The 72,089-nt window shown below is 43.1% G+C and overlaps 1 protein-coding gene across 5 annotated transcripts; it reads right to left on the bottom strand.

Annotated features, from left to right (window-relative positions):
* Window positions 1-27,989: 27,989 nt before the first annotated feature.
* EHF (ETS homologous factor) lies at window positions 27,990-70,765 on the bottom strand. 5 transcript variants are annotated; one of them, XM_082410575.1, is made up of 9 exons: window positions 70,540-70,761; window positions 49,169-49,268; window positions 44,983-45,228; window positions 42,727-42,789; window positions 39,991-40,059; window positions 39,804-39,872; window positions 34,282-34,341; window positions 32,515-32,710; window positions 27,990-32,411 (listed from the first exon to the last, which is right to left on the bottom strand). In XM_082410575.1, exons 2-9 carry the CDS (start codon window positions 49,263-49,265, stop codon window positions 32,312-32,314), a joined length of 900 nt encoding a protein of 299 aa, XP_082266701.1. In that variant the 5' UTR covers window positions 49,266-49,268; window positions 70,540-70,761; the 3' UTR covers window positions 27,990-32,311. The 5 variants fall into 5 exon arrangements, with proteins under 5 accessions (XP_082266701.1, XP_082266700.1, XP_082266699.1 ...); XM_082410574.1 differs by having other exon boundaries at window positions 34,282-34,344; window positions 70,549-70,757; XM_082410573.1 differs by having other exon boundaries at window positions 34,282-34,344; window positions 70,540-70,755.
* Window positions 70,766-72,089: the final 1,324 nt, after the last annotated feature.

The following is a 72,089-nucleotide window of genomic DNA, read 5'->3' as shown; positions in this document are numbered from 1 at the left end:
AATAATGAGATACAGTTTCACATCCTTCACATTCATGAAAATTCAAAATTATGGCAACGCCAAGTGTTGGTGAGAACATGGAACGATGGTAACACTCACGCCTGCTGGTGGGAGGGTAAATTGATACCACTGCTTTAGAAAACATTTTAGCATCCTTTAGGAACACAGAAGACACACATACTCTCCAGTACAACATTCTAGAGAAACTTTAACACGTGAGTGCAAGAAAACATGCACAAGAATGTTTATTGAAGCTTTTTCATGGGAATGAAAACTTGGAAATGGTTTAAATATCTCTCAGTAGAAGGATGGATAAATTGTGATACATTTATATCATGGAATACCATTCAGCACTTAAAATGAAGCTGAGAGAGTAGCAAGTATCAATATTGATAAAACATCGATTACAGAATTATAAAGACAGCATAAAGTCATCTATATAAAGTTTATAAATGTGCAAAACCTTGCTACTTACAGCTTAGGGATGCGTACATAGAGAGCAAAAGTATTAAATTTAGCATGAGAATTAAGGAGAGTGGTTATCTTTCAGAAGAGACAGAAGATAATAGAACTGGGGTTAGGAACCCAGGGGATTCCATCTGTATCTGTTATTGTAATCCTTTGTTTCTCAAAAAGAAAAAAAAAAAACCTATACATTTCTTTATGTTTGAAATATTTCACAATTATTTAAAAATCCAGAAGGAAAAGCAAAATCAAGGATTTGACAGTGATCATCTCTCAGTGTGTGAATTTATTTTGTTGTTGTTTTAGGATTTCCCTTTTTCTTTTCACCTTTTTTGTTGTTGTGCAGAGAAGGAAATTCTTTTTTTTTTTTTACTGAATATGAAATAATTAGGCTTTTCTCCCATCTGAATATTTTGGATGTGTGTATACATGTGTATATGGGTGATACAGCACATATTTCTTTAATAGTAACAATGACAACACAATTGGAGAAATTTTTTTCTCCATCAATTATCTAGAACTTTTGGTGGAAAAGTGATTTTTCTGGACCATGCAGTTAATAACCTCACAAAGGTTGTGGCATGTGTGGAATGGCCCCACGCATGATGGTTTCCAGGGTTTGGATGGAAACCAGTTTCTGGCTATTTCAGCATCTCAGGAGAAGTGAGAAGTGCTGCTCTGGGGACACCCAGGCAGCACCGCATCTACCTGGCCCTGTCCAGTCATGCAAGCGTTTCTCAAACTAATGAGATCAGCAGCTTTTCACAAAACCATGAGTCATCCCTTTCCGTGAGGATTTCCAGGAGCCTGAGGAGTGCCTTAAAGTGCCGTCTTCACCAGATGTGCTACCATCACCAACCCTTCCCCTAATACCTAGCACCACATCTGACCCATTGCCCACGGTCACAAGATCACCAACAGCCAAAAAAACCTCTTGGGCTTCAGGTGAAGACCTGTAAAAGTAATGCAATCCCAATAAATTTTCCATTTAGATTATTTTTCAGGAACTTGACCATCTAACACTTATATTGGCTCATGACTAATCAAGACATCATTAATTTTAAGATGTATTAGAAGACCAATAATGGAAACAGTATGGTATTCATTCAGAAACAGACAAATCAGTCAATGGAAGGGAAGAAATTAGTATCATATAAAGACAGATTGATGGGGAGTTCCCTGGCAGTCCAGTGGTTAAGACGCTATCACTGCCTAGGGCCTGGTTTCAATCCCTGGTCAGGGAACTAAGATCCCACAAGCTGTGAGGCACAGTCAAAACAAAACGGAACAAAACAAAACAAAACAGATGATAGATAGATGATAGATGATAGATAGATAGATAGATAGATAGTCCCAAAGATTTATTGAGACACTTGTTTAATAAATAACGTTGGAAAACTAGAAAACTATTATAGGGAGAAAATTGAAGCTAGATTCCTATCTAACTCCATAAACAAGGGTAGATTTCAGATGGATTAAAGACCTAAATGTGAGCACTAAAACTATACAATTAATAGAAGAAACTGTAGAATATTTTTGTGACCTAGGAGTTGGAAAAGTGAGGGGTTAATAAAACTTCCAGAGAACAAATGCTATGACAGAAAAAGAGATGGATTTGACTATAATAAAATTAAGGATATTTGTTCATTGAAGAACGCCATGAACAAAAGTAATAGATGAATGGCAGAATAGGAGAAGATATTTGCAACCTCTAAAACCAATGTCTACAATTTTCAAGGAAATTCAATAAAAGACAGTAGCCCTAATAGAAAAATAGGTAGAGGGAGTAAAAAGGCAATCTACGGAAGAGGAAACACAAAAGGTTTAGTATATGAAAGACTGTCAAAATGATCAATAACCAGAGGAAAGCAGTTTAAAGCAAGATATCGCTTTATACCTACCATACCAACAAGATTCCCAAAGCTGGGTAATGGAAGTCTTGGTGAGAACAGAGCCACGAGAACCTTCATGCACTATGGGTGGGAGTTTAGAACCAGTCATTTCACTCCTGGGTGTATATCTCAAGTGAATTCTTTACCCAGTCCCATAAGAGATCAAGTACTAGGAAGTTCACTATTATTGTTATTGTGGTTATTGCATTGGTGGCTGAGCATTGAAGACAACTGGCATATTTGCCAGGGGAGGAGGAGAGAGATAAATTGTGGGAGACGCTTATCTTGGAGCATTATGTAGCAATGAGAAGCAATGGGTTAGACGTAAATATAGTAGTATGGAGACACTTTTGAAAAATGCTATACCTAGTGTAAAAAAATAAAAAGTAGAATGAGATATAAAATCAAATATAATTTACATAAAATTGAAATAATGCACATAAAAAATATATATTTGAAGAACACATACTCTTAAAAAGACCTAAACAGGAACCACAATAACAAACACATTAAATAGAATAGAATGGTTGTCCCTAGAAGTGGGTATGAAAATAAAAGACAATGAATTAATAAATCAAATAAAAAAGAAACCCTTCAGGGGCCAGTAATAATTATGTCCCATAAACTGCAGAGTGTGATTAGCTCTGCAACCGAAGATATCCTTGCCCTGTAAGTGCTCATACTCTCATAGAGAAAAAGATACAAAAAAGGTCAAAGAAATGTTATATGTATTAAGGAATTCACGTGGTGTCTGACAAAGAGGAGATATTCATCATACAGATGCTACTATTTAAGCCAGGCAGACTGTAATAAAAGCCATCATATAGGATATATTACAACATAATATAGAGTCACCGACATGTATTTTTTTTACAGACTAAAGGTCCTAGGTTTCTTCTTCTGGGGGTATATTAATGCAACAGTTTATTCAATGAAAATCTAAGCACAAATTATCTTAGGCAATGCATCACAGATGCATGTGTGGGAATTGATGGAAATGCACTGTGTTCATTGCAATTTTCATCAACACTTTGGATAATGAGGGACAGAAATGTGATCCTATCTATCTTATGTAATGTCAATAAACCATTTATTACGTGTATTCGTCTATGTTTTTAGATTTTGTCATGACCTTGTAGAGAAAGAAAAACAGTGAACATTTCCCCTGTACCTTTTTCTAGAATTTCTCTAGAATTTCTCCCCCGTCATCTTTTAATACTTGTTCCTACGTTATTTATATGGTAAAAATTTTGAAATAACAGAAATGCCCCAAAATAGGGGAACAGTCAAGCCAATGGTGTTTCCCATTTGATAAAATATCATAGACTCATGAAAATTATGTTAAGAAGAAGAGACAGAATGAGCACTAAGGAGGAGATGACTCCTCTTGGCTAGAAACACAGATTCCCAAGCAGAGCTCAATTTCTCCTCGTGAGTCTTTCTGGCTGGAATCCCTGGTGATTTGTCTCATCTGCATTGTAAGCAGGGTTTAATTTAACAAATCCCACACCTCTACCAATCCTTTGGGCATTCAGAATGGTTGCTGCTGACAATGGCAGGTCACACATGAAAAAATATATATAATAAAATATTTTTTCAAAATTAATTGAGTGAGGCCATAGAAATTTGTAGAGGTATCATGAGTAATCCTGACATAATACTACTAAATTTCACCTATGTTAATTGATTGTAAGATACTCCATTATTTTATGAATCATTAAGTAAGAAAAACATTGTCAATTTAACTATGACATAATGGTGTCCTTAAAAAAACAATACTACATGTTCAGCAGCCTGGCAACCCTTCCACTTCTAGCTGTGCGTCTGTGAACACATGAACTAACCTCTCCAAGCCTCAGTGTCAGCATTTGTAATAAGAAAACAGTAATAGGACCCACTAGGTAGGGTCTGTGTAGAGATTAAATGAGAAGAAAACGCAGTGTTTAGCATGCTGTCTAGCACATACTGACGGTTGATACTTAAAATATATAAGCAATTTTAGGATGAATGGAAAGTTTGTAATAATATGGAATGTGCTCATAGTATAATGGCAACGAAAAAGCAAGACACAAATTACTATAATTTTTTTAACATCTTTATTGGAATATAATTGCTTTGCATTGTTGTGTTAGTTGCTGCTGTATAACAAAGTGAGTCAGCTATACATATACATATATCCCCATATCCCCTCCTTCTTGAGCCTCCCTTCTACCCTCCCTATTCCACCCCTCTAGGTGGTTTCAAAGCACCAAGCTGATCTCCCTGTGCTATGTGGCTGCTTCCCACTAGCTATCTATTTACAGTAATCAAGATGGTATGGTACTGGCACAAAAACAGAAATATAGATCAATGGAACAGGATAGAAAGCCCAGAGATAAACCCACGCACATATGGTCACCTTATCTTTGATAAAGGAGGCATGAATATACAATGGAGAAAAGACAGCCTCTTCAATAAGTGGTGCTGGGAAAACTGGACAGCTACATGTAAAAGAATGAAATTAGAACGCTCCCTAACACCATACACAAAAATAAACTCAAAATGGATTAAAGACCTAAATGTAAGGCCAGACACGATCAAACTCTTAGAGGGAAACATAGGCAGAACACTCTATGACATAAATCACAGCAAGATCCTTTTTGACTCACCTCCTAGAGAAATGGAAATAAAAATAAACAAATGGGACCTAATGAAACAAAAGCTTTTGCGCAGCAAAGGAAACCATAAACAAGACGAAAAGACAACCCTCAGAATGGGAGAAAATATTTGCAAATGAAGCAACTGACAAAGGATTAATCTCCAAAATATACAAGCAGCTCATGCCGCTCAATATCAAAAAAACAAACAACCCAATCTAAGAATGGGCAGAAGACCTAAATAGACATTTCTCCAAAGAAGATATACAGATTGCCAACAAACACATGAAAGGATGCTCAACATCACTAATCATTAGAGAAATGTAAATCAAAATTACTATAATTTATTCTCAATTATATATCAAAAGTAATGCATAAGAAAAACACTGCAAAGAAATATACCAAAATGTTCACATATGTGTTAACACATATAACATACATTTGGAAGCTAAAACTACACATTATTGTTTTTCTTTTCGTATTTTTCTGACTTCCTAACTTCTCTATAAAATTAATTTAGTGGAAAAAACTATTTGATTGCTTTTATGATTTACTCCTAGATGCTTTTTTCACACTTGGGTACCACCATTGAATGAGTAAACAAATGCACCCTCAAATGTGGCTACAAAGAATCCATCCTACCACTTTTCATTCTAGCCCGAGAGGGACATTGCTAATTAGTCCCAGCCTCCTGTGATTCTGGCCCTGAATCCTACCTGATATTTACAATCCTTAATATAATAATCCAGCTCTTTCCTTCTAATCAATTGAAATAGCACAACGGGTAAAGCCTATCTTTGGTCTCATCTATTATTCCTCCCCAGGATATTTATATGTTAACTATTAACATATTTGATCACTAGACCACAAGTTTAGGCTAAAGACAAAAAAAAAAAAAAATCCAGGTGGAATTTTAGGTGGTCAATTTTGGGAAAAGGGGATTTGAAAAGAGGGGCCTTTCAACCGCAACACCCTCATTTTCTTTTACCAAAAGATTATAGGGTTAATGGCAGAGTTTCATGTCTTTAAACCTATGGCAGAATTCAGATTTTCCTAAATAGTCTTACTATTGAATATTCTACCACTTGTGCTGGTCAGGCAATGATGTTCTCCAACCTTGGTTTTGCCTCTAAGGTCCTGTGAACTCATCTCTTTTTATATTCCATGCACCAGGCTCTTGACAGATGCTAAATCAATTGGTTATCCAGTGATCAATTTCTTCTAGCAAAAAGGGGACCTCTTTCTTTCCTAGCAAAGCCATAAATTCCCCTCGCTCTCAGACTTTGTGTCTCACCTCTTCAATGTCTGCCCAGATGGCACAGCCCAGGAGACTGATACGTAAACTAGACTAGTCCTCCCAGGCGGGTCCTAGAGTCGGTTTCCCAGGAGACAAGAACTGGTGGTCAGGGCCGTGTCATGCCCATGCGTTGGAAAGCCACTGGAAATGACTGGTGGGTGAGTCATATGACTGTGTCACTGTAGGTTTACGGGGACCAAAGCTACATTTGTTCCAAGCTTGTAAATTCAGAGAAGAGAAAAAATCAGGGAAAAACCAGAGGCTCATATTACTCCAAAATACCTGCAAAAGGTGGAGTGATAGGCTGCCTGCAGATGGAGATAGTACAGCTTTTGAAATGCCATTGAAAGGCTGCAGGCACCTGTCCCCAGTGTCTTGGGTAGTTGGCAAAGAGATGTTTCCCTATGAAAAGACAGAAGAAGAGATTCTGTTTTTCCATACGCCGAGAGGGGGGATGGGAGGCGGTTCTAGGACAGCCTTTGGAATCGTCAGTTGGTGTGGTCGAAAGAACATATGACTTGGTTTCAGAAAACCTGCATTCAAGTTCTGCTTCTCTCACCTAATGATCCTATGATCTTGGGTGAGTCTCTTAATTTCCCCGAGTTTTATTTTCAGTTTTATTATCTGAAAGATGATGGCAGTAATTCCAGGGTGTTGAGATAATTGAGACAGCTTATAGGAATCTCCTGGCATATAGTAGGTGCTCAATGAACATTTCATTCCTTAACCATTCTCTTTCCAGTTTGTTCAGATATGGAAATTTAGGCTAGGAGAGATTCTGTGATTTGCCAAAAGTGTCCCTCATCAATGGTGAATGACAGACATTCATTCTCTGTCTGGAAAGTGGGAGAACTGGGACTCGAGTCTAGTTAACTTCCTGATTTAAAATCTAATGCATATTCTGAAAATTATTTTTGCCTTCTTGCCAATCAATGCCAGCTGGTGGGGGCCTAATCGGAACTGAGGATGAGCACAAGTTCTTAGGGGCCAAGAGAGGAGAAAACCCAACAGGAAGAGCTCACTGAGAAAAGCCCTTAGCTCTGTGCCGGTGTGGACCTCCCCATCCAGAGAACCAGGCGGAGACAGCACAGGGGAGGGTCCAGCCCAGCATCGTCACATGTGGGCGCTCCCTGCAATTACCTGGCAGTGCTGAGCCAAGACCATGTCACTGTAACAGAAATAACCATATAATGACAACTCCCACTTACCAACAGCTTCTCATGTAGCCGGTCACAGGCCAAATAGGCCCCCTCACAAGGTTGTTGTGGAGATGCAATGAGGCAACATATCTACAACACTTTGTAGAGCACGTGGCCTATAGTAAGTGCTCAGCTAATGGTAGCTTTGGGTACTTTATACACATGGTCTCCTTTCATCTTTGCAACGACTTTATAAAATGCTCATTACTGTGGCCTCTACTCTACCACTGAGGATACTGAGGCTTAGTGGATAAAGGAACTTGGTCACAGACAAAAAGTTAGCAATCAGTAGATATGTCTGAGTCCAAAGCCTGTGCTTTTAACCATTAGGATATACTAACTGACGGGTCAACTAGTGGAAATTGTGACCCGCTGGATAGTCTCGGTGTAATGTTGCCAGAGTTTCCCCTTTCCCATGAGCCCTAAAACTGAACACAGCAGGAGGAAGCAGATGCAGGACAGTCTGGTTCCATCCCCACTCTGCATTGCAGGGGCCTCTCTGAGACTGGAGATTGGTGGCTCAGAAGGAAGGAACTGGACTGGCTTTTAATAGGAGGGACCTTCGAGGTTACCTTATCTCACGGTCAGTGGACTCGTTTGTTTGTTCTAGTTTGGTTGGTTTGATTTTTCATTGGAACCCTTTGCTTAAACGAAATTTTATATGAAAGCCCAAAGTGTGAAGTCAACAAGAGCGGAACCACTCTGTTGAAAATAATTGGGAGGCCCGGAGCCTCACCTCCTCCAAGGAACCCTGACATATGCACCTCTTAATTCACTAATGGTAGCCGTACATCTGGAGACCAAAGAACTATGCCTTCTGTATGTGGACAGAGACCATATGGGTAGTGGAAATGAAATCAGGTAGTCCTGGGTTCATATTACATCTCTGTTCTTTATGATATGTGTGATTTGGGCAAGGAAAATAATCTTTCTGAGTGAGTTTCATCCTGTGTAAAATGGTGCTCTGATCCCAACCTGAGAAGGCTGTAGAGGGAAAATGCAGTAATTGGTGAAAATGGCCTCAAACAGTAAAAGACACAGAGAAGAAGGGATACAACTGTTAGCTCTTGGATCATTAACCTGGGGTTTTGGTTTGGTTTATTTTGTTTTTGTGGAAGGAAGAAGAAATTTTTAGGGGTTAAAATGAATAAAGAAAATATATCTTAAGACAAGCATATATAATCACAAAGGCTGAAAAATGCACATCCTTGCCTCCTTTCGACATTTACCATGTGCCCAGAGCTGTGTGGTGCTGAGATGGAACAAGCAATATGACTAGCACCTGCCCTGGAGGAGCTTACAGCCCACTGTATGTACAACCACACACGCGCGCGCACGCAGGAAAAATTTCCAAACTCTTCCCAGTGTGGCAAATTATGGCAATGTAGCGGCTTAGAGTCCTGAACCCTTGAAATCTCTGCTCTGGTTCTTGTCACAGCAAGAAAAACACCAAAGCAGTAAACAAGACCATTACCCTCCCAACTTAGACATTGTAGAATTCCAAGACTTTATGTATTGGAACAAGGAAATTTTTCTATTATTCTTCATCCAGCGAGACCAGAAAGGTAAAGATTTTAGATGAAATATAGTGGCCATGCAATTATCCCTTTCATGTATTGAGTGCTCACTGTGTGCCAAACAACGTGCAGACTTTACCTAGACTCTCTCTGGGCTCCAAGTTACTTGAGAGCAGGGAGTTTTGTGTTCCCAGAGACAGAGCAAAAGGACTGGACTTTTCAGGTTTTTTCCAGACTAGAATAATTTTTCTTTTTCCAGAAGAACTCCTTTAAGTATTTATTTTACTGTAGGTCTGCTGGTGACTAAATCTATTCTTTTTTTTTTTCTTCTGTCTGAAAAGTCTTTATTTGGCCTTAACATTTGAAGAATATTTTTGCTGTGCATCGAATTTTAACTTGGAAATGTTCTTCTGGAACTTTAATGAAGTTATTCCATTGTTTCTGGCTTTCACCATTTCTTAAGAAAAGTCATGTTATTTATCTATTTTTTTCTCTGCTTACTTCTAAGGTTTTCTCTTTGTCTCTTGTCTTTGTTTTCTCAGAGGTTAGCAATGAAAGCCTAGATGTGGTTTTCTTCTGATTCTTTCTTCTTGGAGTCTGAACCTAGGGGTTTCATCCATTTTGGAAAATTCTTGCCTGTTACCTCTTCAATGTTGCTTCAGTTCATTTTTTCACCTCTCATTCTAGGACCCTAGTTATATGGTTTTTGACCTATTTACTGCCTCCATATGTCTTCCCTTTTGTCTAGTTTTTCTCTAGGCTTTAGTCATTTAGTTCTAGTAATATTTTATTGAATTGCATATAAAAAATTGTCAAGATTTTGAATAATGTTATTTTCCTCCTGAAAAGGTTCACCCTTTCCTTTGCTGACAGACAGATTAGGGGTTATCAACTTTCACCAGTCAAGTACTAAGCTGGTTTGAAGTAGATCTGTAATTATGGCAAAGATCTATCACTTCTGGTTTATCTCCCCTTTCTGGAATTACCGGTAGGTAATCATTACTGAGGTGTTTCTTGAAGATTTTTCTACCTGCTTGGTCCTGAATTCTAATCCTTTTATCTTTGGTGTTATAACACTAACAAAATTTCATTCTGCTTTTTAGAGCCTACCTCTGTTAATCTCCTCCATAGGCAAATTCAGAATTTGGCAAATATTGAGAGGTGGTGAATCTGATGGAGTGTTGGGATCAGGTCTCTAGCCTTCTCTTTTCATTGTTATTCTATCTTCAAGTATCTTCTTTTTGTCTTTCCAGCCCCGTAAGACTATCAGAATCTCTATGGTTTCTCTGCGTCTTAGTAGCTGTCTCCTACCTGGACCCTTTGTTTCAAACCCCAAATTGAAAAATGCCCTGAGATTTAAAAGTCACTTTAAATGTCAGCTCACCTCCTTGCATGATTCCCTCTTCCCTGGAATTTTGTTCCCTCAAGTCCTCGTTGCCTTTACCAGCTGTCAATGCCCTCAAATCTTTCTAGTCATTTTGCTGGGGGCTACTGTATTATATTTGGAAGTAGAAGTCTATAGTGTGATTTGAAATTTGAGGAGTGTTTTTGTTTCATTGGACCGTAATTTTATTTTATTTTTTAAAGGGTGAGAATGGGAAATGCAGCAAAGATGTTGATCTGTAGATAATGAGAAGATTTTGAAGATTTTAAAACACAGAGACGGCATAACTCTGGCTGTATACTAGGTGGAGTTTCTTGGCAGAGGCATGTGGAAAGGAATGGGGGTGGAAAAAGCAGAAAAGGAGAGACTGGCAATTGTTTCCCTACTTCTTGTCCCTGCTTGAGAAATGACCCAACCTTTTAGGCTCCTGCTCCTTGCTCTAGAAAAATCAGGAAAAGGTGTTCTCCCTACAACAGGGAACTTATGAGCAACGTCTAACAGAAGTGATAAAAGGTGGTTTCAGGATAAAAATAAGGACTTTGAAGCCAGATAGACCTTATTTTAAATCTTGTCTCTGCCACTAGCTAACTATGAATCTGGTAAAATCACAAACTTTCTAAAACTCATTTTTCTTGTCTCTAAAATGGGAATATAATGCCCCATAGAGTTATTTCACAAATTAAATGTGATTTTAGTGTTGTGGTTGAGCCAGGATTCAAAGCCAAGCAATCTGGCCTTGGAGTCAAGTGTTTAAGTACTACAATATACTGCGTCTATGAGAATTAGAGATTGTTGTTGAAGTTCCCCAAGTCAGATATTTCCAAAAGACAATATTTTCCATTGTGCAGATTAGTTTGAAGACAATAGGTTCTCTTCAAGGTCACCCAAGTCCTGCAGTGGTCCTGGCTCATAGTTTCAATCAGATGAGAAATTGGTGACTCCAAATCTAGACTCTTTCAGGAGATTACAGGAAAGGACTTTGCCCTGTAGACAGACAATCAGAATTTCTGATAGAAAGTGGTCACATTCATTAGTATGGGTTAAGGTTTCTCTTACTCAGGATTCTGTCTCTACTTGTCCCAAGACTAACCTGTACCTAATGCCTTAAAACACCACACAAAGGAACGAAATAGGCTCCATCTATTTGTCAGGACAAGTCCTTTCCCCCATCTTCCAACTCTCTCACTGGGTTCTTCTTGGCTTCCTTGCATTTTCCCAGCCCCAGGTAAAATCTTTCTGCACAGAAAAAACTTATATGATAAGCAAGCTGTCACCACAATTCTACTCCTCTTTAATAAGAATAAGGCCCTTTGTAACCTGAGAAAAATCTAAACACCCAAAGACTAGACCATATGCTCTCTGTTTGCTGGCCTCTGAAGCTTTGTTCATGCCATTTCCTCTACAAAAATACTCTTTCCAATACTGTCACCAGCTACCTTCACAATTGTATTGACTAGTGCTCTTCGTTTTGCAATCGACAGAAAACTCAGAAATTTAAACAAAGATTTATCAGCTCCTGTAAATGAAAAATCTAATAGTAAGGAAGGCTTCAAGTACATCCTGATCCAGGGGTCCATGATTCATGAGGGATCTAGTACCAGTTCTCTGAAATTTGATTTGTTCTGCCCCCCTCAGTGTATTGACTTTACCCTCAGGTTAACTTCCCTTATAGAAGAAAAAAAAGTTACAGTAGGTTTATGATTCACGTCTTCATATCACACAGTCTTGAGGAAGAGACTTTTATGTCCCAACATCCCCAGCAAAAAGTCCTGAGACTCACTCTGACTGTACTAGTTTAGGTTATAGCGATAACCCTCAGAAGGGATATAGACTACCCTGATTTGCTCAGCCTGGGTTATGTGCTCCATACCTGGAGTTGAAGGAAGAGCTACTTTCCTCAGAACTACATGGATCCCCAGTGGAAACTGAGAACTACTAGAAAGAGATAAGAGAAGAATGTGCACTTGGGAGGAACCAACAGAAATTCATTACATTATGAAGCCCTGACATCCAAGAGGTGAATCAAAATAAAGAAATACAAAATGGATAACCAAGGTAAAAGATCTGGGGGCAAACATTTAACACACTTAAATTTAGACCTGACTAAACAACTTTAGAATTGGGGTTTTGATTTTGTCAAGAAAGACTAAAAATTTTAACCCTCAGCAATTAAAATATACTAACCGAAATCAGGAAATGGAGGAAGGGAAATATGAGGAACAACACATGTTAATTTTATCATATTTCAGAGCAAGGAGTCAATCAATCCTGTCTAAAATGGAAACATGTACTTTTAGAAAGCACAATTGCTCCAATGTCAAAATTTTCGTGCTTCATTTTTGTGAACTTAAAGGTACCTTTTTTGAACTAATATACCTTGTATTAAAGAAACATTTATTTGAATTCAGAGATTCCCTCCATTTCTTTTTCTTCAAGTTGAGTTGAAGTCAAATTGAATAGTTTTAACTTTGTGAATTGTGCATAAGATCACATTTCTCTAAAATTACTTCTATCTATATACCTATCTATTCTTTTTATTGAAGAGGTAATCCATTAATATGGTTCATATATAAAGTTTTACAGTGAAAAGTCATGCTTTCACCCATATCCTCCATCCTCTCAAGTCCCAGCCCTCAACTCATCTATCTTTTTATTAGTTAAGAAGCCTGGAATTATGTCCACCAAAAGTGTACATGGTTATTTGGAGTGGTGGGATTTGAGATTCTTTTTTACCTTTCTTACTGTTTATCTATACTTCTTTTTTTTCAAATAGTAATCAGATATAATTTTTAAGTTATTATATTAAAAATGAAGGGGCTTCCCTGGTGGCGCAGTGGTTGAGAATCTGCCTGCCAATGCAGGGGACACGGGTTCGAGCCCTGGTCTGGGAAGATCCCACATGCCACGGAGCAACTAGGCCCGTGAGCCACAATTACTGAGCCTGCGCGTCTGGAGCCTGTGCTCCGCAACAAGAGAGGCCATGATAATGAGAGGCCCGCGTACCGCGATGAAGAGTGGCCCCCACTTGCCGCAACTAGAGAAAGCCCTCGCACAGAAACGAAGACCCAACACAGCCATAAATAAATAAATAAATAAATAAATAAATAAAATTTTAAAAAAAGATTCAAAAAAAAAACAGCAGCTTACCACGTGTGTTGTTTAAGCAATGGTAGATTGACTTCTTTAAGCTACCTTTAAAAAAAAAAAATGAAAATAATTCCTCTCCTTCAATGGCCAGTTAAATCCCACTCTTTTGTGAAGACTTTGCTGGTTTTCAGGAGCAGGAATTACCTCTCTCCCTCTTCTCCATCATCCATATCCCTTACTCTGCAGCCCTCGCACACCATACACATACTCTCTGAGACCAACGCTATTTGTGGACATGTAACGCATTCCTGCAGCAGGAGCTCCCTGGAAGTCCAATCTGGGGTTCCACTGTTAGCATTTCACAGACCAGTAAGCCTCAAGAAAAAGTGATAGCTAACATGAGTTTTGAATTTCAAATTACACTCAGTGTCCCAGGAACCTGTTTATTTTTGCATTTTGGGCAAAATTCAACTTCCTGTTTCTAAGAAAGCCTACTCAAAGAAAGAAGGGACTTCACTCAGCTGTTCAAACCTCAGGTGGTACCTCCTTTAGCAGCTTAGGAGTTCTTATGATAGAAAGGTCTTTGCTTGGAGGCTGGGTTCAAGTCCCAATTCTGCCACCTGGGCAAATTGTTTCATCATTCTGAGCCTCCATTTCCTCATCCCAAGGGAGAGATGGTAACAATGATATTTACCTATCTCATAGAATTAAGTGAAATCATATAAGTAAAGTGCATGGTACTCTGCCTGACAGAGTAAGCACGACATAAGTATCACCCATCACTGTTACCCATGAGCCATATCCCCGGGGGGCAACTTTACCAGGTGGAGATACAATTCTTAGATCCTGAAGGACAGCTTACCCTGGAACTGACCACATATGTCCAAGGATCCAGGCTCTGCTGTTTTTGTCTCCACCCCTTTCCCACATCCCCAGTCCTACAAAACCACCAGAGACAACTCCATGTTCACCTCAGTCCACCAGCCCTTCCCAGGGCAGAATCATAAACACTTAAATAAATTTTGGACTCCATTCAAACTTACTTTCATAAATTCCTGGAATTTTCTATTTGGAACAACCTCAGAGATGATCTAGTCCAACCTGTTGATTTACAAATGAAGAAACCAAAGCCAGAGAGTTTAAGAAACTTGCCTAAGGGCCCATGGCTAGTTAGTAACGGAGCCACGACTGGAACCCAGGTCCCATCTTCCTGCATTTCCCTATTATTGATCATATTGCCATGTAATATGTTGGTTAATTGGCCGTCTCCCCCAGAAAGTATGAGCTCCAACTCAGTGTGCCTGCTTGTTCATGAGGAAGCTGAGGTTTAAAGAGGTTAAGTCACTTGCCCAAGGTCACTCAGCTTGTAAGTGAAGGTATGAGATTTGGAACTTAGGTTGCTTCCACTCAAAAGCCTGTGCTTTTTATGCTGCTAGCCTGTTTTCCAGTCCCAGTGACTTAAAGATATCTCTTCCTAAAGAAAGAATGGCCATCAATGGTGGACGCAGGACAGTGGAGTAGAACAGGAAGTCAAGTGGACTCATACACTAACCTACTGTGTGAACTTGGACCAGTCATTTGACCTTGCCTTTTAGTCTGTCTTGTGCAGTAAGACTGTGGCAGCACCTGGTGCAGTGCATGACACCTTGGCCGTGATCCATATGTAGCTGAAAATTGTTGAATGTGTGAAGCTTTTTTCCCCCAGTACCACGTAGCCACGTTCTTTACTTCTTGTTTTCCCTCTCACAGGGCACCTCAGCGGAGTCCGTCATGGGCCCGGAATCCTGTGTCTCCGCATTCAGGTAAGGCATCCTCAGGTCGAACTGAAGAGATCGCCTCTGGTTTCATAGCTTCAGCAGGGATCACTGACTCTATCATCGAGTGTGAATACACTGTTTGTTTTCCTTCTTCTCGTTCTGTTTGTCGTTGGCAAAGTCCATTAGTGCTGAATGTCATGACTAAATAGTCAAGGCGAGAACAGTTGATGTGTTAATAACCCTTAGGTAAATACCATTTGTTATTGTCACCACTGAGGCTTTCAGAGAGATGGCACCATTCCTGGCCCTGGACTGTCCTCTTTTCAGCTCTCTGTCTTTCAGCAACCTGGAAAGACAGGTTTGGAGAGGGAAGGAGTCTGAAAGGGACTGGTGAGCAAGAGGAAGGAAAGGTATGGGAAAGAAACAGGGACTCAAAGAGATACAGAGAGTAAGAGAGAGGAGGGTAGGCTCATGTACATACACACATATGCGTGCGAGTGCACACACACACACACACACACATATACACAATGAAGCCGAGGAGAGAGTCAGAGAGCTGATGATTAATGGGATCTTTTACCAGATTTTGTATTCTCTTGTGCTCCTTCCTTAGCAGTGCTAGAGACCTCTGCATTTATCATATCTTAGCAGCTCTGACTTGGTCTCCCTGATTCCACATCTGCTCTTCTACTAACTTCTAGGATGTGCAGTTTTTTCCTACCAGACCTGGCTGGGACCCAGAGCAGAGATGATGTTGGCTGGATTTGAAGAATCAGCATAAGAAGGTTACATGGCATCACCATGGAGGTCAGGAGAAAAAGGAACTTTCTAAAGGATATCTCCATGTTGGGGATGGAGGAACCCACCGTCAGGAAAGGTCACACTTGGGTGAAATGATTCATGAACAGGAAAACTGGAAAACCAGCTTCCCCTCTTAGTTAAGAGACTGGGTGACCTTGGGACTGCGCATTAAGCTCTCTGCACTTTTATGATGGCAGTTTGCATCAGATGATCTTCCAGCTCTAAGCATCTCTGGGGCTGAGATTTTAAGGTGAATCAGACACCAAATCCTCTTTGAATTTTCGTCCCTGGCTAGGGCTGATCAAGTATGACCTTAACACAAGGCAAAATGGCTTGAAGATATCCATGTTGGTTAGATAGCATTGTGTTCCCAGACTAGACACCTTAAATACCTCTCTTGGAGTTGTCACAAATTTAGTAATAATTCCTTTACTTTGTTTAGTACTTAATTCTTTTCATAGCACTCTCCAAGAGAGACTATAGAGCATCATGATTAAGATCCCAACTCTGGACTCACCAGACAAAGGCTCAAATCTCAGCTCTACCTCATACCAGCAGGGTGAAGTCAGGTAAGATTCTTTACCTCTATGAGCCTCAGTTTCCTCATCTGCAAGATGGAAATAACAGTAGAACCTATCTCATGGGCAATGACTTAAATAAATAGTGCTTAGCACAGTGCCTACATGTATAAACCCTCCATAAATATTAGCATTTGTCCACTCCATTCCCACACCACCAATGGGAAATAGGTATGTATTTCCATTTAGGAGAGGAAGAAACTAAAGAATGGAGAACTTAAGTGACATGACCACGGTCTCCAACCAGTTAGAGTTGAAGCCAGGACCAGAAAGAAAATAGACTGTCCAGCCCCCATATCATCACGAAGTCTCTGAACTATGCTTTCAAGAGGCTAAGCTTTGAGGGTGAGAATGAAAAGGGAGAAGAGTAAAAGCTAAGGCTTTAATCTTCGGGAACACGTGTTGTTAGAAGGATGGGAAGAGTAAGAATTGAAGAATGAATACTCAGGAAAGCAGGTGAAGAAAACTGTTGCAGAAAACAAGGAAATGGAGAGACCTTCAAGATGGCAGAGGACTAAGATGTGGAGATCACCTTGCTCCCCACAAATACATCAGAAATACATCTACGTGTGGAACAGCTCCTACAGAACACCTACTGAACGCTGGCAGAAGACCTCAGACTTCCCAAAAGGCAAGAAACTCCCCACGTACCTGGGTAGGGCAGAAGAAAAAAGAAAAAACAGAAACAAAAGAATAGGGATGGGACCTGCACCAGTGGGAGGGCGCTGTGAAGGAGGAAAGGTTTCCACACACTAGGAAGCCCCTTCACTGGCGGAGACTGGACGTGGTGGGGGGGAAGCTTTGGAGCCACGGAGGAGAGCACAGTAACAGGAGTGCGGGTGGCAAAGCGGAGAGAGATTCCCGCACAGAGGATCAGTGCACTCACCAGCCCGAGAGGCTTGTCTGCTCCCCCGCTGGGGCGGGCGGGGGCTGGGAGCTGAGGCTCGGGCTTCGGAGGTCGGATCCCAGGGAGAGGACTGGGGTTGGCAGTGTGAACACAGCCTGAAGGGAGCTAGTGCAACACAGCTAGCCAGGAGGGAGTCCGGGGAAAAGTCTGGAACTGCCGAAGAGGCAAGAGACCATTGTTTTGGGGTGTGCAAGGAGAGGGGATTCAGAGCACCGCCTAAACAAGCTCCAGAGACGGGCTCGAGCCGTGGCTATCAGCGCGGACACTAGAGACGGGCATGAGACGCTAAGGCTGCTGCTGCAGCCACCAAGAAGCCTGTGTGCAGCACAGGTCACTATCCACACCGCCCCTCCTGGGAGCCTGTGCAGCCCGTCATTGCCAGGGTCCCGTGATCCAGGGACAACTTCCCCGGGAGAACGCACAGCACGCCTCAGGCTCGTGCATCGTCACACTGGCCTCTGCTGTCGCAGCCTCGCCCCGCATCCTTACCCCACCCTCCCCCCGGCCTGAGTGAGCCAGAGCCCCCTAATCAGCTGCTCCTTTAACCCCGTCCTGTCTGAGCGAAGAACAGATGCCCTCAGGCGACCTACACACAGAGGCGGGTCCAAATCCAAAGCTGAACCCCAGGAGCTGTGCGAACAAAGAAGAGAAAGGAAATCTCTCCCAGCAGCCTCAGGAGCAGCAGATTAAATCCCCACAACCAACCTGATGTACCCTGCATCTGTGGAACACCTGAATAGACAACGAATCATCCCAAAATTGAGGCGGTGGACTCTGGGAGCAACTGTAGACTTGGGGTTTGCTGTATGCGACTGACTGGTTTCTGGTTTTATGTTTATCTTGGTTTAACATTTAGAGTTTGTTATCATTGGTAGATTTGTTTATTGATTTGGTTGCTCTCTTCTTTTTTTTTTTTAATATATAGATATGTATATATTTTTCCTTTTTCTCTTTTTGTGAGTGTGTATGTGTATGCTTCTTTGTGTGATTTTGTCTGTATAGCTTTGCTTTCACCATTTGTCCTACGGTTCTGTCTGTCCATTTAATTATTTTTTTTAGTATAGTTTTCGCACTTCTTATCATTGGTAGATTTGTTTTTTGGCTTGGTGGCTCTCTTCTTTCTTTCTTTCTCTTTTTTTTTCTTTTATTACTTAAAAATTTTTTTTATTTTTAATAATTTTTGTATTTAATAACTTTATTTTATTTATTTATTTATTTATTTCATTTTTTTCTCCCTTTTCTGCTGAGTCGTGTAGCTGACAGGGTCTTGGTGCTCCGCCTGGGTGTCAGGCCTGTACCTCTGAGGTGGGAGAGCTGAGTTCAGGACATTGGTCCACCAGAGACCTCCCAGCTCCATGTAATATCAAACGGTGAAAGCTCTCCCAGAGATCTACATGTCAATGCTGAGACCCAGCTCCACTCAACGACCAGCAAGTTACAGTGCTGACACCCTATGCCAAACAACTAGCAAGACAGGAACACAACCACCACCCATTAACAGAGAGACTGCTTAAAACCATAATAAGTTCACAGACACCCCAAAACACACCACTGAACCTGGTCTTGCCCACCAGAAAGACAAGATACAGCCTCATCCACCAGAACACAAGCACCAGTCCCCTCCACCAGGGAGCCTACACAACCCACTGAATCAACTTAGCCACTAGGGGCAGACACCAAAAACAGCGAGAACTACAAACCTGCAGCCTGCTAAAAGGAGACCCCAAGAACAGTAAGTTAAGCAAAATGAGAAGACAGAGAAACACACAGCAGATGAAGGACCAAGGTAAAAACCCACCAGACCAAGCAAATGAAGAGGAAATATGCAGTCTACCTGAAAAAGAATTCAGAGTAATGGTAGTAAAGATGATCCAAAATCTTGGAAATAGAATGGAGAAAATAAAAGAAACGTTTAACAAGGACTTAGAAGAACTAAAAAGCAACAAAAAATGATGAACAACAGAATAAATGAAATTTAAAAATTTCTAGAAGGAATCAATAGCAGAATAACTGAGGCAGAAGAACGGATAAGTGACCTGGAAGATAAAATAGTGGAAATAACTACCACAAAGCAAAATAAAGAAAAAAGAATGAAAAGAATTGAGGACAGTCTCAGAGACCACTGGGACAACATTAAACGCACCAACATTCGAACTATAGGGGTCCCAGAAGAAGAAGAGAAAAAGAAAGGGACTGAGAAAATATTTGAAGAGATTATAGTTGAAAACTTCCCTAATATGGGAAAGGAAATAGTCAAGTCCAGGAAGTGCAGAGAGTTCCATACAGGATAAACCTAAGGAGAAACATGCCAAGACACATTAATTGAACTATCAAAAATTCAATACAAAGAAAAAATATTAAAAGCAGCAAGGGAAAAACAACAAATAACATACAAGGGAATCCCCATAAGGTTAACAGCTGATCTTTCAGTAGAAACTCTGCAGGCCAGAGGGGAGTGTCAAGACATATTTAAAGTGATGAAAGGGAAAAACCTATAACCAAGATTACTCTACCCAGCAAGGATCTCATTCAGATTCGAGGAGAAATTAAAACCTTTACAAACAAGCAAAAGCTAAGAAAATTCAGCACCAGAAAACCAGCTTCACAACAAATGCTAAAGGAACTTCTCTAGGCAAGAAACACAAGAGAAGGAAAAGACCTACAATAACAAACCCAAAACAATTAAGAAAATGATAAAAGGAACATACATATCAATAACTACCATAAATGTAAATGGATTAAATGCTCCAACCAAAAGTTATAGACTGGTTGAGTGGATACAAAAACAAGACCCGTATATATGCTGTCTACAAGAGACCCACTTCAACCCTAGGGACACATAAAGACTGAAAGTGAGGGGATGGAAAAAATATTCCATGCAAATGGAAATCAAAAGAAAGCTGGAGTAGCAATTCTCATATCACACAAAATAGACTTTAAAATAAAGACTGTTACAAGAGACAGAGAAGGACACTACATAATGATCAAGGCATCAATCCAAGAAGAAGATATAACAATAGTAAATATTTATGCACCCAACATAGGAGCACCTTAATACATAAGGCAAGTGCTAACAGCCATAAAAGGGGAAATAGACAGTAACACAATCATAGTAGGGAACTTTAATACCCCACTTTCACCAATGGACAGATCATCCAACATGAAAATAAATAAGGAAACACAAGCTTTAAATGATACATTAAACAAGATGGACTTAATTGATATTTATAGGACATTCCATCCAAAAACAACAGAATACACTTTCTTCTCAACTGCTCATGGAACATTCTCCAGGATAAATCATATCTTGGGTCACAAATCAAGCCTTGGTAAATTTAAGAAAATTGAAATCGTATCAAGTATCTTTTCCGACCACAATGCTATGAGACTAGACATCAATTACAGGAAAAAATCTGTAAAAAATACACACACAGGGAGGCTAAACAATACACTACTAAATAACCAAGAGATCGCTGAAGAAATCAAATAGGAAATAAAAAATACCTAGAAACAAATGACAATGAAAACACGATGACCCAAAATCTATGGGAGGCAGCAAAAGCAGTTCCAAGAGGGAAATTTATAGCAATACAATCCTACCTCAAGAAAAAAGAAACATCTCAAATAAACAACCTAACCTTATACCTAAAGTGATTAGAGAAAGAAAACCAAAAAAACCCCAAAGTTAGCAGAAGGAAAGGAATCATAAAGATCAGATCAGAAATAAATGAAAAAGAAAGAAGGAAACAATAGCAAAGATCACTAAAACTAAAAGTTGGTTCTTTGAGAAGCTGGTTCTTTGAGAAGATAAACAAAATTGATAAACCATTAGCCAGACTCATCAAGAAAAAAAGGGAGAAGACTCAAATCAACAGAATTAGAAATGAAAAAGGAGAAGTAACAACTGACACTGCAGAAATACAAAAGATCATGAGAGAGTACTGCAAGCAACTATATGCCAATAAATTGGACAATCTGGAAGAAATGGACAAAATCTTAGAAAAGCACAATCTTCTGAGACTGAACCAGGAAGAAATAGAAAATAGAAACAGACCAATCACAAGCACTGAAATTGAGAGTGTGATTAAAAATCTTCCAACAAACAGAAGCCCAGGACCAGATGGCTTCACAGGCAAATTCTATCAAACATTTAGAGAAGAGCTAACACCTATCCTTCTCAAACTCTTCCAAAATATAGCAGAGGGAGGAACACTCCCAAACTCATTCTACGAGGCCACCATCACCCTGATACCAAAACCAAATATGTCACAAAGAAAGAAGACTTCAGGCCAATATAACTAATGAACATAGATGCAAAAATCCTCAACAAAATACTAGCAAACAGAATCCAAAAGCACATTAGAAGGGTCAAACACCATGATAGAGTGTGGTTTATCCCAGCGATGCAAGGATTCTTCAATATATGCAAATCAATCAATGTGATAAACTATATTAACAAATTGAAGGAGAAAAACCATGTGATAAAAGGAATCTAAATCGGAAAAGAAGAAGTAAAGTTGTCACTGTTTGCAGATGACATGATACTATACACAGAGAATCCTAAAGATGCTATCAGAAAACTACTAGAGCTAATCAATGAATCTGCTAAAGTTGCAGGATACAAAATAAATGCACAGAAATCTCTTGCATTCCTATACACTAATGATGAAAAGTCTGAAAGAGAAATTAAGGAAACACTCCCATTTACCATTGAAACATAAAGAATAAAATACCTAGGAATAAACTTACCTAAGGAGACAAAAGGCCTGTATGCAAAAAACTGTAAGTCATTGATGAAAGAAATTAAAGATGACACAAACAGATGGAGAGACATACCATGTTCCTGGATTGGAAGAATCAATGTTGTGAAAATGACTATACTACCCAAAGCAATCTACAGATTCAATGCAATCCCTATCAAATTACCAATGGCATTTTCACAGAGCTAGAACAAAAAATTTCACAATTTGTATGGAAACACAAAAGACCCCAAATAGCCAAAGCAATCTTGAGAAAGAAAAACGGAGCTGGAGGAATCAGGCTCCCAGACTTCAGACTACACTACAAACCTACAGTAATCAAGACAGTATGGTACTGGCACAAAAACAGAAATATAGATCAATGGAACAGGATAAAATGCCCAGAGATAAACCCACATACATATGGTCAGCTTATTTTTGATAAAGGAGGCAAGAATATACAATGGAGAAAAGACAGTCTCTTTAATAATGGTGCTAGGAAAACCAGACAGCTGCATGTAAAAGAATGAAATTAGAACACTCCCTAACACCATACACTAAAATAAACTCAAAATGGATTAAAGACCAAATGTAAGGCCAGACATTATAAAACTCTTAGAGGAAAACATAGGCAGAACACTCTATGACATAAATTACAGCAAGATCTTTTTTGGCCCCCCTCCTAGAGAAATGGAAATAAAAACAAAATAAATAAATGGGACCTAATGAAGCTTTTGCACAGCAAAGCAAACCATAAACAAGATGAAAAGACAACCCTCAGAATGGGAGAAAATATTTGCAAATGAAGCAACTGACAAAGGATTAATCTCCAAAATTTACAAGCAGCTCATGCAGCTCAATATCAAAAAAGCAAACAACCCAATCCAAAAGTGGGCAGAAGACCTATATAGACATTTCTCCGAAGAAGATATACAGATTGCCAACAAACACATGAAAGGATGCTCAACATCATTAATCATTAGACAAATGCAAATCAAAACTACAGTGAGGTATCACCTCACACCAGTCAGAATAGCCATCATCAAAAAGTCTACAAACAATAAATGCTGGACAGGGTGTGGAGAAAAGGGAACCCTCTTGCACTGTTGGTGGGAATGTAAATTGATACAGCCACTATGGAGAACAGTATGGAGGTCCCTTAAAAAACTAAAAATAGAACTACCATATGACCCAGCAATCCCACTACTGGGCATATACCCTGAGAAAACCATAATTCAAAAAGTGTCATGTACCACAATATTCATTGCAGCTTTATTTACAATAGCCAGGACACGGAAACAACTTAAGTGCCCATTGACAGATGAATGGATAAAGAAGATGTGGCACATATATACAATGGAATATTACTCATCCATGAAAAGAAACGAAATTGAGTTATTTGCAGTGAGGTGGATGGACCTAGAGACTGTCATACAGAGTGAAGTAAGTCAGAAAGAGAAAAACAACTACCGTATGCCAATGCATATATATGGAATTAAAAAAAAATGAAATGTTTCTGAAGAACCCAGGGGCAGGAGAGGAATAAAGACGCAGACGTAGAGAATGGACTTGAGGACACGGGGAGGGGGAAGGGTAAGCTGGGGCGAAGTGAGAGCATGGCATGGACATATATACACTACCAAATGTAAAATAGATAGCTAGTGGGAAGCAGCCGCATAGCACAGGGAGATCAGCTCGGTGCTTTGTGACCACCTAGAGGGGTGGGATAGGGAGGGTGGGAGGGAGACGCAAGAGGGAGGAGATGTGGGGATATATGTATATGTATAGCCGATTCACTTTGTTATAAAGCAGAAACTAACACACCATTGTAAAGCAATTATACTCCAATAAAGGTGTTAAAAAAAAAAAGTGTATTTTAGGCAAAGGGAACAGCTGAAGCAAAGTTCCCGAGGTAGGGATGAGTTTGACTATGACTTTCAGTGGGGCATTTTCAGTGACTTGATATGAACAGAGGTCAGATCATGACAGTTAACAGAAGAGAATTGAAGTATAAGGAAATAGAGAGTCTATGGGTAAACTACTCACTCAAAGAGTTGGTCTTGAAAAGAAGGAAGAGAATGGTATTGGTGGCATTTATGGTTGACAGTGGGCAGTGCCAGCCATTTCTATTTGGGTACCTTTCATTTCCCTTCCCATTTCAGTGATTTCCCCTCCATACCAATATTCTCAACCGGAAAGCCACATCCTTGGAACATTCACATTAATGACTATGAGGTATTTATGGGGTTTGGAGATAAGAATACTCAAATCCTCCCACTCCAAGTCTCCACTGACAGCATGGAACTTGTTTGCACTTGTAGATACTGTCACCATTCCAGCAAACACAGAGATATTTGCTTTGGATCTTTATTATTTTTTTTGTTCTCTAGAATTCAGGGTCACCTCTGGTTTCTAAGGCTTACTGTATCTTATTTTACTGTTGGTTAGTTTTGCTCAGTATCTTTCCACCCTTACCCCATCCTCCCAGGTCAAATTCTAGAGAAAGGCTGTCCAATAGAACTTTCTTCGATTATGGAAATGTTCTATATCTGCATGTCCAATACAGGAACCATTAGTCATATGTGGCTATGCAGCATTTGGAATCTGGGTAGTGCAATTAAGAAGCCAAAATTTCGGCTAGGACAACAGAAGAATTTATATTTTAATTTTATTTAAACATTAATTTAAAAATATGACACATTTAAATGTTCGGAAAACAAGTATGTTTGGAAAAAATCAAGTATATGAGTCAAATAATTTGATTATAAAATTTGTGAAATCTAGATACAGATCAAGTCTTTCCAATCAATATTTAACATGTGTTCAGGAAGTGTAAAATGCACACCAGATTTTACAAACTTAATATGAAACCTTTTTCTTATTTCATAAAATATCTCATTATTAATATATTAACTAATTTTAAAATGACAATATTTTTATATATTAGATTTTAAAATACACTATTATAAGTAATTTCACCTGTTTCTTTTTACTGGTTAAAGGGAAAATTGGAAAATTTCAAATTACATATGTGACTCATTTTATTTTCATCAGAGAGAGCTAATTTAAGCTATTATTTAGATATTAAAGAGCAGATTTGACAAATCCTCCTATTCTGTAGGTATATGAATATAATTCATAATGTTATTGACTTATGATGCTTTACATTAAAACAGAATAGAGTTTTAAAAAAAAGCCACATTTCATTTACATAATTTTCACTAACTTAAATAGCCACATGTAGCTAGCACCCATATTTTTGGACAGGTAGTTCTAAAGTTAAAATTCAGGAGAGTTCATAGTTCCCAAAGAGAAGACACTCTAAAAGTTCTTTGTGATTACTGAGAAATGCATCAATGCAAATAAATAATTCCCAGGGCAATGAGGGAATTTCTTCTCAATTAAAAAAAAAAAAGGAATATATACAAAGTAGGCCAAGTTTGATGTGCTTGAATATTATCAGCATACTAATTTAGCCCAAACATGAAAATACTGCTTCTTGTAAATCAGAGAGGTAATCTCTAAAGATCATCATTTCCCTAAGTGTGTTCTAAAGGGTGCTGATTTCATGAAGTCTTCTTTGATGAAAAAGGTGCATTGTCAAATAGGCTTGGAAAATCGGGAGCACTTTTTTCCCTCTCTTATAGATTCGCAAGACACATCATAACACAAAGGCTCTGGGAAATCCTACAGTAAATAACTCTGTGATACATTGTTTGACTCACTTTCTCCAATGTTATTTAACCATGAAACTCTGTATGTGTGTGTTTGTGTGTGTGCGTGTGTGTGTGTGTAAAACATTAGTGTTTTGACACACTAGAGAAATATTAAGGTTAAGAGTATGGACTTTGGGGGAATTCCCTGGAGGACCAGTGGTAAGGACTCAGTGCTTTCACTGCAGGGCCGTGGCCCTGGTTCAATCCCTGGTCAGGGAACTAAGATCCTGCAAGCCATGTGGTGAGGCCAAAAAAAAAAAAGTATGGACTTTGGGAAAAAGAGAGCTGGGTGAACAATGCCAGTTCTACCACTTACTACTAGCTGTGTGACCTTGAGAAAGTCATTTAATCTTTCTGACCTTCATTTCCTTCATTTGAAAATTGGAGATAATATCTATAAATAGCAGGCTTGCATGAGGATTAAATGTAATAGTGTATGCAAAGAACATATCATAGTTCCTGGGATCAAGTGGATCTTCCCCAAATGGTTAGCTATTATTATTTTCATTATGACTTTTATTTATTTATTTATTTATTTATTTATTTATTTATTTATTTATTGGCTGTATTGGGTCTTTGTTGCTGCTCGCGGGCTTTCTCTAGTTGCGGTGAGCGGGGGCTACTCTTCGTTGCAGTGCACGGGCTTCTCATTGCGGTGGCTTCTCTTGTTCTAGAGCACAGGCTCTAGGCATGCATGCTTCAGTAGGTGTGGCACGCGGGCTCAGTAGTTGTGGCTCGCAGGCTCTAGAGCGCAGGCTCAGTAGTTGTGGCACACGGGCTTGGTTGCTCCGTGACATGTGGGATCTTCCCGGACCAGGGCTTGAACCCGTGTCCACTGCACTGGCAGGCGGATTCTTAACCACTGCGTTACCAAGGAAGTCCCTCATTATGACTTCTTAAGTAACTGAAGGACTGAGACTTTCTGGGCCCCGGGAGAAATATGTTATGAACTGGTAGAGCTCATTTCTTTTTTTTTTTTTTTTTTTAATTTATTTATTGATTGATTTTTTTGGGTGTGTTGGGTCTTCGTTTCTGTGCGAGGGCTTTCTCTAGTTGCGGCGAGTGGGGGCCACTCTTCATCGCGGTGCACGGGCCTCTCACTATCGCGGCCTCTCTTGTTGCGGAGCACAGGCTCCAGACACGCAGGTTCAGTAGTTGTGGCTCACGGGCCCAGTTGCTCCGCGGCATGTGGGATCTTCCCGGATCAGGGCTCGAACCCGTGTCCCCTGCATTGGCAGGCAGATTCTCAACCACTGTGCCACCAGGGAAGCCCCTAGAGCTCATTTCTTGCCTGGAAATATTTTTACATGTTGTACTGGAAACCTGGATGTAAGAGTGATCTTTTCTGCCTCCCTTTGTTCATCCTTCACTAAGAATGTACACTCAGCATCAGATGCTCTCCATCTCACTCAAAAGAAAAACCAGAGCCTTCAAAATGACCTCCAAGTTCTGTGTGATCTGGCCTGCCAGGGCCTCTCTAACATTATTTCCTACTACTGCTGAGTCTACTCTGGCAAACAGACTGCCCTGCTGTTCCTTGGACATGTCAGGAGCACGCGTCAGGAACCTCAGGAACTTTGCACCTGCTGGTCCCTCCAGTAGGGTACCATTCCCCCAGCCATCTTCATGGCTCCTTTCCTTCTACCCTTCTTAACCCTGCCTAAACTTGCAATCAACCCTACATACTCCATCCAGCACACTTTACTCCTTTTCCTTGCTCTACATTTCTTGACTACACATCTGCTATGCTATGTTTGTTTGTTAATATTTTGTTTCTTGTCTGTTTCCATCCAATAGAACATAAACTTCACGAGAGCAGAATTTTTTTTTTGTCTCTTTCATTCTCTGCCATAACTCAGTACCTAGGACAGTGCCTGGCACATGGTAGTAGATGCTCAGTAAATGCATATTGAGTAACTATATGCAGAAACTGCATATGTTGTGTTGCTAAGTGCATTCCCTCGAAGCCTGGTTTTGAATGACTTGTTGAAGCATGAAGCACACAGTTACGGGCTAGTTTCTGTGGTTTTTATTAGTGTTTTCTGGGGCCCATCAAACCAAAAAACCATATTTTGAAAAATATAATTCTTTCATAAAACAGTAATACTCAGTTTGAATTTAACACAGTTTCAAGGGCAAGATTTCTGATTTTTAAAAAAATAGCAGCAGTAGGGTTGCTTCCCACAAATTGTCAACCCAGAAGCCAGATGGGAAGAAAAGCAAGAATTAGGCATATAGTTACAGAAAGATTAATCCCAATTAAGCTAAACTTGTGAAGGCTTATACATTTTAGTGGTTCGTGAGGCCCAGTCTCAACACGTTTTTATTAAATGTTCTCTCTATCTCTTATTCCAGAAATGGAATACTGAGAAGCAATGCTGAGCTTAATTCAGCTCTGATAATTGTGATTGCTGTGTTCTTTCTTTCACAGAGGAAGTATCCATCCAATGGGCTCCTATGGAGTACCTATTACACCCCACATAGTTAGATAAGCTCCTCACAAATATGGTTCCATGCTGTGAACACAGTAGGCACTCGATAAACTTTTTTTAACTATAGAAGAATAATATAATTGCCTTTCCCTCTTACTATTTTAACTTTTCCTACACTTTATACATTGGAAAAACAACACACTTGCAAAACTAAAATCTAACATGCATGACTAACCTTATCAAAAGATCCCTCAATGTTTTTCAAAACAAACAAAAAAATACAAACCAACCCCAAAATACTAAAACTTAGAACTGCTTTACACTTAAATAGCAATTTACATCATATAAACACATTCATAATCTTCATTGGTTTAAACAGGTTCAAGGTTCATGACTGGCTTCTTATACCAGATAAGTCTCACAGTTCCTAATAAGGTGACAGAATTCTCACACAACATATGTTGACTTGCAGAACCAAATAACCTGTTTTGATTTTATTTCAGCACAGGTAGGAAGGCAAAGTAAAGAGTCTCACAGTAAAATGTTCACCTGATAGATAATATGTCCTTGAAGTTTTGGCTGTTGTGCTCTTCGTCCAGTGAAGAAAACAATTTACATCACGATTATGGACGTGGCTTCCCAATCCGAGGAGTCTTCCAGAAGACAGTCATTCATTAACTCAACATATTGTTATTGAGGACCTGTCTCATGTTAGATACTGGGAAAACAATATTGCTAAGATATCATCCCTGCCCTCAAAGAGCTTACGGTCTAGCAAGGTAAGAGTTTGAAGAAGGACAAGCACATTCAAAGGAAAACTCATTGCCCGGGTCTGCCCTGCTCAGAAAGCAAGTTCAAGAAGCTGTAAGTATGTCCCTGGGCGTCAGGGCTTTGCTCGTTTCATCAAGTCAAATATCTAGAAGCCTCAGATGATCTGAGTCTGGTAAAGTCTTAACAATACCTTTCCTGCCTCAGGTTCCCAGGAAAAAAACAAATAAGAGCCCAAGCCTTTAGTTTAAGGAGAGTTTAAGGAGACCACGCGTAGTGACCATAAGAGCATCGGCTCAGACGAGCTTCTCAAGTGAGAAGCTGTGAGTTGCCAAAAGAAGGGGGCTTCACCTGGTGCTGACTTGTCTCTGGGATTTTGCTTTCCCTTGCAACACCGGGGGGAAGGATTCTGTTCACACCCCGAACTGGTATGGCTCGATTACCTTGAGTTCTCCAAGTCATGAACAGCACACAGAAAATGCATCAGACTCAAGCCAAGACAATAGAGAGATATGCTGAGAACTTAATATGCCCACCTATTTATGCAGGAACCGGGTGCCAAGAAACCGTCACTTTCAACAAATAACACAATCTGTTAATTATCTGCAGAGCGTTCCAGTCAGTACGCCCCAGACTCAGTACAAAGCAGGGACTGCTCTTCAATGGAGAGGGTGAGGAAAGAGCCAAGACCAATTTGGAGGAATGTGAGAAACTTACAGGTTTACGGAAGAGCAAGGTCGGAGAAGGATCCAGGCTGCCTAGATGATGAACAGGCCAAGCCAGAGAAGAAACGGCAGAGAGCAAATTAGCAGACACCCCTAATAACGTCACACAATTCAGACACACACAGTCACACAAACATTCATGTGTTTATACTAATTCAAATATCTGGAGGTTTAATTCATTCTGTGGGACATATAGCCAACTGCTGGGAAAGCCTCATAGTTCTTTAGCCTTCCTTGGAGAGCAAGGTGTGTCTTTCATGCAGGAATGTCTCAGATCTGTGCTGCTCACCTTCATTTCTCTCAGTTCCCTCAGTAACTGTGACTTGACAACACTTTGTAGCACCCAAGTCAGGCAGAGAGAAAAACAACTCGGTTGTACCTTCAGAAGGTCATTCATCTCACTAAGCTCTGCTCCAAGGTCACTGGCCATAATGGCTCTCATTATAATTAGGACAAATTCTTAATTCTTCATACTTCCAACCTTCTGAATCCATTACAGACACTCTGCAACCTTTGACTATGACTCGCTTGCCTGAGTTGAGCAAAGCACTGCAGGAGGTGTTCCATCAGTGGATGAGACGAGCCCCCTCTTATTGGTACATGTCTTCATTCCCATATTATGCTCAAGATAGAGAGGCAGGAGGGAGGAGAAAGCCAAGGACATGGGGAGCCGAAAAGAAAAGCTGCAAAAGGGATCTGGATGTTCAAACTCATTTTCAAAGTGTCTACAGGCTCAAGTTCCTCCCAGATTTCAGGGTCTGGCGATAAGTCTCCAGGGACCCAGAACAACGCCATCATTGGAGAAGTCTCCAACTCCTTCCTGACCAGAGATCCTGAACTGAGTTTTCTGTTTTTCTCTTCCATCCTTCCTTTCTTTTCTTTGTCCTTTTTTTTTTTTTTTTTAACATTCTTCTGGATGCAAATCTAGGCAAGACATCATTCACTTTGGAATGAGTTAAGATGAGACAGGAAAGAGATTATCCAAAAGAGGAAAGATTATAAGAACTAACATCTGCAAAGATTTTGCCCTGGAACTAACTTCCTCTCTCTCACACACACACTCTTTTTCTCTCCTCTCAGTGTTTCCTTCTGCAATATAATTTTTACTCTGTTTTGTAATTCTAGGGCAAATGTGTTCTATTGTTAGCCCTTGTTTAATTTATCTGAGTCTAGCTCTCATCTCAGGTTCTGAAAAGAAATCCCTCTAGCTATTTCAACCCATTGTCCAAACATTTTAAAAATGAAAAATAGGTTGACTTTAAAGTCTTGCTTTTGCTTCACTCTAGGGATTTTTTGTTGTTGTTGCTCTGAGAATAAATCACCATCTTCATCTTGACTAGCTAAATCAGTGGTTCTCCCTCCCCCCCTGGCCCCGGGGACATTTGGTAATGTCTAGAGACATTTTTGGTTGTCATAACTTCGAGGACCAGAGTGCTATTGACACCTAGTGTGTAGAGATCATAGACACTGCTAAACATCCCAAAACACACAGGACAGCCAAATAATACACAACAAAGAATAATTCAGCCAAAAATATCAATTGTGCCAATTGGGAAACCACAGGACAACGGGAGTACAAGAGCAAACTCATAACTACCTCCCTTTTCCCACTTATTTTTAAGCAACTGGGATAAAAATAACCAAAGCCGGACCTTCTCTTAAGTAACTAAAAGTGAGCAGAGGTGGCAATTGAAGTTTTTCACCAATCATCCAAGGGGGAGGAGGGAAGATAGACTTGGCACCAGGTAAATCATTCCTGAATGAGTATAAAGCCCCCTCCACCATTATTCTTCTCTGATTTAAGCATAAAAGTCATGTGATTATGCAGTGATTTCAGTCCACTGTGGATTGTGGAAGTCTTCATTCTTCACTCACTGACTCCTGAAGGTCAGGGTAGAATTCTCAGCATCCTTCTGGTTCATCCCACCAATCGGAGACCCTGGAGTTCATCCTAGCGACCACGCCCACCTCTCTTGACGAGGCCACGAAGATGCTATGTGCGGAGGACACGTCACCTTTTCCTAAATCATTTTGCATATAAAAACTTTTAATGCCATCTGATATTTTTTTTTTTCTTTCTCCTTAGCAAGAAGCACATGGCTACAGACTCTGTTCTTGCAGTGGAAAAGAACTTCACAACAGAGGCAAAAACAAATCACAACCACATACAGTGTCATATTTCACAGAAAACTGTGTACGTTTGTTCCCCATATAGGACATACTTCAAAGTAACAAAATAATTCTATCAACTGTCATGTTCCTTCTTCCTGTTAGAAGTAGATGTATTTTTTTCCCCGTCATGGTACATAAATATCAGAGAAAAGTAGTCTTTGAAATATTTACGTCCAGGGACTTCTTGGTTGGTTATCATTTGGGATGTGTTTAGGTTTGTGTTCAATGTGTCAGCAGCTTCAGTTTTCATTTTCCCTCCATCCGCGTGCATTCTTCCCAAATTTATATACCAGTCTTCGTCCATCCACACGTTCCAGAATTTCTCTTTTGTAGTAATATCTGTAACAAAACACATTGCATAAGGTGGCTGGTCTGATTAAGACAGCCGGGGGAATAACTGGTCACACGGCCTTATCATGTTTGGAGACGGGAAACTCCTCACCTCATGGCTCGGCTGAGTTTTTCGTAGGTCATGCTGCTGTTGTTTTTCTTTTTCCCCCATAGCTGGGCCACAGCCTCTGACTTCAAGAACCTGAAGATGCCCTCAGACCGGTCTTCCCACTTGATTAACCCTGGATTCTTTTCTGGGTTCAGGAGGATGTCGCGGATGAATTCCCATAAGTGAGTCCCTCGCGGATCTGAGGCAAAGTAGAAAAAGGAGTTTATTCATGGCTGAAGTCACCGCAAAGAAAGGGCTAGAGGAAGCCTAGAGTTGAAACATCTTACATCAAGTCAGAGATACTCGATTCCATGCTACCCACCTGTGACGCCAAATCACAGAATCCCCACTGGGTAGTTAAGAATGAACTAGCACAGTTTTTTAATTTTACAAATCAGAAAGCGGAAGCATGGAGAATTTCACTGACTTGACCAAGGTCGCACAGCTAACTAGTGGCAAAGCCAAGACAAAAGAATACGTCTTACATAGAGAACAGATCTGTGTTTGCCAAGGGGGCACGGGTTGGGAGAGGGGGCGGAGTGGGAGGTCGGGGTTAGCAGATGTAAGCTATTATGTGGAATGGATAAACAACAAGGTCCTACTGTATAGCACAGGGAACTATATTCAATATCCTGTGATAAACAATAATAAAAAATATTTTTAAAAAGAACGTATATATATGTATAACGGAATCACTTTGCCTTACAGCAGAAATTAACACAACATTGTAAATCAACTGTACTTCAATAAAAAGAAATAAATTTTAAAAATAGGTTTTAGATCTCCTAGGCTAGGAGGAGTATCTTCTAAATATGGTTGACAGATTGCTGGGCATTCATTTCAACTTGTTACTTCCCAGGAGAGCAACGGCTCAACCACTTTTATTCAGAATCTCTTTTATTTAGAACCTCAACCAATTAGACGGCTGCCACCCCGCAACTGTGTGTCAGCCAAATGCGCATCAGTAGGGTTTTAGAATTCTAACTCCTAGAGTATATTGGGGCAGGGTCTCACAGGGGTTGCGGGGGCCAATTTGAAAATGAAACAGCTACTGTAATGAAATTAGCAACCAAATTCAATTCTACCCCCACTGGATTTGTGACACACAACTCCCTCCCACACCCAATTTGAAGGGCTGTGTTCATTCAGTTCTGTGGGATGACCTGGAATAGCAGATAGCAGATAGCAGTCCAACTCCTTACAATTTCCAGATTATACCACCTTGATTTCTTTCCGTGTCCTCCCCACCCCCCCCCCACCTCCACGTCTCTGATATTTCATACACTTTCATAAGGTTTTATTATCGGGGGAAATACAACTCCCCAAAAGCACTGTTGAATCTTAAGAATAAACAGTATTTCTTGGAACAATAACTCCACAAAAGTAAGAAGCCAACATTCAGCAAAAGAAAAAAAGAATACACCCTCAGCTGTTTCTTCCCATCTTTCTCCTCTTCCCACCCTTTTTTCTGGAGAAAGGGAAATTGCTCACCCCATGCCTGCAAGAAGTTCTCGTTCACTGATGTCTCAGTTTTAGCACAAAGAGAACAGAATGAGGAGGAAATATCCACGGGGGCTCAACTTTGAGAAACGACTGCAGAGCGGGTTACTTAGCCAGCAAGTGATGCCTCTCTTTTCACACCCTACCCAGTGTGAGGTGAAGAAATGCAGGCAGCAGGCAGAGGCAATATTTGTCTAAAAACTGGTGGCCTCCAGTTACTCTCCACTCAAGGGGAAGGGCCAGGAGGCATCTGAAAGCCAGCCAACTTACTGTGCTTTTTGGTGTGGGACTTTGTTGGTTGGTCTTGCTGCTTTTTCATATCAGGCGACTCTGCTAAAGAGAAAAATGAGAACTGCTTCATTTCCCTATTTCCTACAATTATCATCTTCATCCATTCATCCACTCATTTCACCAGTATTTATTGAGCACCTACTACATGCCTGGCACTGTTCAGGTAGGTGGTCGTGTCCAAAACAAAACAGAGATGATAAGTGCTCTGGAGAAAAAATTTCAGGGTAAGAAATAGGGGTAGAAGTATGGAGATGAGAATAATTTTGCCATTAAATATAAGGTGGTCACAGAAGACGTCTCTGATAAGGGGACCAGAAAAGTGTGAGGGAGACAGCCATACAGAAAACTTGTGGAAGAGTTTTCCATGCCTGAGAATAGTAAGTGCAAAGGCCCTGAGGTCAGTGTGCATAGAATAGAAGGAAGCCAGTGTGGCTGTGAACAAGGGGCAGAGGGGAGCAGGTGAGGCTCAGATCACTAAGGCCTTGTAGGACTTTTTGAGGATTTTAGCTCTTATTCTGTGAGAGATGGGAAGCCATTGAAGGATTTATTTTTTATTTATTTATTTATTTTTTAAAATTTATTTATTTTTGGCTGCGTTGGGTCTTCTTTGCTGCCCGCGGGCTTTTTCTAGTTGAGGCGAGCAGGGGCTACTCTTCGTTGCAGTGCACGGGCTTCTCATTACAGTGGTTTCTCGTTGCGGAGCACGGACTCTAGACGCGTGGGCTTCAGTAGTTGTGGCACGCAGGCTCAGTAGTTGTGGCTCGCGGCCTCTAGAGCGCAGGCTCAGTAGTTGTGGTGCCGGGCTTAGTTGCTCTGCGGCATGTGGAATCTTCCCAGACCAGGGTTCGAACCCATGTCCCCTGCATTGGCAGGCAGATTCTTAACCACTGCACCACCAGGGAAGTCCCCACTGAAGGACTTAGGTCATTGAAAAGTTTTAGGTTTTTATATATATATATATATATATATATATATATATATATATATATATATATATATATAAAATACAAAAATGTAAACATTTATAACAAAGAAAGATGACTTTTAAGCCAGAGGAGTGCCTTTTTTGGCATGCAAAGTTACCTTTTAATCAGCCTGACAAAGGGACCATTGACTGGCCTGAGCTCAGTACAGAGGGCCACAGTGGACTATGGAAACACAGATTAGTTTAACAAATGACTCATTATGGTAACCCTTGAGATTATCAACAAAGAGGAGATGACAGAGGCAAATCTGTGAAATAAAACTTGTTAAAGAGAAAACTAAATGATCTAGCAGTGTGTGTGTGTGGGTGTGTGTGTGTGTCAGTGGGCACTTCAAGTGTCAGGAAGACTAAAGCAGATCTTACCAAAAAAAATTCCCACAATCAAAAATCTGCCAACTTGAATCCAGGACAGCCCCTAAATGGTAGCCAATCCTGATAAGAAATTGGACCAGTATATTGCATCCCTTCTGTGTACATTACATCAGGGCTCCCTAACTTAAGGTTTGCTGACCCATGTGTGGACTTCAAGGGCATTTCAGACTGACTGAAACCGCAGGCAAAGGAAGAGGGTCCACAGCTTTCAAGATTGTCAACAGTGATCCAATATTCAATAAAGTTTGAATACCATTAGCTCCTAAGGAAAATGGTTAAGAAGACTAGCTCCTGTTTCATGACCACTTACTATGTACCAGGCACTGTGGTCAGCACTTTACATGAATCACCTGATTTGATTCACACAATCATCCTATGAAGAAGGTACTAGCAGGATCCAGAGGTTTTACTCATAACCACTATTCTATGCCATTTCCAAAGATGGTGCCACATAACAGATTTCATAAACGTCTTCCCTGCCGAGAATCAGCTTCAGTTCTGCAACCCACTAGTTAGTGGGGAAAAGTCATTCCAATTTGATGATTCTCTATTTCCCCGCGTGCATGGATGCATTCACCTATCTGATCCCCCAGATTGTCACAACTCAGAGCTCCCAGCAGTTTGAAAGTCGTGGTGGGATAGATGAGAGCGTTCTAATAAGATCTGGTTAGAAGAGAAACCTCTTTTTCTGGTTAAATGTGCCACCACCCTCCCCCGCCCCGCCGCCCCTCCCCCTTAACATTGTCAGCAGGAGGGTTTGCACCTGACTTGGATTTCTCTGAAACCTGAATGAACAAATTCGCAGGAAATGCAAGGAGACTCCACTCTCCCTCCCTGTAGGTTTCAGGGTGAGGTTGCGACATCCCATCAGGATGTGACAATATTGCGACAGGTTGGCACCCACCCCGGTTTCCAAGTGATACATCACTCTGACAGGGCCACGTTGTTCTGCAGACAAAGAGTGGCATTTACCCAGCAGGCCACAAGCAAAGCTCATTTTCAAATGGCATCCAGGAGGGATGCAGGGCCATTATTTCAGAGCCAGCATTGAACTCAGAAAAACCCGAGTATAGGTGTCTCTCAGCTTTTTGGCCTCAATCATTGTTTAGGGGTTGCAAACTCATGTAATGCAAGAATCAGATACTTTGGGGGGTTAAGGTACCTTTATGAATAAAATGGAAACCTTGGCCCCTCTCCCCAGAAAAAGGCACATATGTGTACACTCGTGAAATTCTGCAACAATTTCAGGAGTATGTGGGTCACTTAGGAGTCCATGGACTCCAGATTAAGAACCCCCAGACCAGCTACACCACGAGGAAATGTTCTCTTTGAGATGTCAGCCATTTACCCAAGCTAGACTTCCATCCAGCTTAAGAAAGACCTCCCGCGAAAAAAATTCCCCAAATAAAAATGTGTGCATCATCGTATGCAAGAATATGCAGCCAAAGGCAAAAGAAACTTGAATTTCTTCCAGCCTCTTCTTCCAGCCCCCAGGGCGTGGGGGACAAGCTGTGGAATCACCCACCTGCCTCAGCACTAAAATCTTTTGATCTGAAACCTTACCTTAATATGATGGCCTTGCCCCCTGTATCTTCCCCTGGCCCCAAAATAAAAGTCAAAACCTTTGAAGTTAGCCTCGTGGTTAAGTGATTCATCCTTATAAAATAATGGCTTGCTTTGGGGAAACTGTCCAGCTTGGCCTTCTCCTGCTCCACTCCCAGGCACCTGAGGTCAAGGTCCAGTCCAGACGGGGCAGCACCAAGGCACAAGTTTATGGTGAGTTCCAGAGCGTGACTTCATCTAAGCTGCTTCACAAGAAGCAAAGATTAGAAGCATTTGCATATGATTCAGCTGTGAGCCATTTCTTTACGGGATATACAAATTTCAGTGTTATAATAGACCATGCCACCCTCGCTCTAGGCTCAGCGAGTCGGTAAATAAACACATCAATCCCGAGTTAGCGTGATTGGCTCGAGGACTATCGGCCAGATCAGGAACACTGACGGCGGCCATTTTATGAAATGAGCAGATGACAGAGAAATCAAAAACAGAGCCCGCTTCCCCACCTGTGCTTATCAGCGAGGGCATCAGTTTACATGTGGCCTCGCCTCAGCGCGGCTTGTGACTTGCACTAAAACACATAAAGATACTTAACTGCGCTCCATTTCATGGGAGCTGGAAATCTAAAGACTCAGACAAATGACAAGGGTCTTTGCGGGGGCGGGGGGGGGGGGGTTGGTTCTGGTCCCGTCCAGTAGAGACTAAACTATTCTGAAAGGAATTGATCCTTACGAGGCTGTAATTAACTATCCTACCTGGAAGGCTGTTACCCCAAAGAATTTACCAACCCAGACACTGAAATGATTCTTAAAGTGATCATTCTGATCGGGGTCCTGGATGGCTTATCTCATTTTCCAGCCTGTGTTACAATTTCGGGATAGGAATCTGGAGTAAGGTGATCAAGAATCAAGGGAGGTGCAGGAGAGCAGATCTGTAAAGCCCATTTGAAGAAAGACTATTCAAAAGTAGAATAGTCGAACTCAGGAGACAGTGAGTTCCCTGTTACTACATATATGAAAGCCGACGTTGGTCCCTGTTGATTGGGAGATTCCAGCAGGTTAAGTCAGGATGCAGGAGACAGCAGGGTGGCCTGGCTGTGAGGGCAGCGGAGTTGTTGATTATGGCTTTTCGTTTCCCAGGTGCCTAGAGACCTAACCATCCCTGAGGCTCAGGAAGTGGTTGGTTCAACTTTATTCTTCCTTGGAATCTTCTGCCCTAAGCCAAAGACCCAGGACATGGGAGATGACACCTTAGGAGGTGTGTCAGGAAGTCAGAGGGTGACCAGGGTGGTTTCTTCAGCTCTGAAAACCTTGGTCTTGACTGGGTGACAACGATTGCTACAGAAATTTTACCCTGGCTGGCTCAGTTCCCCCAGCACGGCAAATCCACTGCAGAACCTTTCCAGTGTTTGATCTAGTTCCCTAATTTCAGCAAATACTTAGTGACACATAATGCGATGGGCCTCTGTGTGGAGGGGGAGGTCGAGAAATGAATTGGCCTCCATTCTTAACCTCAATTCCAGAAGCATTTACCCTGGCTCCCAGTGCTGTCTCATTCAAAGGGCTTGACCCGAACAAAACCTCAAACCAAAAGCTTTCATTTTTTCAGTTCTCAAAAGCACACTCAACAAAATCAAAAAAAAAAAAAAAAAAAAAGGAAGGAGGAGGGGTTGTTTTTTGATTCTTCCTTTCACAGACACTCTTTTAAATCCCAGTCCTGAAGTTGCCCCAAATCCAATTCCAGGAAAAGACAGATTCACTTGTGACGGGTCTAAGCTTCATTTCACAGAGCCAAACAGATTCACAAATTCGCACCGAGATCAAGGGACAACACGAAACCCTCTCTTCACCTCCCCCATGCACTCATTCCTACCAATGGACCTATTTGTAAGTGGACAAGGAGAAGTAATCTGAAATACAATCTGAAAGCTCCTCTCCCAGACTCCCAACAGACCAACCCTCCCACTCAGTGTAACCTTGATTGAGAGTCATGGGTAGCCCCCAGATGCATCCAATCCTAACCAAACACAACTCATATGAACATAATTCATAATGTGCAGGTGGTCTGACTAATTAGAGAGTCCTGATGAGCCAACCAGGTCAGACTTTAAAACTGACCTGTGATTCCCAGGGTTCCAGAAGTTTTCAGCTACTGCCCCTCCACCCAGAGACCATCATCCCAGGTTCACTGACCTCTGAATTCCACCGTTAGACATTCTTTCTCTAAAGCCAAAGACAGCTTGTTGAAAATTAAATAGAGCCTTCTCCCCCATAGGTATACCCACATATGAATAATTTTATTGGATAATTTCACAAAAGCAAGTTTTTACTGAAAAGAGAGTTTCTGTTGTCACAGAGAGTGACTTGGTTTCACAGGAGCAAAACACATTTCCTAGAGGCATCCTTGCTGGTCATTTTCAATGTACAAATATGGGCCCCAAAGCAGATTCTTTCTAAACCTTTCCTAGCCTTTTAATGGGAAAGACTCCAGCAAAGTCGGAAATGTAGGGCATTGGTAATTCTCATTAATTCACGGCAAGCACTTGCAGGAGGCACACTCAGCCTCGGATGTCAGGACAACTTACCAATGGGAAGGTGACCGCTGGTTGTCATGGAGATCTGGGCCCGGCAGAAAGTTTTGCTGTCCAACAACTCTGTGGCAATGAAAACATAAAGGACATTAAGAGTCCCCTCCTTACAATATAAATTTTTGGCTGTTAGGAAAGCAGAATAAGAATGTAAAAGGGTCTTAAGCGTTGGGGAGTTAGTTACCTACTGTGCTACCATAGTTGGTGTCATATAAATAGTTTTCTTCTTTCCAGGTGTTCATGATGGAAGGGTCTACAAAGGACAGAAAATGGGAATGTCAGCAATCACCTTCCCCAGGTGAGGAGTTTGCCTTTTCTTACTCGCTGTTCATCAAAGAGGTGTGGGACAAGGGGGTGGTTCTCAGAGAGAAGAGATAAGATTCTGCTTCAGCCACATGTTACCTTATAATAATGTTACCCCAGTTTTCTTCCAGGGCCCTAGGGGAGATGGACTTTGTTACGGCCCCATGCAGGTGTTCTACACCTGTTGCATTTTGAGGGAAGTGAGAGAAGTTGCAACAGTGGGATCCTGTCCTAGACCAATGCTTTCCTGAGGATATTCCCAGTCTGCACTTGGGGGGGTCCAGGAGCCTGGTGTTGTCTTACATTCTACTATATTGTCACCAGAATATTTTTATACTAGTAAAAAAAAATGGTAGGGACAAAATAATTTCATGATTAATGAGCATCTTTTCCTAGTAACATCTTCCTGGGAGAATTAATGATGTTTCTTTAAGAAAAAGTCTGCTCAGTCTTATCACAGAGTCTTTGTTGCTAAAATCCAGAGAGAAACTCTCCTCAAGTTGGGTGACAGCCCCCTCCCTCCAGGATTTCTCCAATATGCTTAAGGGGTGACATAAAATTTTCAAAACAAAACTAAGGAGAAGGAGATAAGAGTGTTACCAAATCAAATAAACAGGTTTTAAGAGTAGGGCCTCATTGCTTCATCTAGGAAAAGTTCTCTCTCTCTCTCTCTCTCTCTTCAGTGTGCTGGGTAAGCACGTCTCCTGACTCTTCAGATTTCAGACTCCAAGGAAACTCCCCTCCACCTACCCTAAATGAGGCCCGACTCCTACACACCCCTCACCTCTGGGCTGATCTCCAACAGAAGCTTCTTCTTTCCTGGCTGGCCAAGAGCTGTGAGACCTGGCAGGAGCTGTCACCTCATCCCCACCAGGAACTTCCTGCTCTCCCCTCGTCACAGACAGAGGCTGCCCTCAGCTCCCTCCTGTCCAGCCTCTGAATTTCAGGGCCGGGGTGGTAAGCCACTGGCCGAGTTTCATTTTGTTTTTGTAGCATAAATGGTATAAAAACCTGACTCACTGGCTAAGTCCTCCTGTTTACGACATAGGGATTTAGCTGGTATTTGAACTAATAGCTACGTGTTTGGGCACCCCAAGCCTGATCTCTTAGGGGTTACACCCTCTGTCCTCGTTGGGTCACCTTACACACCTGTTGTTGTCTCTGAAAACAAACAGAACCAATAAGGTTTGGGGGTGTTGGCCCCTGTATGAGCCTCCTTTCCCCTCTCCCAGGGTGGGGCTTCTTCCCCACCCTTCGGCTCAGCTTTTCTGAACTGGCAACATGAGAATGTCTGGATGGTCAAGGAGGAATTGTCAAGTACTTGGGACCTCTCCAGTACCAACCTGGCTCCTCCGCTGGGCTATCTGTCCAGTCAACAGTGGGGATTAGGGGTCAGGGGGCACCATCCTCTCGGCCAAGTCCTGTGCCTGCCTCTAGGGCAGTCACGCCCATAAAGCATAGACCATCTGGGTAACTCAACCCTGGTCTCTGGGGGGAAGGGCAGGGCTAGGAATACCTAATTAACATGTTTAGCAGCTACTGTTTTTTCTTTAATAATGGTAGACCAGTCCCCTTATAAAAGAGTAAATAATGCATGGGGCCAATTTCTGCCCCTAGTGACTCACAAATCACCCCAGGTCAAATACAGTCCTTGGTGACTGGCACGCAACCTGCAGGGAGGCCTGAGGCAAACTCCGTGGTTGGTCCATGTGGCCCACATTCTCACTGATGTGGACATGGGGAGTGACCTTGGAGCAGTGGCTGCTCCTATGGACTTGGGGGGACTTGCAGAGCTCTCCCTAGACTAAGAGGTCATAGGCCAAAGGTCACTATGCAAAGACCTCTGATTGGTACAAGGCTCTAAGGCACAACTTCTTGAGGCAGATACTGCCCCCTGCAAGTCCCTAGGGGAGACAGACAGTCCCCAGGAGAGAGATATTGGGACAGAGGAAGGAGGGATGATTAGGCAGATGAAGGAGAACAAAAATGAATGTAGCTACTCTGGGACTGCAGACCCTACTCAGAGCTCAGAATAGTGGCTTTTGTCTAAAAGCGTACTTAAGGCAGGAGTCAGTTCCACAGCTGCCTTTGGACACCCCTACAGAAACTCCAAGGTCCCCAGAAACTGTAGTAACTACAACACAAAGTCCGACTCTTCCTCCTCCTTGTGAAACACACTCCCTCCAAGGGAGGAGGGAGAGAGGAGACACTGACGCTTCCTCTTCTCTCCCCTTGCTTCTCCTAACCTGGCCAAGTGCAATCCCCTGACTCTTTGTGGTGACAAGAAAGCCCACTTAGACTCTGCATTTTCTGGGCTCCTGGATCAGAGCCTGGATGTTCCCTTGACCAACCATGGGAAGCAGAGAAGTGTGGGCAGAATTAGGCTCACCATCAACCTTAGAAATCAGAAATTGTCGGCAGTCATTGGTCCCAAGGACGAGGGATGAGGCTCATGGCTGCCTGGCCCAGTGGAGACAGCCAGGGAAGAGACATCCCTGGGTTTCCTGCCAAAGTCCTGGCTCCGTCCTGCTCCCACACTCTCCCTCACACTCCCTCCCAGTTGTCCTCCGCGGGCCTTTGCCTACCAGGTTGGCTCCCTTCATCTGCCACGACTCACCGGTTTGTTCGGTCTTGACAATGACATTGTGTGTGGACTGGAATAGGTCACTGCTGCACTGGCCTGTGAAGGACAGATTGGGAAACTCAGGGCGGGCCCACGTGGAGCCAAAGTGTGATGCTTGACCAAGGACGAAGCTGGCTTCATGGAAGAGCTTCTGACAATCCCGCAGCATGATCACCCTTCTTTGCTTCTGGGAGGGGGCTTCCCTCTCTGGATCTATAATCTCAAGCCTGGGGCCCTTGACCTAGAAAATCAGTAGCTAGGGCACCAACATCAGATGGAATTATTTGGCCTTGTATAGAGAAGGCATCCAGTAGGAAGGAAATAGAACTTTAGAAGTTGAAAGACCAGTTTTTCCACTAATAGCTGCAAGGTACTACACCTTTCTTCATCTTGGTTTCCTCAACTGTATATTTAGGGGATTAAACTAGATAAAGTCATTAGATTTCCTCTAAGGTGCTTTCCCATACTAAGATTTGATACAAAATGCAAAGAAAACACAAGGAAAACCACCTTAATTCTTCTTTGATCTTAAATTTAATCAAACCCCTTTTGATTAGATCTAATCTACGAGCTATGTCTGGATAAGTGCAGTGATTCTTCCCTTATTTATGCCTGGCAACTTCTCTCCAGATGTATCATATATACATGTGAATTCATTTCATATGTTTTTCCTGCCCACCCAGATTATAAGTATCTCAGGAGCAGAGGTCATGCTTTAATGTCTCTGACCTTCAGTTTTCCCAGATGAAAACTGCCCCTGTCAAATGGGTGCAATATTTATTTTCTCATAAGGTCACCAAATGAATCAATTCACTTAGAGTCCTTGTATAAGTAAATACTCAATAAATGTAGGTTAGTAGAATGTCTACAAAAAGGCAAACAACGAAACAAAGGTGAGAAATCTGGCCATTAGGCATTCAGAGGCACCAGCAGCGTGCAAGTCATGGAAGGCCAAAGATGGAAGGTCAAAGGTGGAAGGTCAAGGATGGCCACATCACCTCCCACGCTTCCCTGCCTTAAGCTTCAATCAGGGCAAAGCTTTAAAGGAGCGGATTTAATTGGAGGTGGGGAGGTAAATACTTTTAATTCTTCAAGTGTAAGTCTGCTCTTTCTGAAGATTCCTGGGGGTTATTTTTAGAGCTTTGTTTGGTTTGGTTCTAGTAAAAGAAAAATGAGCAACCACCTCTGTGAGGTGGATGGGAGTGCCCAGGAGCTGAATGAGGTCATCTCAAATGGCCACCACTTCTGCCCGCTCCGAAGCCAGACGTTGGGTTCTCTTCAGTGTTGATGGCAGCTATCTGGATCTGAATCTGGTTCATAGCCCTGGCGCTCATGCTTCCCAAAGCCCCAGCTACATGCCCAAACACAGATTCTGCTTAGACAGACATGCCCATTCTGATGTGGACAGGACAGCTCACTATTCGTACATATCACTGCTTTCCAAAATAGTTCTCAGAGGAGCTAGTTTTTATAACCATTATCAGAAGCACCTTAGGCCAGTGTCAAGGACATTCTGCAAGATAGTTGTCTACCCTACCAGCTCTTACAAGCCAGTGTAGCACGCATGCATGTGTGAATAAACTATCACCAACGGACAGCCTTTAAACGATGCCTGTCTATGTGCTAGGTGAGGCCTCAGGAAAGACACCTGGGGCTCTAGGGCAGCACCAATCCCAGAAATCACTGCAGAAACATCCCAAACGTGTCCAGACCATTCGTTTTAAGCCTTTTTTCGATTCAGGACCTTTTAAAAATCTGTTGTAATATCGTAAGCTTTCTCCCCTCCCAAAAAACAAACTAGATCTAATTTTGCCTATTTTCTTACCACACTTAAGTCCCATCTTAAGAACCTAGGTGTAGAAATTTTTTCTAAAAAATAGCCATGATGATCTTAACAAGCAAGGGATTGGGAATGAAACAATTGAACCCCATTTGCAAGAGAAAGAAGTGGTTTTCTGAGCGTACCAAGTATCCTGTGAATACCCAGCTAACCTTTGTCTCCTTGGAAATTAACCATGTAAGGAGAGAATTACATTATGCTGGATTTGTATGGGATTCGACACACCTTGTACCCTAGGCTTCAAGCCTGTCCTCTCACCTCCCTTCTACTTCTCTGTCTCAGGAAACAGTAATTTGGAGGTGAGACCATCCTTGGATGGCCCTAAACAGGAACCCTGCCAGCTGTGGAGTCTCTGCTCTTCCCAGCTGGCTCCTAGCAGGGCAGAGAGACAGAGACAGAGACCGAGTTACCATTCCACTTGAGATGCTGCAAGTTGCTGTAGAGGAGCTGTCCCGCTGTCCCCGCCGCCCGGGTGAACTCCTGCAGACTCATGCTGCAGAGGTGCTCGCCGTTGATGTCAAACTCCTGGAAAGGGATGCAGCTGGCGTCCAGCTGGTTGGTGTCCAGGAGGTGCTGGAGCCACTCCCACACCTGGTACTTGGTCCAGTACTGAGGATGGATTTCATGCCACTGGCCTCCAAAAAACCCGCTGGAAACTGCAAAACAGGAGTCGGCCCTGTGAGTGACCCGTGTTTGTTTCCGAGCATGAACCCAGACATGGGGATGCCCTTCTGGCTGCCAGACGTCACAGGGGTCACAACCACCCTCTGCATGCATCCGTGGGGATTGGAGCGTGAGATGGGCTCTGGAGAGGAGGCTCTAGGAAATGCAATTCTTTCCCCAGTTGTGGTGGGAGCCAATCATTCAGCCTCCGTAGATCTTCATTTTGTTCTCCATACACTTACCCCTGAGCTCTGGATGAGGACACAACACTTGAAATGCTCCGAGATCATGAGCTCTTTCCCCACCTCCCACAAACTACCATGAAAGGTAAAGCATTGCTACCGTTTCAACAGAGTATTAGCTTCTTGTCCACACCCACATAGTTCTCTCCTTCTTCTCCCTCTCTCTCTCCCATTTATTTCTCATTTATTTCCCATTTACACACTCATATATACACATACATACCCCAAAACTCAGACCATCTTCAACCAAAAATGAAGCTTGAGACTCAGGTTCTTTTCTCTGTGATGCCTTTGCTGCTCCCCAAAGTGGTCCAGATGATTCATGTGCTCACTGAGCTGACATCCTCCCACCCCATACTGGTTATTATAGCCACTAGGATGTCACTTCCCTACTCAGCTACCTTCAGCAATTTCCCTTTATCCACTGAAATTAGGCCCAAAACTGCCAAGTCAGGCATTAAGGCTCTTCACTAACTATTCCTCAAGTGACCGTTTGCCTTTTTTCTACGTTGTTCTTTCAGCCCGGTTTGTGTTCTACCTATCACTCCCTGTTGAATTTCTACCCAGCTTGCTGACCCTGACCACCCCCATAAAGCCATCGCAGACCCCCCGACTGACTGCTGAGGGCTGCTGTCCTCTGAATCTCCAGGAGATGCACTTCACATTTCTCCTAATGACGTTTGTCATGTTCTGCCTCTCTTGATGGGTCTCTAACTACAGTCCTGTTCTCCTTTGTAAATTGTATGCTCAAGGTCACGGACTCTGTCTTACCCGTCCTTGTATCTCCCATAAAAACTACACTCAAAAGTTAAAACTAAAAAGAAAGGATTAAAAAGTAGCAAAGGGAAGAGATTATTAGCTCTACAATTTGATATCAATATAGAAAAGCAATATATACTAAAATCTCCATTCTGAAACAACTGAAAAAATTATCAATTCTGGGGAATGCTCTGAACGTAAATGCAATTCATTACTACTGTATTGACTATTGATTTTTAATCATGCTTGAAATAAGAAGATGAAAATAATTATAATAATGTAAATGTTAAATAATAAAAGTAAATTACAATTAAAAAAAAAAAAAAAAACTACCTCAGAGACTTTGCCATCATAGGTACTGTCTCTCTATTTCTTTAGTAAATTTGGGGCTGAAGAAGAAATAACGTGGGAACCTGGAAGAGTTGTGAGGTGCATTCACAAGATGGTTAATTCAAGTACCGGTGAAGAAGAGGAGTTCATTTAAGCCAATAAATATTACTGAGCTCACTATGGGCTAACCATCTATGTATGTGACTCTCATACTCACTTAAGAGAACATGACTAAATCAGCCCAAAATCCTGGAGGGATGGAGAAGAGAGAACCAGCCTCTGGTGGCATGTAACCAGACTGAGAGACTTTACGATCCCCTTGAAAGCATGGGCCAAAGGAAGGAGCTCTCTAGTGGGAAAGGTGAGGGGCAAGGACAAGGGGAAAACCCTATTATAGCCCACCAAGCTGAAGGAGGGGAAATCCAGCTGAGCATGACACACAGATATTCCCTAAGGATGGACCAATAGAGGAAAACGTAGCAAAAGAAAATGATCCCTAACTTTTTCTTCAAGGTCATGCTAGATCAGTACTTCCCAAACTCTAATGTGATTATGAATCACCAGGGAATATGGTTCAAATGCAGATTCTGATTCCATAGACCTGGGGTGAGGCCTGAGTTTCTGCATTCCTAACAAGCTTCCCCAGGATGATTATGATGCTGGTCAGTGGCTACAGTTTGAATGGCAAGGAGCTACAGAGCTTCAAAAGGTTTGATCCCCATAATGCCTATGGCCTAGGCCTCAACACCCCAGGAGGTAAGGCTGAAGGGGGAATGTTTCCAACCCGGTCCCACCTGCCACTCATATTGTGTGCCTTACTCCTCATTCCTCGTGGCCACACAAAAGCAGGCCTAAACCCTCAGCCTGGGCCCTAAAGGAGAAGCCAACAGTGGAGGGGGAAGGGGCAGGGACTGGACGAATCTAGTCCCAAAATTTAATTACATAGAAATATTCCCTAATACACCAACACACAGAGCCTAGACCGGATGTCTCTATTTCCTCCCTACTTTTTGGTGTCCCACCAACACAGCTATTTAAGGGTGGGCTACATTTTTTGCAGCTCCCCAAGTCTTTGTTCTTTTATTTTTTAATTAATTGTGTTGTTATGACCTTGCAGCTCCGGGTTTGTAAACAGGAGACAACAACTCTCAATAACCCCACACCAGGCCTGCGGTACTTTCTTCTCTCAGTGTCACGTGACCCAGATGAGAGGCTACTTCCTGACAGTGCAGCCTGTTAGAACTTGGCAGAACCCGAGAATTTTGTCTAAAGTTGACCAGGGGAGACTCCCCATCAGCCAGGCGACTCATCAGATTCCTGAAGCTTTGGGAAAAGCACTGAAAATTGTATGAGTTCAGCTCCTCTCTGGCATTCAACTGGCCTCCCCCATCAATCATGACCAGGAGCTGGGCCTTCTCTGGGGCCTCCAGAAGTTAGAGAGTAAAAAAGTGATGTTTAAATTCCACTCCCTGCTGACTACACTCCAGAGCAAACCAGAGGGTTGCTGCCTTAATCGAGGGTCCTAGGGCCTGGCATCCAAAAGATTTTGCAGCCTAAAGAGCTTTTTCCCTGTTTGGAATCATCCTTCGAGGTCCCCACAAGGAATCTGAGTCCTGCCACAGGGAAGGTCATGCCCAGAAAAGGCAGGAGTTCAGAAGCACAGGTGATCAATAAGAGAAGGTCACCCATCCCTGCTTTTGATCATGTGTGGCTGGGCTTCAAAACTGGAAGGTGGAGCTGCCCACGGATCGGCCACTTCTTGGAGAATGCACCCCTTCCATCAGCCTCCCACTGCTGCTTCCCAGACTCTGTTCACCGATGGCCCATTTCCATTTTCTCAAGGGAAGCAAGCACAGCAGAGTCTCTGGGGAGGAGATTAGCAGCAGGTATGGGGTGGGAGAAGGCCCAGAGCTCCCTACACCCACTGCGGTTCGGTGCACAGCCGTCTACGCAAACTGAACACCTTCACAATGGGGTGCGGTGCCCTGATTCAGCAACACCTTTATTCAGTCCAGCTTCTACAGTCAGCCATGGGCTTGATCACCAAACCCTCTATCAGCCCCACCACCAGGCCCTCCTTCTAGTCAATCGGTTATAGATTAAAGCACCAAAGGCAGGCACATGGTCTCCTAACGACTCTCCCCTCCCTTTACAAAGGGAGGTTACCAGAAGATGAAATAGAAAGATTCAGCTGCTACAACTCTCTTCTCCTTAACTTCCACGCTTCCATGTGACACACACACATATACACACACGCACACACAGTTTTCCATCCTATCCTATCTTGATATCCCAGCCAACACTATTAAAGTTGGCCTTCCTTTGGGGTGTCTCTTCTATCACCCTCTCTGCCAGGCTACCAACCTTGTCCTTTGAATATTGGGAGAAAACCATGGAATATCTCAAATGGGCTTCTGGCTGGGGCCCTGGGGGGCCTGTGAGGACCTCCAGCATGAAGAAGAGTTTTCTCCAGTCACCCTGGTCCCCACACCCCCCGGCTGAATAAAACCTGTATTTTTCATTAAGTTGGGAAACGAAGCCTAATTAAAGCCAAGGAAGAATCCCCATGGGGAGTGACACTGACCCCCGCGCGGCCCCTTACCATTGCACGTGGGGTAGCTGTCTGTCCAGGCCGGCTGCTGGTGGAGGAGGTTGTTGCTGGGATTGAGATTCATTACACCACTTCCTTCCAGAATCATGATCTGTAAGGGGATCAAACAGGCCGTTCAGCCAGTGCCTCTTGGACAAACGTCATTTGAGAGTATAGATCATAGAGTGAATTTAGGAAGGAAGAAAGAATTTGGTCCTTCCATCCATTGCCTGCGAAGCATGTTGCCACAGCCCTTTCAGTAAAAGCAAAACTCACTGGCAATTGAAAAGTTCCAGGTTCGATTTTCATATGCATGAGGCAAGTTTTTACAGCCACCCATTCACAAATGAATAATCTCTGATCGGGAATGAAACGGGAGGAAAATGTAATACTTGCTCACTGGGCGAGTCTGGCCAGCAGCCAATTTTTTTTTTTTTTTTTTTGACAAAAGTGAAAATGCCAAAGAGGTTTTTATTTAAAGTAAAATTTCAATCAATGAAAACCCAAACGGGTAGCAGAACAGACCCGGCACCTGTGCAGGAGCTCTGACCTGAAATCAGACATTTACAAGTCCCGGCACATCTGAGCAGCCTACACCTGGGCATCCAGTAAATTTCCTCAGCACAAATATCTGCCACGGGATGGGCTCATCTTGGAGGACCTCAGCCATATCTGACCTAGAGTTTTTCAAGTATTTGGCTCCGTGATAAATCAGTTGGTTTCTGGGACAAGACACTGCCCCTTCCCTTCTTTCCTGGTAAAAATTCAGCCCCACATTCCCTCTCCTTTTCGAGACCTGGAGAATTCCGCAGGCTTCAAAGCTGATCTGAAGCTGACTTTCTCAGTCTGAGGGCTCATTTTCTCAGTAAAGGACCCCAGGAGAAGAGGCTTTCTTCCATGAGCCTGTTTGGGTTTTTTAAACCATGTAAAAATTTTACGCTTTAGAAATATTCACCTCAGTCGTCCAGCATCTACAATGTTCCTACCCTCAAGGCAGGCGCCCTCCACCTTTCAGACTCAAAGCCCCAGAAGTGTGCTCAGTCATCCAAAGGATGAACAGCTTGTTTCCAGAGGACGATTGAGCATTACCCAGGGCCTCGAAGGGTAACCTGCTCTTTCTAAATGTTCCTGTAGGGAGAAGAGTCTAGCTTTAGAGTAGCAGATCATGGAAATGTTTCTGCCTGTGTGGGGGAAATCTTGCATCTTCACGAGTCACCAACCTCCCCCAGTTGGAAACTGCCCAGCCAGACTGGTTCCATCCCTCAAAACCCTTTCCTCTAATTTAGCTAGTGCTCCTCTGGTTCTATGTAGGGCTTGAGAGGGGAGAAGAGGCGTCTGGAAAAGGCCTAAAAGTTCATTCATGTATTCATTTGTTCAACAGATATTTATCAGCCTTGCAATGGGCTGGGCACAGTTTTAGGGACGACGGATAGAGCGGTGATTAAGAGTTGAACTAGGCTAAACAGGAACATTTAACATGATTATTGACATCACCATCCTGGTTGTTTGGCAAATAATTAGGCCTAAGTAGAAGGTAGGACAAGGAAAGATGGGGTGGGGATAATGAACACTGTAACAGACCACAGGGTGGGGAGACGGCAGAGCTGGATTCTACGTGGTGGTGCCATAGAGATGAGTTTCGAAGTCAGGAAGAGTGGGGGTTTATCCCACGCTCTCACACTTACCTGCTAAAGTTGGTACTAAGTCGAACAGAAGTCATTAACCTCTCTGAACCCCAGTTTCCTCTTATGCAAAATACAGGTCATCATACGTACCATGCGTATTGGTTGGAGCTTAAACGAGTTTCTATACCTTGGGCACTTGGCGCAAAGCAGGACATGACCTCATGGCAGGTGTTATGAGGAGGAAGGGTACTGCATCTCTGCATAACCCAAACCAGAAGCAACCTTGGGCCTCAGTTTCCCCACGCAAAAATTTAAAGAAGGTGAATTGCTTCTTAAGTTCATTTCCAGAAATCTCTTTGATTCTCACTCTCAGAGAAAACCAACCCAAGTCAAGCCTTCTTCGCCTTCACAGGAACTGGGCCTTTTCCCATCGAGCTTTCTACACCAATTGCCCTAAGCTAAGAAATCAAATGGGGGACTCCAAGGTACAAGAAAACTTGCAGGTCCCCAGAGGGGTGGCTGGGGGAGGGAGGAGGCATGGCACCGGCTCCTGTTTGCTCAAGGCCGGGCTTGTTCCTTGCCAGCATTTGCTCAACTACAAGCAGTAGACAGGTTACTGTTTAACCCTGAAGGGGCTGCAGCTCAGAGCCCAGCCCATCTGCCCTCCAGGCTGTGGGTAAGGGTGGGGTGGGCAGCGGAGGCTTCCCTGAAATTCTTTCACAAGGGTTTGCCCGCAGCGCTGATTCAAAGTGGCCATTTCAGTGGAAGTCAGACCTGCCGGGGCCAACAAGGACTCACCTCCTCAGCCGGCTGGCCCAGACCTCCTGCTCACCACTTCCCGAAAAACTGGAAGGCAGGGTGGTGTGAGGACTGAACGCCTGGCTTTGAAGTCAGGGAGAGGTGGGCTCAGATCCTAGTTCCCCTGCCCACCGTGGGTGACCTTGAGCAAGTTCAAGTCTGTCTAGCCTAAATCTTTCTGATCCTCAGTTTCCCGCCCTGTAAAATGGGAACAACCCAGACGCAGAGGGCTGTGGGCATCAAATGAGCTTGTGCATGCAGAGAGCCGAGTGGGTACTAAGGAAGAATTCAATAAATGTCGCATGACCGTGTGGGCCAGCTTTCTTCTTATGACCGAATGCCCACCAGCCTTTCCTCCGGGCAGACATCATTTCTCAGCACGAGGCACCCAGAACTCTCAACCCACAGAGAAGCCCTGAGGACGACAAGGTCACAGCTGCCCGGTTGCCACCCGGCCCCCCAGGAGGCTGAGCGTGCTCCCTGACGGCACCCCCTTTCCAAGGGAAAGCAGCTGGCAGGGTGAGGGCCCTTTTTTACAGGGCACAGGGAATGGTTACCGCCCATAAAAGAGTTTATGTGGCTTATCCGTTAGTGAGTCAGAGTTCGCCGAGGTCACCCGGGCTTGTGAGGAAAGAAGATCAGTATTTTCAAGCCAGCTTGGGGCTGCAGGGACAGCGCCCTTAGGGTGGGCACCGAAGGCCCCCCACCTCGGGCCCAGCATGGCGGAAGGCCTTTCACCAAGTCCTACCCGCCTCGGAGGCCCAGCTCTTCAGGTGTAAAATGAGGACATTTGCCCCCCAGCAGCCTCACAGGACTGTTGAAAAGATCAAATGAGATAATGGATAATAAATGTGCCTTGCGAATTGTTTAAAAAAAAAAAAGCATTATTATAACCAACTCACCCACACTCCCATATATGAATATAAACTTTCTATGGTACATGGTGATTACTTTATGGGGTATAAAAAGCAACACTTTTCATTAAAAAGTAAGGGAATTATTGAATACTGCTCTTTAAGTTTTCTACTTTACCTTCAGCGTAGCTTTTATTATTTTCTTTCAAAAGAATAATGTATCAAGTGTGGGAGGTAGAGACTTTGGAATCTCTGAGGCCTGGGTTGGAATCCAGGCTCCCCATCCTTCAGCCACGTGACCTTGAGTATGTTACCCTTTCCCAGCTCAATGCCTTCACTGATTTCAAAGGGGAAGTCGGGGAAAGTGGATGTCCTCCAAGCCCAAGGGCTGTTTGGAAGGATAAATAATATCATGGACTTAAAGGTCCCTAGTCCGATGCTAGAACACATGCCCTCGTTTAAAATCAGTTTCTTTTCCTTTCTTTAAACATCAGTTCTCAGGGTGTTTCTCTAACACATTTTACTTCTTCCAAGATTGGAAGAAGTAAATTCAGAGCCTAAGTAAGAATGGTTCCACCCTTCGAGCCAAAAGCAAGCTGGGAAAAGGATCTATTGGGCCTCATCTCCAGCTCGAGGGAGAATTCTAGGGGTGAAAAGCAGTTTCTCAACCTCAGCATGACTGGCATCTTGGTCCAGGATGGTTCTCTGTTGCGGAGCCAACTCGTGCATTGCAGTATGCTTAGCTGCGTCACTGGCCTCTAGCCACTAGATTCTAGCAGCACTCACCCACCACCCCCTGAAAGTGTCCCCTGGAGCCAAATCACCCCCAGTTGTGAACACCGGTCAAATTAGAGCCTGTGGAGGTGACAGCTCAGGCTTTGATCTTGCTGGTGTGGTGACCTTGGACTGTTTTCTATCCTTTCTGAGCTGCTATATCCTCTTCCAGGAAACAGCCATGGCATTAGTATCACCACCTAGGCTTGCTGGAGGACTGACTGAGATAAGGGACTGCGAGGTCCCCAGCACAGTGCCTGGTCATGCCGGGTAATTGCCTCCTAGGTGGAAATTTAAGAAAATGCACTGAGTATCAGGCCCACCTTTGTCTATTCCCGCATGGTATGTATTCTGGGAACACAGCATAAATTGCTACTTGGGCTATTAAAAACTGCACACCAAAAAAAAAGGTAAATCTTAATTCAAACCGGAAGAGTGAAATGCAATGTGGGTGATGCAGCGTTTTTCTATCTGCATTCTCTTATCCACCCTTCGTGTATACAAACAATCGGAGGAAACTTCTTGCCCCGTGTGATTGTCTTGACTTCCACATTCGCCCAAGACATCACCCTTTGCACGGCAGTTCTAAAACTGACCCTTTGGGCGACATAAGTCTGGAGCCACGCGTGGGACCCAGTCGACTACAGTAGACGGTACCTCATGCCAGCCTTCTGGCCAGGACCTATTCCACCTTAGGCAGCAATTCCCTGGCAAACAATGGGCCACTAAGGTTTGACCAGTTCGAACCCATTTTGGCAGAGAGACGGCACCGTGCTGTGCTGGGGGTGGCCACAGACACTCTTTACTCCCCTACTTTGTTAAGTGGCAGTTCGGGGTTAAACACAAATTCCCACAGATCCCTAAGTTGCTAGGGTCTCAGACCACTTCTGGGCCACCCATGCATAAAGACGATCTACCACCTCTGTACCCGCTCTACCAGACCTTCATCAAAGGCTAAATTCCCTTCGAGCACCAGCTTGACCAACACGCACAAGGAGGACCAATGGATTGGGGTGGAGGCCGTCAGAGCACTTGGCCTGACCCTAAAGTTTAAGAGTCTCACATGTTAGCTGCTGCTCAGTGGCACAAATGGGAATGCATGAGAAAGAGTCTCGCTAACATCTGGGTTGAAAGGGCATACTCAAGGCGTGAGGAGCTGCAAACCCAGCCCGGTGCTGCTGCATTTCTGGAGGGCAGCTCTTACAGTGACTCACATGGTGAGGGTTGAAATCTTGATTCTGTCCCTTGGCAGGCTGTGTTGACCTTGGGGAAGTACCATCCTCTCTAAAGTCTCAATTTCCCCCATGACAGAAAGTGGGGGAAATGGAGTTGAAGTGCGGATTAAACGAGAATGTTTAACGTGTGAGAATGTAAAGTTCTCACACATTATCTCATACGTGGCAAGTACCCAGGAAATGTTAGCAGTTATCATGGGGTCTGCCCAGGGATCTCTCTCTAAACTGTGCTGGTTGGCTTGGGCAACATTCTTGGGGTCGGGTTAGACCATTCAGAGGCAGGATGGTGTAATGGTGGGGAGTTCCAGGCTCTGGAGTCAGATGGCCATGGTTCAATCTCTGGCTTTGCCAGTTTACTAATGGGGCAAGCTTGGACAAGTGATTCAACGTCTCTTGAAGGTCTCAGTTTCCTCATTGATAGAATGGTATGAAAAGTGTTGATAGACGATATGAAAAGGGTTGTTGAAAGACAAAATGAGATGATACCTGTAGAGTGCTTGGAAAAGCGCTTGACACATATTAAGTACTTGGTAAATTTTAGCTGGTTTTTATAATCATTATTATCATTTTTTTTTTTTTTTTTACTTTCTTTGGGGTTTATTTATTTATTTATTTATGGCTGTGTTGGGTCTTCGTTTCTGTGCGAGGGCTTTCTCTAGTTGCGGCAAGTGGGGGCCACTCTTCCTCTCGGTGCGTGGGCCTCTCATTATCGCGGCCTCTCTTGTTGCGGAGCACAGGCTCCAGACGCGCAGGCTCAGCAATTGTGGCTCATGGGCCCAGTCACTCTGCGGCACGTGAGATCTTCCCAGACCAGGGCTCGAACCCGCGTCCCCTGCATTGGCAGGCAGATTCCCAACCACTGCGCCACCAAGGAAGCCCTATTATCATTTCTTTATTGTGTTGTGGCTATTATTTTGTTGAGTCTCCAAGGAGGAAATTGAGGGTTAAGTTCACTTCAAGCAAGGCTTCTGACTTCCACCATTTACATAATATTCAGCAATCCCAGCTGGCTGGCACAATCTAGCCTAGGGCTGGACTCGTGCCTCCCCACTCCCCATCCTGGGCTGCTGGGTGGACGCCCCGTTAGGCTGAGCTATGGACAGCATCTCTCAGCCCCTGCTCACAGAAGCCGTGCTCCGCCCCTCTGGGCATGCATCCTTCCTGCTCCCCTTCGTCCCACCAGACACACGCTGCCTGAGGCTGCCAGGAGCAGTGGAAGGGCACACCTCTGCAGGCCTTGGGTTACCACCCGGCATTGTGCTCTCACACACCATGGCTGGTTTGCAGGTGCACAGGAGAGCAGCACATCCAAAGTGGGAGCTCCTGGCAGAGAATGGCCAGAGGGTCTCTCTATCCTACAGGGTCCCTTAGCACATGAACTGCTCATTTACTGGAAGAAGGGGGTCTGGGATTTGAGCTCATAGGGACAGAAAAATGAGGGGAAGGAGGCACCACTGGGACTTTGACAAGGGACCAGAGTCATGCACTCCAGAACCCAGGAGGCTCTGCCCAGTCTCGGGACTCCTACCGAGGCCAAGAACTGCTCCACTGGTCTCTCTTCTTAAACACACAGAGAGAACCTGCCAGCAGAGACAAACGCAGCCCAGCTTGGGCTCGCTTATCTGGAGCAAGGTGTGTCTTTTGCTCTGTGGTGAGGTTACTGAGACCTAGGACAAAATGCTGTAAAAATGAAAAATAAAAAAATAATAGTAATAATAATAGTAACTATACTATAGTAGCTAGGGTTTATTGAACATTTAAAATGTGCTGGCTCTGTGCTAATAGTTTTAAATACATTATCTCAGTCAATATTCACAATTACTCTGTAAGGCATTATGTCATTTAACAGATGGTTTATCCGAGGCTCAGAGAGGTTGGATAACTTGTTCAAGCTCACACAGTTTTGAAAGAATTGAAGCTAGAAGAGAATTCAAACTCCAAGTGTCTAGCAACAAACCCTGGGAACTTTCTGCTGAGAAGGGGGTGCCTTGCCAGAGAAGAAAGATGTCTTCAACTCATCCTCACCCCCATCCCCATTCCATACATACTCACAGCATTCTCCCTCTGCCATCTGGGACCTCACACCTTTACCAGGTTTCTCCAAGATTACAAAATTCTCTGGTTCATTCAATCATGCAGTGACCTTGATTGAAACCCTTTCCCTTTTTGCCAGAGCAACCTGAAACCATCACTCTTCTCACTATATTCAAGAGTTCTTTTTAGAATGAAAGGGTAGAAATCTGTCTTCATTCTGTCATACCTACGATATACTCAGGTAGGAATATTTAGGGTATGAAAGCCGGGCCAGTTTTACTCTTTTAGCCATTAATTACAGATTTATACACCTATATATTTATATACACATACATACATATGTACATGCATATATATACATGAGTATATTTGCACACATATATAATATAAAATAATAATAAAATATAATATAAAATATTATAATATAATATAAACTCCTTTTATGACTCAATAAAGTTATTTTTATTTTATATTTTGGAAATAAACTGGTCCATAATTCTTTGTGCTTCATCTGAATTAGCTCTCAGTCCAGAAAGTAGGGTTTGCTCTTTCTGGGAGGGTAAAGATACACTGGGAGCCACCAGGACCACAGAGCAGACCATAAGCAGGGCTTTGCCTGTATTCCCTGTTCCCAGCCCCAGGGGACTGGGAGTCAAAGCCATGGTCTGCCTTCTTCCCAGCTCCTTGATACATTCAACCACAACATCCCCAAATGGCCTCAGACCTGGCTGCCTTGTGTGGCTATTTTTACTCCTCAGGCCCGAGGAGCAATTAGACATTGTAAATAATTACTTTTGCAATGACAGTAATATCCAAACCATTCTCAGTCCTTAATCAAAGTTACCAGCAGGTGAATTCACAGCATTTGCCTGAAGGATGTTGCAACAGATTACTGACTTCCTGTTTCAATATGACTGTCATTTCAAGAGAACTACTCCCAACGAGGAGAAAAGAAAATTCAAGTACATGTGAAATCTAACTGAATGTAATACAGACAATAATTTGTGTTTTCCAAATGAAACAAAATGTGAATCAAGCTTGGGGAATGTATTTGATCCTCTCGGGATTACATCACAGGTAATTTCATACCCTCATAATGTGTTTTGAAACAGACATTTCATGTTCCCAGGGGCAACATCAGAAGCATTATTCCTGGGCTTTCAAGCGTTTACATGAGCAATGATGCCCTATTGGGAGGCCAAGAGTTGATCCATTATAGATACACTTTACTGACTGTGAGCCATTTGGAAATATACATATTAGGCTGATCTTTATCAGTCTTGGTGCCAGATCCAGACAAGATGCAGATACTGACAGTGGACAGGCCCCAAAGTTGATCAAAAACCAAGATTACCTTTCATGACCCCAGGAGCCTTTATCAATCTCATTCAGATATGACAAACTAAGAAAAATAGGGCAAGCTTTGAAGCATAAAAGGTCACAGAGTCTTTTGAGACCTCAAGAGAAACTAGGGTTTTCTCCTCTTCAAAATGCACACCAGGTTTTGCACGTATTTTGTGGGCCCCAGGCCCTCTAAAGACCATCCACTGACCCCTGAAGATCTATGGACACCATGGATCTTTAAAAAAAAAAAAAAATCTCTCTTGCACTCATGTTGGATTGAAACGTAAAGAAAACTTTGCAGTGGAGTTAGGGTTGGGAGACAAGTCTACTCCGACCTCTGAGAGAAGGCCTGAGAGATTCTATTCTTGCTCTTACTTGACATGGGTGTTGCCTAGTTTTCCTATGGTGACACCAGGAGGGGCCCCACTGTCCTTCTCCATCGACACCTAAAGTAGGGATCGTGCTGCATCCAGGAGAGTCAGTCTGGACCTCTGTTTGGCAATGCAGTGAAGAATTCACCATCCTCCCACCACCCTGAACCTCAGTATCTCTCTCTCCACTAATCCTCGATCTCTATTCTAAAATCAAATAATCATAAAGTAAAGATCATATAGAAAAAACAAAAAAATCCAAAAACAAACAAACAAAAAACCAGGCCTACTTTTACAATCCTAGGTCTCTGTAGGTCTTTGGAAAGGTACAGGTATGGGGACTAGAGGATTACATTTATGGTGCTTATTTTCCTACTTGACTGATGAAGCCGCACACGTGTTTCTCAAAGGTTGGTCTATAGGCCACCTGTATCATCATCACCTGAGGAGAAGTTAAGTTTGAAGTTTCCTGAGGTCCCGCCCAGACCGTGAATCAGAATCTACATTTTTTAAGACCCTCCCTTCACGAATCCTTAAGCACTCTCACAGCTGAGAGCTTCTGGCCAAAGATTCCTCTACTTGCCTTCCCTCGATTTCCCACAACAAGATAACAAACTCCAGCAGATATCAGCCCTAAAAGAAACATCCATAAACACCAGGAAATCTTTGTAAAGTCAGAGACAATACATTCAATCGGAAGAACTCAAGCTCCAGTTCATCTGAGGATATTCTATCACTGCATTATTTGCAAACTTGAAATAAAGCTGTTCCTAATGTCCAGTACCACCAAATGGTTCAATCCAACAGTGCTCAACGAACTTACAGGTATGCGTCTCTGAAGGCCGAACAAACAAAGCCAGCCTCAGAACACAGCATTTGCAGAGGATTTTTGTAATGATTATTTCCATCAAAGGAATCTCATGGCTGGCTGAGTCGCCCCTTACCCCACCCCCCCCCCCCACCTCAGCTCTTCCAAAGTTTACTTAACCACCTTGGATTTCAGACCTCATACCGAAGAAAATTAGTATCTTAGCCTTCAGCAGAGAGAAACAATCATCAAGGAATGTTTGTCCCACAGGTATAAATATTTTTCCCCTCCAATTAATATATATTTCTTGACTGTCTACTAGATGCTAGGCACTGTGCTGGGAACTGGGGGCACAACAGTGAACAAAACACAGAAGCTGCCCTGCTCGATTGGACTATCCAGAGAGGGCACCACTTCTGAAAACAACAATAGCTCTTTCCAAAATCATCTGACCTCATTCACCATCTCCTGCTGGGGTTACCATGGAGCAAGAGGAGAGGGAGAGCCAGGCAACCTGCTCTGGCATTTGGAAATCACCAAGCTTGGAAAGAACTTCAACTCCATTTAAAAACAGGACTGATCCTCTTCTCTCCAACAACCCCAAGCCCTCACCTTCACAGGAAACCCTCACCAAGACCTGGAGTTGGCAGCCATGAGTTTCACACGAAGCAGCCTCAGCCAAAACCAATCTCCGCTCAGGGCAGAATAAAGCAGTTGGTTGTCTGGATGGCTGAATGTCTCTCCCCGAGACAATGGCGTGTTTATGTGTTGGAGGGTTAGGGGCAGGTTAACATAAAACCCACCGTAAACAGAGCTGTTAATTCAGTTGCTGGCAGGGGCTTCTGTTATCTTCTGAATACCTCCCAGAGGGTATAAGCCCTACCTTTGCATTTGAGTTGGCAGCAGAGTTATTTTTTTGCACCTGTTGCTCTGCTCCAATAACAACGCAGTTAAGCATTGATTTGTTGGAAAATAAACAGAAAAAAGCAAAGAAAGGCATCTGCCCAAACAGCCTGAGCTGGTTTGACAGAGCGTTCATGCCAATTTGTTTTTCCTATAAAAATCAAAGAAAAACCTGCGCTTTCAGTTTGGATGCTACCCTCTCACTCCCTCAGAAGAAAAGGTGGTATCGAAGAGGCCAGCCAGAGCTGGCAGGGCCAAGGAGCCAGAAGACACTGTACTTTTCCATCGGCTGGTCCTGTGAGGGCGCTGAGGGGTGTCCAAGATCTGCAGAATGACATGGCCAGCCTCCAGCCAGCGCAGGTTAAGATCCTGAGTCAGATTAACAAGGGCGGAGAAGGGGCTGCTGGGGTATGATCAAAACCCAAACCACACTCTTCCAAATGGTTGACTTCTGAAAGTCAATATGGTTCAAGTAGTAGGTGTGGCCTGTGGGTACCTCCCTAAGCAGAGACTCAGCCTGCTTCTCCCAAAGACGTCTTCATCTAGCCCTGGGCAGCAAGCATAGTTTGCAAACTCCAGGTCCCTGGACCATAGCTTTCCCAGTGGGGAAGGGAGGTTAGCCATATCTACCTCTAAGACAAGATGTGTAGACTCACTCATGTCCCGCCAAGCGACTTGGTGTGCCAGGTCCCCAGTGGAAAGGACCTAAGATGTTCACAGTGTGATGCCTGCATTAATTCAAGCATCATCGTGATCTCATTTCTCAACAGTTTGTCAATATCACATGAGGAGCTCAAGCCAAAAAGGGCCACAAAGGGCTAAACGAAACACTCAAATGGAGATCATGACGATACTAATTAAGCAGTGGTATCATCACCCACCCTTCAACACACAGTGTCAGAAGAAGCCTCTTAATATCTCTTTTTAAGCCTTGAGCAGAAAGCCTAGGACATGGGCAAGGCTCGCTGTTCCCCAAGATGACCACCTCCACCTCCCCTCAGCTTTCTCTCAGCTGTTGGGCCTTCATTATCACCAGACCACTGGCTTAATGGGGGAGTCACAGCAGTGGGGGAAGGCCTCGGAAACGCCGCTTCTCAAGGAGCGTTACGAACAAGGTGTTCCGACAGAAGAGGGATATGGCTGGCTGAGCATTCCCAAGCATTCTTGTCATGAGCAGGGCAGGGAGTGGAGTGCCTTGGAACCAAATTGGGCAGCCAGAAAAATAAAAAATTTAACAACACCCTCAGTAGACTGAAAAATAAATAAGACCAAGGACGCAAGAATGCGGGAAGGGTGGAGGGAGGTAAGAGGTGGGAACCGGAGCCAGGGAGGGGTTGGGATGGACTTGGACAATGGATTTGACCATGCTGAGATTCAAGTGTCTTCCCAGAGAAAGACTAAGATGACCCAGCCAAGGAAAGATCAACAGCCACCAATTTAGAATCTCACAGACTGTATAATTGCAAAACAACAGACAAAATTATGACGAGGATGATAGCTTATATTTATTGAGTGTTTATGACGTGCTAGGAATTGAGCTAGGCTTTGCAGGAATTTCCTCACTCGATCCTTGCAATAGCCTCAAACGTTGGTACTAATATTATCCCCATTTTACAGGTAAGGAGGCACAGAGAAGTTAAGCAACTTACCCAAAGACACAGAGCTAGTAAATGGACTGGATATATTATAATAAATGTATTGGAGTGTGGAAGGAAAGTGCAGTACAACTCTTGTAGCTTTGAAAATGGATCCTTTTATTTCCAAAGACGAGGAGGATGTCTCTTTAGGATCGCATGCTTTTATTTTTGAAGTTGAGATCCTTTAAGTACAGATCCTTTAACTTTTTCCCCAAATGTGAACACGAGGCATACTAAGCATCCTTGTGCCCTAATATGAAAGCTCTCTAAGTGTCCATCAGTGTGGATGCTACAGAAGCACCAGTTCACGGCCACGCAAATCCATTTGTCAAAACTTCAGCCTGGCTTCCTGTTGAAAGTCCCAGACTGACTCAGGAGTTGGGCTTGGCTGCTTGAAGCCACCTCAGACTTATTAGCCATGATAAAAGAGCGATAATAATAACAAGGAAACAAACTGTTGAAAAATTAAAGGAAAATTATGCCTCCTTTGGAAAAGCATCTGACGACTGAGCTGTCACACACAGGCCCTGATGTCAGACCTGCTGTGTTGTGGACGTCACACCCACAAGGGTAGGACTGTGAATGTGTCACTCTGGGAGCCTGCATTCCATCACTCAGAGAAGAACTCTAGGGAAGTCCTCCCCCTCCTCCACCAGGCACACGACCCTGCAGCAGTTAGTAAAAATGTAGCCATAAAACACACACAGAACTTCAATAGACTCGTTCCACTATCATCTTTGCAGCTTAAGAAACAAATAATATCTGAATTTTCTCACGAATTAGAGGATCTCCTCTTTAGAAGAAGTAGGGTTTTCTCTTTGCACAGACAGTCATTAAACAACAATAGACAAGAAAGCCGAGTTCCTTTTTAGTGCCATCCTGCAAGAACAATAGACCCTCAGCAACCCAAGCCTCATTTTTCCTTCCAAAACACACTTTGCTCTGCTTCTCCTAGCTCACTGGCCTGTGGATTAAGCCCTCTGGAAAATAACAAATGAAAATACTCCTCAACAAGGCAAGCAACTGCCTATCAGAAATGTTTTCTGAGGAATCAAATCCCTTCCAGCCGATTATTCAGCCATCCCTCCCATTGCTTCAGTGGACAACTTTGACACTCAAACAAAATGACCCAACTCACCAACTCAAAACACCCAAGGTCAGCTAGATGAGCACGATGAGAATGAGTAGGGGCTCTCCCAGCAAGTTCCCAGCTTGCTGGCTTCCCAGCATCAGGAGCTGTCACATGTTTGAATAATTTCATCACATCCAGAGGGTGGCCCAGCTACATAATTTGCAGGGCTTGGTGCAAAGGAAAATTCAGAACCCCTTGTTCCAAATATATTAAGAATTTCAAGACAGCCACAACAGAGCATTAAACTAAGCACAGGGGCTTTCTAAGTGTTGGACCCTGTGTGACTGCAGTGGCTCTATCCCACTGACACCGGCCCCCCCTGTCCTGGGGGTCAGCCCCAACTTTTGCCTTCACCTGTACCCTTGCTCTATCATCACGGAAGGCAGGGGGAATCTTTGCTGTCTAAAGCTTTTCTGTCTAAAGCTCCTAAAGTAGTTAGGAGAATTAAATGAAATACGACATTGAACATGCCTGTAACCGCACCTGGCTTACAGCAGGCACTCAACAAATGTTAGCTATTTTTATTGTTGTTGTTATTATTATTATTATTATCTTCATTATGCCAAGGTCCCTCGACAACTCCAAAGCTACCCATAGGCAAGAATGATGGGTGGGAAGAAAATACACCCCATTTCGACAGAGACCATCTATTAGCTACTGCTGTTCAGAAGTCATTTCATCAGCTCTGTGTGAGAGAGTGCTATAAATTAGGCATTCTTAGCTTTCTCTTTATACCATGGACCCATTTTACACAATCTGCTGAGGCTTATAGACCCCTTCTCAAAAAAATGCTTTTAAAATGACAAAGTAAAATAATAAGATTAGAAAGGAAGTTTATCTTGAAATACAATTATCAAAATACTTTAAAAATAAACGTGTGATATCATAATAACATATGTGTTTCTTTATTAGTACATTAAACAAGAATATCTAGTGCAGGTCCAATAACTTCCGTAATAATCAAAGTAGTGATGAATAGTGATATTTTGAGACATCTGTAACAAGTATAACATGATATGAAAATATCTGTAATTCCTCTTGGTGCCAATCAGTTACAGCTATTGCTACTGGGGAGTTTTGCTTACATTCATATTGAAATTGAATTGAATTCACACTGAATGCTGAATTTTAGTTAGATTACTGAAAATAAACATGTAATTTTTTTTCCACATCCAAGTTCACAAACCCTCTGATTTCTCCCCATGGACACTAAGAGATCTTTGGATCCCAGGTTAGGAACCCTTGCTGTTTTACAGCAAGGACTGCTTGTTCAATTCAGATAGCCTCTTGAGACCACTTCCACATGGCCAGAAGCCTCAGCTGAACAATTTACAGGAGGCAGACCCTATAGTGCCTTGGCAAAATAAGTAGGAATTTTTTTAAAGCCTCTAGAATACCCAGAGTAAGTAATGCCTTAGCTGCAGTGGCCAGTAGGTATCTGGAGACACTCAAGAATTTAAGGGTTGGGCAACATATATAAAGTGGCAGTTAATCATGTGAACTGCTGGGAGGGAGATCAGTTTCTTCTGGAGGCCCCTACATGCCAGGCATCAAGAAGGGATAAAAACGTGCTATGTACCTACCCCAGGTCTTCCTTGGAACGGCCATGGGTGGTGGTTTGCAGCCAGTTCAACCCAAGGCTCCATTTGGAGTTCCCGGCTTCACGTGGCTCATCCCATCTCCCTGCTGCCCACCTTCCCCACTGAAAACCCCATTGCAGTTCTTTCCCAAGGTCACAGTGCAGAACCAGGTTTGATCCCTGGTCAGGGAACTAGATCCCACATGCTGCAACTGGGAGTTCACATGCCACAGCTAAAGATCCTGCATGTCGCAACTTAAAAAAAAAAAAAAGATCCCACATGCTGCAAGGAAGATCCCTCGTGCAGCAACTAAGACCCAGTGCAGCCAAATAAATACATAAATAATAAATTTTTTTTTAAAAAGAAAAAAAAAAAAACATCGATCACTTTGAAAAACAAAATTCCAGAATTATTATCAGCCACTCCTACTCAATAGCGCCTCACTGAAAACACCCACGTTGAGCATTGACCCTCCAATTCCGTTCCACAAATTACTAATTGTTTCCTCACAAGTATTTGTCCAGGTGCTTTCAGAATCTTTGTCTAATTTAATCCTTACAACAGCCTGTGCAGATGTTATTAACCCTATTTTCCAGATGAGGAATTTATATTCTTGAGCTTACATAATTCACCCAAAGTCACTCAGCTACTCGGTGGCAGAGTCGAATGTGAACCCAGGTATTCTGACTCTAACCTCCGTGTTCTTTGTACCACATTCCAGCTGCTTCCAGGCAACAAAAACTCATAGCCTCCTGCTCCTTCAGATACACAAGCAGCCAAAGTCTACTCTTCACCAACGTTCCTCAACCCACAGCCTCTGGCCAATGGAGTTAAGACAAGTGAAAGGTAAGCTAGGTGCTCTCTGATTTTCTCTGTGGACATAATTGAGACAGAGGCTGAATTTGGGCCAAATCTAAAGTCCTTTGCAGGGGCTTCCCTGGTGGTGCAGTGGTTGAGAATCCGCCTGCCAATGCAGGGGACACGGGTTCGATCCCTGGTCCGTGGAGATCCCACATGCCGCGGAGCAACTAAGCCCGTGTGCCACAACTACTGAGCCTGTGCTCTAGAGCTCATGCTCCACAACTACTGAGAGCATGTGCCACAACTACTGAAGCCAGCACGCCTAGAGCCTGTGCTCCACAATGAGAGAAGCCACAGCCATAAGAAGCCCGCGCACTGCAACAAAGAGAAACTAGGGCTTTCTCTAGTTTCTCGCTGCAACTAGAGAAAGCCTGCACGCAGCAACGAAGACCCAACACAGCCAAAAATAAATAAATTAAATAAATAAATTTATTTTAAAAAATAATAAACTAAAGTCTGTTGCAAAGAAAACATCTTGTCAGTAGTCACCCTGGAAACAAGGCTGAAATAATCTTCACCTTTCAGACCCCACTTACCTCATCCAATAGGATATATCATTAGCCCTACTGAGGGAATTTTTTAAAGGTTCCTAAGAGAGACCCCCCCAAAAAATCTCTATGAGACAGTCATATGCTCCAAGCTCCACTGTCATACACAAAAGTAGAAGACCTTCTTCATATTCCAAAAAAGACTCAATAGACTTTTGGAAGAAGTCTGCATCAGGCAAAGAAAGGGCTGGCAGGCAGACTAAAATTTCTCAGATCCACAACTGGACCAATAAAGACCTAGCCTCCAAGATTGTTTATGTGGTGTCTATAATATAGAGTGAGGGGGATGTGACAGATTAGGAAATTTTAAATTCAACACAATTACAACAACATCAAAGAAATTGTAGACAAGGTCCTACAAAAGTAAAAATAGTTATTTTAATAGTGGGGTTCGTGAGGTGGTCTAATAGTCCAATAATCAAAATATTATAGTAAGCATTTTGGCTCCTTTTGATTTGGGGCTTGGTTTTCATCAGAAAGCATGTTTGGAATGCACCTCTGCTGGCCACATTTTAAATAAATAGGCAGATACCCTTAATAACAACGAAGATGTTCCTAAGAAAGGACAGGAAGGAGGTTCTAAGGGCTGGGGTGTGGGGGAAGATTGCAAGAGAAGAGATCATGTGAATCCAATGAACCAGAACAAGGGGCTCAGCCCCATAAAACAAACCGAAGACAGAGTGTGCTTAGGTGCTAGTGAAATCAATATTCAAAGAAGTATTTTACAGGGTATCTCTTTTAAAACAAAGCCAATTAAAACCCTGGTAGCCTCTTTAAATGGGCCATCCTGCTTGACCCTATTGCAAGCTTTGCTTGCTCCAGATTAGGGCCAAGGGCCTCTGGGAAGACCAGGCTTTCCAGGTGGGCTGCCCAGTGGCTTGGCCAGCCATGTTCCCCTTCTGATGACCCCTCGGGTCTTCCTCTCGGAGAAGTGAGCCCATGTCCATCCCATCTACCCAATAATTCATGGACAGTCAGATGAACTGATCAGCACCACACAAGCTGAGTAGCCTCCACGGGGTCCTGAGTGTTCACTTTTCAGCTGGCTGCTTTCGTGTTTTACAGAAGACTGCACTAGAGTGCCTACCCGTGTACACCAATGGCTCCCGGTGGTCACAAAACAGTCAGCTGCATCCACTTCTACACTCACACCAACTTCAGATAAATGAGGCAATTGATAAAGATGGGATGTTGTCATGGGAACAGCTCAAGCACCCCTAGTAAAGGTATCTAGTCTTTAGTACCTCCACCAGGTACATCCCTTGGCCAAAATTCTGAAGACCCCAGAATTAGGAAGCCACTTAAGGGCTCCTACTGGTCTTCTTTCCTGTCTCATCCTTAGGAAGGCATCTCCCACCCTATTCTCAGCTTTCACAGACTCAAGCTAAACCTGCTGAACTCTAGGCATAGCTAGTTTCCCTGGGTCATCAGATTCTGAGGGCCAAAGTGGATCTTACGGATGATCGGGTACAAACTCCTTTGTCCAAATGAGGAAACAAAAGCCCAGAGAGGTGGAGTGTATTGCTCTGGGAACACAGCTTTGCTGGGACTACAAAGCCAGGTCTCCTGACTGCCAGTCGCATGAATGTCCTGCACCCTGCCTTGTCCACACCATGCTCCGATCACTCAAAAACGTGAGTCTGGAATTCTTCAAGGCAGGTTCTTAAAGAAATATCTTTATTTTCCCCCTCTGAAGTCCAATGAATTTTTTTATCAAATAACTCTGAGGGATCCATGGAAATTTCTACTCCAGCACATCTCAGCTTCCCGACATCAAAGCCACTCAGCTTGAACATATGTCCCATCCTAACATTAGCTACTGTGGGAAGCCATCCTCCCCCACTGCACTCTTTGTTTCCTGCACAGCTTAATAGTCTGGGCTTTAAAACCCTGTCCGATTTAAATGAACGTAATAGTCACATATGTCTAATAAGAGCGCAATTGCAGCTCCTCAAAACAAATCCAATGATTTAAAATCCTATTATGAAAAATTAGATGAGAAAACATTAAATAAAGTTTATTATCTTCTCTGTCTCTTCAGTTCTTCAGCAATAGATTTAAGAGAAGTCCAGCACCATACGGCTGCCTCCCTGCCTCTGTCTTCAGGTGACAACCCCCAGCTCAGACAGAGCCGGCGTGGCTCACCCAGGCTGACAGCCCCGCACGGTCAGTTTCCCAGCAACAAAGCCAGGATTAGAAGCGTGGTCTCAAACACCAAGGCTACGTGGAGCCCAATCCTCCCAACCGGCCCCTCCCACAACAGAAATGATTGTCACTTAAATTCTACCGGAGAGGGACCCTAACGAGAGAGATAGGCTGAAACGGCAGAGAAAGGTATCACCGAAAATCAGCTTCCGACTTTATATTCGATTCCTTCAAACCGTGGCGTTGCTTCTCAAGTGTGTTAGCAATTTCTACCACAGCGTTCTTGGTATCCACCCTACCCCATCTCCCAGAGGTCTTTGAAAATCCCATCTGTTCAAAAGGACTTAGGGAGAACTCCAGCTTGTGGAAGAGGGGGAAGGACTGAATCACTTTTTAACAATTTGTATAAACCTCTATGGCTGGGCTTGATGCTTTAACATTAAACAGGCTTCCTACACTGAGTTTTCAAAACGCAAAGAACACAGCCCAGTGCTAACTCTAATTTGGGGGTGGAGGTATAGGTGGGGTTGAGGAAGAAGTAAAACATTACAAGATTCCAGAAAGCTAAACTCTACTTCCTGGAAATGAACTTTGACCCAAAGCACTCACTTTCTGGCCTAGGATCTGATATGAGTTCCTTCAAGTTTCCAATTAGCTAACTGAGTGCACTTGAGTAAATATTTTAACCTCTCACTTTCCATCTTGTCTCAGCCTTTGAAGTCGTCAAAAAGGTAATGAAAGAGGATCTGCATAAAGTTGGTAAATTAATGGGAGCATAAAGGTGGAATCATGACTGTGAATGTAGGGCTTCTCAGAGGTCCAGAAAGGCCCAAGGCATTTCCATTTGGGGGAGCTCACAGTATATTTTAAAAATGGGAAGAAAAAAAAAAAATGGGGAAAAAAAATCAAAAGGGGGTTGTTTGAATTTAACAAATAGATGCTTTTTAACACAAAAGAACAAATATAATTGGATTTGAGATCTTTCATACATATGAGGCCTAGATCAAAGGCATCACCCTACCCACAACCACCCTAAAACGGTCTCGACTAATGCCGCCATCTTGAACAGTAACACAAGAGAACTTACAGCACGGTTGTTCCCTCAAAGTTACTTTCTTCTAAAATGCCTCTGTAAAATAGTTTGGAAACATGGAGGATTGTCTCCATTATATTTATTATTTTTTCAAGTGTGATCACACACTTCCAAATGACCCTCGTTCCATGTTCCCACTGTTTTTTAAAGTCTATCCATATAAGCCATGAGTGATGGTGTGGGAATAATGTGATCCTACCCGACTTCAGATTATAAGATGGAATTGATGAGTTATTTCATAGTCTCAGAATTCTAGGTCTCAGAAAGAGCATAAGTGGAGCCTTCTGCAAACTCCAAATGCAGCTATTAAAGTCATTCTTGTTCTTTTTAAGAATTAAAGATTATTCACTGTTATAGAGCTCCATAAAGTCATTCTTAAAATCTCTTAACAGCCTTTCCTGGTAGCATCTCTTACCCCTGAAGTTCTTCCCAATAACACGACTTCACCTCTCCTGTTGGAAATAAACTCTTCCCCTGACCTCAGTGGAATTAGTGCATGGCCACTCATGATCCCCAACTACGCTTTTATGCAGTGAAAGGCTCTATCTTATCGCATCTTCACAACCATGCCTATAGAACCAACTCCTGAATTAGACCTTCCACAGAAAAGTTCTCAAGTCCAAACGCTCACTCACTTTATCCCTGTTACTAAGGTCAGTGCAGATAACCAGCAAGACACCTGTGAACTTAGACTCACAGAAGCTTATGCTTCATCATAACAAGACACATGCTCCCACAGTCCTAGGAGTATCCTAAATCTTGGCAAAGACGGATGGTGAAAATATAAATTTCCTGACTCGGCGTTGTCATTTGCCAGAAAGAAGATCAACTCCCCACTGTTTCCAGTTCTATCCACACATAGGCCAATTCTTCTCCATCGTGTCCAAGCAGAATCAAAAGAGCCCCTGTCTTAGAAGGCATTTGGGGCTGCTGACTCACTTCTGCCTGTCTAGTCATAGTATCCCATCACGGAACAAACAAAGGGTTAGTTTGTCCCCATATGAAATGACAAAGCTCTTTGCCAAAATTGTTTTTGTTTTTTGTTTTCTGGACAGAGATGTGCAGTTCTCCCCAATACCCTTGCCTACCTGGGCTGCCTGACCACTTTTTCCAATGTGGGTGCATACACCCTTGCCTGTTTCCAGCCATTTTCCAACACCAGAATATACTGAAGATAATCTGCCTTTCTCTACAGCTAATGTAATGAGTCAGAAAAACTACCAACACAAGACATCTCTAGAAAGTGAGAACGTGTGCTCTGAGCCCCAGTAGCTACTCAGCCAACCAGTACTTCACTGAGAAGAACCCATCCCCAGCTTTCAGAATTTCAGAATTCAATCCAGGGAAATGGCTTTGTCGCAGAAAGAGAGGGAAACCAGGGGGCTTTTAACTTCACAGTGATCGAAGACCAGACTCCATGCAGGGAGTTCACAGATAACATCCAAAGTCGCCCTGCTGCCCTCCAAAATAAAATCCCAAGACAACCCAGTGAGGAAAGCACAGCTGAGGCGAGCTTCACTTCCTGCCAGCTGCCTCCGGGAGTCTGGTTTATTTTCACCTGTCTGATTCAAGGCAGGTTTCTCCTTCCACTCAGGTATTTGAATTCCAGATTCAAAAGAAGGTTTAAAAGTAAGGACTTACCTCATTTACCTAAAGATTCTGGGTGGGAAATCCAATAGCTGTAGTGAATGGAGGGAAGGTAGCGAGCAGCGCTCACGCCAGCTCCTACAGGGACAGGGAACCGGGAGTGTTATCACGTCTGAGCTCTCATCAGAGTGAAGATCAATGCACATGACAATAATTTTAAATCATTTTGTAGGATGTTAAGCAATAAGCCACCAACCGGGAATTCCCTAAGTCACTTCCCCCTCTTCTGATTGGCTGCTGGGCCCTTTAAAAAAATAAAATAAAGGATTACAAACATTTGCTCATTTGCATTTGGCCAACTCACACGTTAGCGTTCAAACAAAACAGGTCTAACCAGGTTATGCCTGTGTCTCGAGAACAGAGACAACCTGTTAATGGATGAGGAATTGATTTGGTGGTGACTGTTCTTTCCAACTTAGAGGCTGTTTCAGGTGAAAAGCACCAGGCTTGCTCCCCAAAGACACCAGCAGGAATGGAGAATGTAAGAGCAAAGTGAGCAGAAGCTCAAATCTGGAGGAGATGATGGTACAGGGGATTCGGGGGCGCTCTTAAACCTCTGTCTCATGTACTAGCTTGTATTCGGTCCACTCTACTTTGACATCAAGGTCTTTGCCCTGGCCACACAGGTACCAGGTTCTTAAGGGACTCCCGGCCAGGTAGCAGGAACATAGGTTCTCTCTCCAGGCACCATGATTAACTCCTTAACAGTGACCCCTGGCAATTTCAGTGGACTTTGAAAAGCCCATCTCCCCTGGTCCCAGGTAAGAGCTCTGGAAAATTTGAAGGGAGGGTCCTGGAAGGGAGAGTCGACCCTGAGTTGTTCAGGTAGAACAGTCAGCTTTCAACAATGCGAGGGCTGACTATCTGGTTGGTGCATTATCCAGATTCTTTACTTCCTCTTGACGCTTCCACGGTCTTTTTTTACTATATATCGACCCTCCCTACAGGTGCTAGAGAGGGAAAGACCAGGATGCTGTAACTGGAAATACAACAACACACTTTGGGCAAGAAGAAGGTGGAATCTGGGCGAGGATCCACGGATTTCAAATGCCCATGCTATCCCCATCCCCCTGGGCCAGGGGCCTGCCTCACCGGGTCACAAATGCCCTTCCGCCAGTACAGATGGGTGTCGGCTCCTGGCGAGGAAAAATACCCTCCCCTAACCATGAACTTTCTCTCTTGGTTCTCCTTGGGCACCGGCCTGGCATGAGCTAAGTGTCTAAGCAGATATCTTTAACTCACCAGGCCTCCCCTCTGGGGGAGGGGAAAGGGAATTTGAGTTTTGGCAAAGAGACAAAGATTTTGTGATCAAAACCAAGAAGTTCCTCGTGTGAAAAAGGAAAGTCTATATATGGGCAACAACTGAATAGAACAATAAGTAAGCAGTTGTCCTATTAAGGTGGAGTGGTGAGTGGACGGTAGCACTCCTTTCTTGCTGGTTTTCCTAGTGTGGGCACCGTGTTTGCTGAGGTTTTGGGAAGTGTAAAAGACTTGGTGGGAGGGCAGGGGTGGGTTTGGGAGGGTCTTGGAACTCAGGCAGGTCT

Source organism: Balaenoptera physalus, assembly GCF_965194825.1.
Source record: "Balaenoptera physalus genome assembly, chromosome: 10".
NCBI lineage: Eukaryota > Metazoa > Chordata > Mammalia > Artiodactyla > Balaenopteridae > Balaenoptera > Balaenoptera physalus.
The sequence above is the reverse complement of the archived record's forward strand: the minus strand, read 5'-3'. Positions and strand labels throughout refer to the sequence as shown.

Coding starts and splice junctions, on each gene's coding strand:
- EHF (XM_082410574.1), bottom strand. CDS start 49,265: ATGATTCTGGAAGGAAGTGGTGTAATGAATCTCAATCCCAGCAACAAC. Junction 39,873..39,990: donor CAACTATGGTAGCACAGTAG/GTAACTAACTCC, acceptor TCATTGCCACAG/AGTTGTTGGACAGCAAAACT. Junction 32,711..34,281: donor GTCCCACACCAAAAAGCACA/GTAAGTTGGCTG, acceptor ACTTTGCCTCAG/ATCCGCGAGGGACTCACTTA.